Source organism: Pseudochaenichthys georgianus, chromosome 24 (genome assembly GCF_902827115.2).
Source record: "Pseudochaenichthys georgianus chromosome 24, fPseGeo1.2, whole genome shotgun sequence".
NCBI classification, from domain to species: Eukaryota; Metazoa; Chordata; class Actinopteri; order Perciformes; family Channichthyidae; genus Pseudochaenichthys; species Pseudochaenichthys georgianus.
Window position 1 is genome coordinate 20,204,518 of NC_047526.1, and position 72,089 is coordinate 20,276,606.

At 39.5% G+C, this 72,089-nt stretch overlaps 4 protein-coding genes across 5 annotated transcripts; 2 read left to right on the top strand and 2 right to left on the bottom strand.

The window, feature by feature from the left end:
- Positions 1-2,191: 2,191 nt before the first annotated feature.
- On the top strand, positions 2,192-3,762 carry LOC117440323 (uncharacterized). The gene is made up of 2 exons (XM_034076641.2): positions 2,192-2,572; positions 2,705-3,762. The coding sequence occupies exons 1-2, from the start codon at positions 2,310-2,312 to the stop codon at positions 3,696-3,698; spliced, it is 1,257 nt and encodes a 418-aa protein (XP_033932532.2). The 5' UTR covers positions 2,192-2,309; the 3' UTR covers positions 3,699-3,762.
- An 850-nt stretch (positions 3,763-4,612) lies between these two features.
- LOC117440204 (uncharacterized) lies at positions 4,613-6,878 on the bottom strand. Its single transcript, XM_034076498.2, has 3 exons — positions 5,647-6,878; positions 5,224-5,379; positions 4,613-5,026 (listed from the first exon to the last, which is right to left on the bottom strand). Exons 1-3 carry the CDS (start codon positions 5,888-5,890, stop codon positions 4,791-4,793), a joined length of 636 nt encoding a protein of 211 aa, XP_033932389.1. The 5' UTR covers positions 5,891-6,878; the 3' UTR covers positions 4,613-4,790.
- Positions 6,879-8,329: 1,451 nt separating this feature from the next.
- On the bottom strand, positions 8,330-13,134 carry LOC117439641 (uncharacterized). The gene is made up of 11 exons (XM_034075625.1): positions 13,063-13,134; positions 12,614-12,628; positions 11,764-11,850; positions 11,597-11,637; positions 10,694-10,775; positions 10,462-10,536; positions 10,324-10,364; positions 9,414-9,503; positions 9,190-9,264; positions 9,030-9,092; positions 8,330-8,768 (listed from the first exon to the last, which is right to left on the bottom strand). Exons 1-11 carry the CDS (start codon positions 13,132-13,134, stop codon positions 8,696-8,698), a joined length of 714 nt encoding a protein of 237 aa, XP_033931516.1. The 3' UTR covers positions 8,330-8,695.
- Positions 13,135-26,270: 13,136 nt separating this feature from the next.
- LOC117440049 (3',5'-cyclic-AMP phosphodiesterase 7B-like) lies at positions 26,271-54,513 on the top strand. 2 transcript variants are annotated; one of them, XM_034076265.2, is made up of 13 exons: positions 26,271-26,534; positions 31,264-31,324; positions 45,354-45,443; positions 45,710-45,873; positions 45,963-46,026; positions 46,186-46,281; positions 47,287-47,387; positions 48,539-48,670; positions 48,762-48,853; positions 49,735-49,879; positions 49,984-50,080; positions 51,040-51,120; positions 51,201-54,513. In XM_034076265.2, exons 1-13 carry the CDS (start codon positions 26,514-26,516, stop codon positions 51,410-51,412), a joined length of 1,356 nt encoding a protein of 451 aa, XP_033932156.1. In that variant the 5' UTR covers positions 26,271-26,513; the 3' UTR covers positions 51,413-54,513. The 2 variants fall into 2 exon arrangements, with proteins under 2 accessions (XP_033932156.1, XP_033932155.1); XM_034076264.2 differs by lacking the exons at positions 26,271-26,534; positions 31,264-31,324 and adding an exon at positions 41,166-41,881.
- The last annotated feature ends 17,576 nt before the right edge of the window (positions 54,514-72,089 follow it).

A 72,089-nucleotide genomic window follows, 5' to 3' on the forward strand; every position in this document is an offset into this window, starting at 1 on the left:
CAGTAAAATAAAAAGGACCCTGACTCGGACAATACACAATCCAACTTGTCCAACGGAAGAGAATCAGTTATATTGTTTGTACACATGGTACTTTACATATATATCTGTTTGTTTAAGGTGTCCAGGTGATGCAGACAGGCTGGACCAGAGAGTGAGAGACAGAACTGGACTCCTCACAGCAGTGAACTTCAGCTCAGGTACAAAGACTCTTTTTTCATACTGTACAAAGAATCAAGAAAGATATTGGTTTAAATGAATGAAGTATTGACTTGAATACACTGATATACATTCCAATAAACAATACTAAATACTAGATCAACTACACATCAGTTAAGTTGAGGGGTTTTTCCATGCAAAAAGTTACATTTAGATATTTAGCAATATGACTTTGTCATCTTTCTAATGTAATGTATTGAAGGCAAAGATTTATCTCTCAATATTGTCTGTAAAAAACGTGGTAAAAGTTATTCTTTCAGTGAGACAACAGAGCAAGCTTCTACAGTTGCACTACGTTTTGATAACAGTTAAATATTATTTTGATAATAACATATATTTCAATGTTGATGAACATCATACTGTTCATTCATAATCTGATTGTCTTTGTAGCTCATTGTTTAAATAAAAAAAAAAAACATTACAATTACAAAATAATGATATCTACAGCCCCTAAACACACAAACACACCGCTTTCATAAATAACACACTTGTTCTGCAATAATATGTTTTATGTTTCCTGTCATTTTTGTTAGGAAAGGACATGCCTGAAAGTCACGACATGTTCTCCTTCTCTGAGGGTCAAGAAGAACATCCAAGAGGAACATTAAAAGCTGATGTTATGAGATTTTAAGACCAGTACAGGACATTCACTAAGAAACTACTTTTATTGTAAAAACAGTCAGCTGATCGAATGCAGCTATTTCCACATCTACACTCCATCAGCTGATTATTTCTATTTGCCTCACTTTATGAGCTTCACATCGCTTGTGCCTTGGACCGCAGAGTTTGCAACGTCACAAATAAATGGGGCCAATCTTCAGTCAGATGTGAATGTGTAATCTAACATGTTCAGTAAGAATAATGGACGAAAGGAGAGCAAATACAAATACAGTTTATTGAAAAGTGAACCAAAAGTTAATCAAATATTTTAAATAAAAAGCACATATGGACAGAAGGTGTAAACCTATTAAATGTATAAGTAAACACATTTAGTCAAATAAAGTGACAGACTAGGCCTGTGCAGTTGGTATCGGCTTTGCCCAGCATGGGCTCCTTCATCAGCCCTGGTCCTCCTCGCTGAGGAAAGACCCTCAGTCCTCTCCAAACCAACAGACAGGACGTCCATCACACGGAGGTTTCTCCCTGAAGTCTCTGCAGCTCTCTGGACACCACGCTGTCTCAATCCGTCCACACTGAATATGAGAGGGGGGAAATGAAAATAATAAATGCTTTAGACAATAAGAAACATAAAGTTGACTGTTGAGTTGCTCAGTTTTTTTCGATTGTCAATACTATTACTGTATAACTAATATATCAGGTTAAGAGGCACATTCAAATAAAGATTGGTCTTTAAATACATTTTGTCTAAAGTCAAGGATCTAGAACTGGTACTTAGTGTTAATGATACAGTCTGGTTATTATGCTGTTTGGAGGAGGCCTCACAGGTAAGAGCACTAACTAGCTACCATCACATGTACCTTAGCTTGACTTAAATGTATTAAACGTATGGTTAAGTGATATCAAAATATAAATAACTAATGTCATGCAAACATATTAATATTTGCTTGATTCCAGAGTTGAATTTAGCACAATTGCATACAAACGTTAAGGGGTTTTAAGATTCTGAAGTATTATGCTAAAAACTCAATAACTTAGATTATTATTTATAGTTTTGCTGAATAGTTTCATGGCCGCTTACCTTAGAAACGTAAAATGCGACGGCAGTGTGCAGATGGGGAGCATGTTAGCTTAGCTTGGTAGCTTCAGCTAGCTCTGGAACTTCCAGCTGGGTGGCAGCAGGTCCCGCCTCGGCTCCGCCTCTTTGCCCTTATTTGGAGCAGGCGGGAGTTGAACTCTGACGTCACTGTTGAGCCGTTAGTGGCCGACTCCGCCTACTAAGGGCTTCACGGCAACTCTGCAGAATCCTATGGGTGACGTCACGGACCCTACGTCCATTTATATATACAGTCTATGCTTTCACACCAGCGCTTTTCACTTTCTAGCTCCGAGCGGGAGCTTTTCTGGTTCAGCTCCGGTTTCCCTTTTCAGCTCCCGCTCTGTACACACCGCACACTGGCGCCCCAGAGCTGCCCATGCTGCGTCATGACGTCACCGTTTACTGCTTGATAAAATCCAAACCGCGCGAAAATCCCTCACATCGACAACAACAACAATGGCCGATTGTATTGAAGCGCTGTTCGCTTTGGTTATCCTCTTACGGAACCAAATGGAAGGCATCGGACGACTTTACAAGGGACGACTGTACTTGGAACTGTACAAACATCACATGCGAAATGCAAGACTTCTTTGTGGTCTTCAGTATCTACTTCAACGACGAATCCGTAGGAAAAAGAAGGTAAATATACGTACTATTCGATGGCGTTAGAGCTAGCTGTTGTTAGCCTCTGCATGCGCCAAAATACCCAGCTTTGCAGCATTAATTACTATGGTATAACATTAAAACGGATTCTCAATGTTATTTCCACAGATCTTCCGATTGGTGGAACACCATCGCTTCAGACTTCTCCCCTCAGCAATTCATGCAGAATTTCCGAGTGTCCAGGGAGTCCTTTGAGTACATCTGCAACCAGCTCAGCGGCGTTTTGGGGAGAAGAAACACAAATTACCGTCGGTGTTTATCCATCAAAAAACGGGTTGCAATTGCCCTCTGGAAGCTGGCCACCGGCGGAGAATACAGGACCATCAGTCATCTTTTCGGGGTAGGCCTAAGCACCGTTTTCCTCTGTGTTCAGGATTTCTGCAGGGCAACCATGGAAGTTCTGCTTCCACTGCATATCAAATTCCCTGATGTGGAGAAGTTGGTGGAAATGGCCACTTTTTTCAACAACAGTTGGAGAGCACCACAGTGTGTTGGTGCAATAGATGGAAGCCACATCCCTATTTTAGAACCAGAAAATTATCCCAAGGACTATTATAACAGACAAGGATGGCATTCTGTTGTTCTACAGGCTGTTGTTGATGGCAGGGGGATGTACTGGGATGTGTGTGTTGGTGACCCAGGTAGTGTACATGATGCTAGAGTGCTAAAACAATCCAATCTTTGGGTGGCTATCAGTGATGGAGTGTTGCTAGGCCAAAACCAAATGGCCATCTCTGGCTGTGATGTGGGACATTACCTGATTGGTGACCCAGCTTATCCAATGAAAAAATGGCTAATGAAACCATTTTTGGACACCGGGAGACTGACCCCTGAACAGCACACCTACAATTACAGGCTGAGCATTGCACGGGCGGTTGTTGAGATGACTTTTGGAAGGCTAAAAGGAAGATGGAGGTGCCTCCTTAAAAGGAACGACAGTGAGCTGGAGCTCACCAAAATGACAGTGACTTGCTGTGTACTACACAACATATGTGAGGAACATAGCGACAACTTCATCGATGATTGCCATGAAGTTGTGTACAACCAACCCCCTTTACAGAGAATGGGAGACAAGAAGGAGCTGATGTTAGATCTGCATTGATGGAGTATTTCAACATGGGGGACCACTAATATTACTGCAGTTAAACCTGATCTATTTTGTATCATGCCTCTTACAATAAAATCACTGGATCAGACTTGAATTGTGTTTTATTTTGTATAAAAATCAAAGAATGTAGATAAACAGGTATGGACAATATTCTTATAAAAATAGTGCATACTATTAGACCAGGGGTCTCCAACCTTTCTTCATCTGAGAGCTACATTTATTCACATGGCACTCATCGGTTGAATTAAGCTACTTTTGTAAACTTGTGAAATTGCAATACCCAAAGCTTATCAAAAATAAAATGTGAGTGTGCTGTCACTTGAGCTGCTGTGCTGTGTGTGCAGAGACAGCTGTGCTAAACATTCATCAGGGTTTGGTCGCTCTCTCTTTGGATGTGTTATGAACTATTTAGTGCTAACCTCAGCTTTGTCATTACATTTGTGCTGGGTAAGGGCACAGTACATGAGAGTTATTTTCCTTCACTTTGATTTATGTCAATCATATATCCTAACTTCTTTCTAAAGATAAATAGGAATACAATAAATGGTGTGCCTTGCTCCAACTTGACAGACACATTTATTTTCGATAACACAGGTAACCATGTCATTTAGCATAATTTTGTTTAAAGAATGCATGGCAGAATCAGACTTAGCATACGAGTAGTTCATCAGTGTTTAAGTTAAATAACGCTATAGTGTGGCAACACAATGATAATGGTAACATGCTGATGTTTAGCAAGTATAATACTTATCATCTACCACTGTTTTAGTTCAGTGTTTTATCATAGTGACATTAGCTAGTTTGTAGTGGATCACTGAAAAAATAAAATGTAATAAGACATGACTTTTGACTTATGTTTATTTTACATACAAAGTATGGACAATATTCGTAAAAAATAGTGTGGAGAACATACACTTAATTATAGTATATACAGTATTTAAAAAAGAATGTATACAAAGTATTAAAAAAAATAGTGTGGAGAACATACACTTAATTATAGTATATACAGTATTTAAAAAAGAATGTACAAAGTAGTCACAAAAAAGTGTGGAGAACATACTGTATATAGCCTACTATAAAATAAGGTCATTGTTTGCTGTTGGTCTCCATCACCTTCACCATTCTGTCCAACAAGCCAAGCATTTGGCTGTTCTGCTCGTCCTCCTTTAAAGCAGTTAAGTTGTAAACCCGCAGGAACTCAGCATTGGTCTCCTGCACCTCCTGAAACATCGCCCTGCTCTGCTCCAGTAGCTCTTCGTCCCTGGCGTCACTCTTCTCCATTAACAAGAGAAGGCCAGGTGACGAATCCCGCTTCCTTTTAACTACAAAGGGAACAATAATAATGAAGTCAACACCGTATTCATGGAATTCTATGAGGAGTAAATTATATACTGTGTAATGAAATGTTTTATTGTTATTATGGCTGCAGTTGCATAACTTGAACAACTACTACATTGACAATGCCATGATAAATGGCAACAGGGAACAGTATTACCATTATGACCACTGTAAACCTTACCCTGTTTGTTTCGGCCCACTGGCTGGGTTAGGGTCAACAGAGATTCCTGGGAAGAGCTGCTTGTTGTTGCAAGAGGAGACCCAAGCATGTGCACGGGCGAGCTACACGCCGATGGTATTGGTGGTTCCGACACGGTACACTCCAAACGAGATATGCCTGTAAACACAATATAAACACAATGAACAAAAGTAGCCCATCAACAAATCATACATCGTTAGTGAGAAGAAATAACATACATTGGAGGCGTTCGCTTTCTATGCCATGGGGATACCTTTGTTTATTATTGTTAGCATTAGCATGCTAGCGCATCCGGTAGCTGTAGTAGGTAAACTTTAGCTATTATTGCCAGGTCTGTCGATAGCTACATGGTTTAGTTTATGTTGTAAAACAAAAAGGCACAAATAACACAAATCAGTAACTCACCAGCATTAAATGACTCGTCCTCCAACCCAATTGACGAGAGAGAAAGCGAATTCACTGTGGATCCCAAACCACTCGTCGGTCTGTCTCCGAGGACCGAGTCTAGCAAGTCAAAATGTGGACTTGATTTCGGACGACCGCTGCCACTCCGTCCGAGCTCTTTCTTTTGGTCCCGATAATCTTTCTTTCTTTTTTTCAATTTGTTGCTAATCTGTAAAATGCTACGGTCATAACCAGCGGTTGCCATCTCTTGCTGCAATTGTTGCAGAATAACTGGTAGTAACGAGGTAGCTGGTCTCTTCAGGGGACCACTGCTGCTTGTTAAGTTTGAGGTTTTCAATCGTTCTGTGTAAAACTGGATAAAACGCGGACGTTTTGTTGTTGTTCAAGACCTTGATCCCGCCCCTGCCGACCCTTGACGTAAGCGACGTCGCCTCTTAGCTCAAATCTCTTGCCTCTGGACCTATGCTCTGGACCGACAATTTTTTGGAGCTGGAAATGAACCGGATTCCGGAGCTAAGAGCCGCCGCCGCTGCGGTGTGAACAGGAGAACCCGGCGCTTTTCAGGCTCTAGCTCCGAGCCGGAGCTGAAAAGGCGCTGGTGTGAAAGGGGCAATAGAGAGCTCTGGGAGGGGGGATTGCTAGTGAATTTTCCGACCGGGCCACTTCTTCCTCCAGACTGTTGTTCTGCTCCAGCACTGTTGTGCTACGGCTTGGTTCGGCCCGACGCGAAGCGGAGTGTCGACAACCATATTGTATAGATATTCGTATATCACGGCCTGAAGTGAGCTATTGCATTTATAAAACGGTTACCACGTGTGGCTGGCAATGTGAAAGAAAAATACACACTCAATTTAAATAGTTTTTATTATGAAATAATGATGTTCAAAATAAAATAGTCCCTCCGTTGCCTTCTGCACAAAACATAGTGCGAGGTGGTTGCTATGCAAAAACAATAACAGCTAGAGAACATATTAGACAGACAGCATTGTCGTCGTTTAGGTGCTTTTTTTTCTGGAGATAGGCACTTCTCAATCCACTCCTCCATAGTAAGGCCACCCCGGAGGTCGAAGTTAACCTTAAATGTTTCCATTTTAAGCTTTGTTAGTTAGTTAGTTTCGTGACGGACGTAATGTAACAGTTGTAATCATATCATACCACGGTTCTCAGACGCGGAGGGATACTGACTTGTGAAAAGTAACTACAATTATACCCGGGATATACGCTCATTATATCACGACTAAGAAACGTCAGATTGCTTGATTTGAATTCTCCGTTTTATAAACATGTACTAACTGTGCTTACCCCCCCCCCCCCAAAAAATAAGTTGTACAGCGAAGTGATGTACATGTTATGTTATAAAGCCGTGGAGGGCGGTAGTTTATAAACCAAAGAGTAACCGCCCTTACGGGACGCTGTAATAAGTAAAGCGAACGCACCCGCAAGGACACCTGGCCTCCTATTGGTTGAGAGATTTTGACAGGATTGTTGCACAAAAGTTTCGAGCGCGCACAGAATAATTCTGAGAGGAGAAAAAGTTTCGAGTGCGCACAGAATAATTCTGAGCAGCAATATATCTGAATGCAAGCGTACCGTTTGAGCACAAGCAGAGCAAATCTAAGTGCAAGCAGGCACTATTTGAGTGCGAGGGCACTATTTGAGTGCGAGGACAGAGTTTGAGGGAAATAAATACATAAAGTATGCTCTCAAATTTAAATACCACGCTCTTGAATAAAGATAGGGAATAACCCCCATAGAGGAGGGGCTCTGTAAGGAAGTGGCAGATGTGTTCCGGCTGTGTATTTTCAAATTCTAGCGCACTCGAGCTGGTTTCTCCAAAATTACCTACACCACCTTTAAATCCAGTTTTAGTTGAAATGTATAACTTTTTTAACAGTTTGCTTTAAATCAAACTGCAACAAAGATCAGTCATTCTCGTGCACGTGATGTCATTTTACATTGTTATTATTGTTACATTATTAATGGATACTTCAGCTTTTTAACTACTGTGTTAATAACACTGTTTTTCTTAGTTACGTTTATTTTATTTTTAAGTTATTTATTTATATATATGTACCATTTCTTATTGGTACAGAGCAGGACATTGTTTTCCATGTTTCTAGTGTAGCATCTGAAACATTAAATCACGTGTCCTTTTTCTTTAATGTAGCATTTACTTTAATTATACTATTCATACTTCAGCACTTTTGTTTAGGCTGTAATTATAGCACTTGCCTGTAGGGGACAGAGTAAGCTATTTGTAGCACGTTACTGCAAGTGAGTCTGCAGAAGAAGACCAGTGTGAGCACATTGGTTGCTGTCTGATACGTATGTAAGTATACACTGTAGCTATAGATTAAGCTATATTATAGTGACACTTCTGATCAGAGCTGTTCAAAACCTCTATATATATATAAAATATAGTTTAGTGTATCAATTGTTTTTTATTCACATCTTACTTTCTCATTTAAGGTTTTTTCGTTCACTCGACACCACAGTGAGCATACTGATTAATAAACAAAGTTATAGCCTGCCCTAAATTAATAAAGTCATGTATGTTATTGTGTAAACCTGTTTTTTTTTTTAATTGGATCATTTATCTCATAACAATTGTTTTTTCTGCTCTCAATTTACACTGACCCCGGATCTGTTGCTGTTCACTGATGATGACAAGGTGAGGATTGAATAACTTTGAATCTATATTGTTTATTTAAGCTAGTACATCATGGTATCACAAAAAAACAAAGCACCAACATGTTAGTACATCTTCATTATTTTTCAGTTTATCTATATGTAGTAGCTAAACTTCTCACACACATCTTTGTTGTTTGTTCGCACAACAGGGGACTGTTTCCTAGCAGCATACATAGTGAAATTATTTAACACATTTAAAATAACTTAAAGGTTTTGGATAAAAAAACTTCAATAGAAAAAACACCTGTCAGAAGTGCAGAGATGACTAAAGTAACACATCCTTTACTCAAGTAGAAGTACAGAAGCTCATTGGAGCTGCCATTCAAACACTGTTGAGTACCTTGGGGTACTTGTACTACTAGTACTCGTCTACATTCTGTCCAACTCGGCACTCGAACAAGCAGCGTTCAGATTGGAAAGGTCGCACAGTACTACAGAGAGAGAGGAAAAAAATCCGGTTATTTATTTGTTATTTCTTTGGTAATATCAGATATTAATGAGAATATATCTAAAGACACACATTGATTGAACAAATGTGGCAGAGGCCTCTATCAGAAACATGGGTGGTTATATAGAGAATAAAAAAGGCAGTACAAACTCATACAAGGTCAAAAGTTTGGTTACAGAATTGTATTAACTATATTTAAAAAAATACTATGTCTGAATGATCAGCATCTTAACAGCATCTGTACCAAACTATCCATCGCTGCCCACCTGTCGGGGCCTTCTCCAGTAGCATGCTGCAGCACCGCATCCTGGCAATGCAAGAAAAAGAGAAACAAAACCCTTAACATGCGCTCCATAGAAAAGTTCAAATGAAAGCACTTGTATTTAAATAGATTTTGACCCTACACTTTCGAATGTTTCATCACCGTAGTAGACCACTGGAGGAAATCCATCCGCATTGTCCACACACCGGACGGGAAGCTGCAGAATCATCAAAAAAGGATTTTGATGATGAAATGTGTCATATACTTCTAGCTTTAACAATGTAAACACACATTTCTTTAACTAATTATCTACTCATGTACACACTATCAATGCTAAAACTTTGTAAACTCCAAAAGTTGTACTACTCGTGTACATTCTGTTCTTCGTCCAACCCGGCACTCAAACCAGCAGCGTCCTCATTCTCATAACGGTCAGGTCGGAAAGGTCGCACAGAACTACAGAGAGAGCGGAAAATAAGGTGTTTTTTTGTTATTTCTTTGGTAATATCAGATATTAATGAGAATATAACTAAAGACACACATTGATTGAAGAAAATGCAAGTAGATCACATTAAGTTGTAGCAGATACCTCTATCACAGGGGTGTCCAAATTACGGCCCAGGGGCCAAATGCGGCCCGGACCATTTTGAATCGGCCCTCACTCAGCAAATTAAAAAAGTATAATGACTTAAGTATAATAAACTTCTGCTTGTCTTATATTATACTTCTTAAATATATATGTTCAAATATATTACACAGTATTCATGTGTTAATAGGCCCAATTTTCAAATAAATTCAGTAAATAAAGTTGAAAACATGTTCTAACAAATCTAAGTTGATAAGAAAAAAGCCCAATGACAAATGTAGATAACAAGCTTGAAATATACCCTTCATATGTCCTCTTCTTGTAAGCAATCTGAGGCTCCTGTTTTAAGGGAAAACATGTATAACAGAACTTATGAGGTAAGAAACCTCACCTTTAGTGAGTGGCCCAGCCCTTCTTATATTTTTCTGTATGTGGCCCTCGGTGAAAAAAGTTTGGACACCCCTGCTCTATCAGAAACATGGGCAGGTACCTTTACAGTCTATGGTAGGTACATACAAAATAAACAAAGGCAGTCAAAATACATACAAGGTCAAAAGTTTGATTATAACCAGTTACAGAATTGTGTTACATTTGATTTACTATATTTAAATAAACCAATATAGAAATGTGTTATGTCTGAATGATCAGCTTCTTAACAGCATCTGTACCAAACTATCCATCGCTGCCCACCTGTAGGGGCCTTCTTCAGAAGCATGCTGCTGCGCCGCATCCTGGCCATGCAAGAAAAAGATAAACAAAACCCTTAACATGCGCTCCATAGAAAAGTTCAAATGAAAGCACTTGTATTTAAATAGATTTTGACCCTACACTTTCGAATGTTTCATCACCGTAGAAGACCACTGGACGAAATCCATCCGCATTGTCCACACACCGGACGGGAAGCTGCAGAATCATCAAAAAAGGATTTTGATGATGAAATGTGTCATATACTTCTAGCTTTAACAATGTAAACACACATTTCTTTAACTAATGATCTACTCATGTACACACTATCAATGCTAAAACTTTGTAAACTCCAAAAGTTGTACTACTCGTGTACATTCTGTTCTTCGTCCAACCCGGCACTCAAACCAGCAGCGTCCTCATTCTCATAACGGTCAGGTCGGAAAGGTCGCACAGAACTACAGAGAGAGAGGAAAATAAGGTGTTTTTTTGTTATTTCTTTGGTAATATCAGATATTAATGAGAATATAACTAAAGACACACATTGATTGAAGAAAATGCAAGTAGATCACATTAAGTTGTAGCAGATACCTCTATCACAGGGGTGTCCAAATTACGGCCCGGGGGCCAAATGCGGCCCGGACCATTTTGAATCGGCCCTCACTCAGCAAATTAAAAAAGTATAATGACTTAAGTATAATAAACTTCTGCTTGTCTTATATTATACTTCTTAAATATATATGTTCAAATATATTACACAGTATTCATGTGTTAATAGGCCCAATTTTCAAATAAATTCAGTAAATAAAGTTGAAAACATGTTCTAACAAATCTAAGTTGATAAGAAAAAAGCCCAATGACAAATGTAGATAACAAGCTTGAAATATACCCTTCATATGTCCTCTTCTTGTAAGCAATCTGAGGCTCCTGTTTTAAGGGAAAACATGTATAACAGAACTTATGAGGTAAGAAACCTCACCTTTAGTGAGTGGCCCAGCCCTTCTTATATTTTTTCTGTATGTGGCCCTCGGTGAAAAAAGTTTGGACACCCCTGCTCTATCAGAAACATGGGCAGGTACCTTTACAGTCTATGGTAGGTACATACAAAATAAACAAAGGCAGTCAAAATACATACAAGGTCAAAAGTTTGATTATAACCAGTTACAGAATTGTGTTACATTTGATTTACTATATTTAAATAAACCAATATAGAAATGTGTTATGTCTGAATGATCAGCTTCTTAACAGCATCTGTTCCAAACTATCCATCGCTGCCCACCTGTAGGGGCCTTCTTCAGAAGCATGCTGCTGCGCCGCATCCTGGTCATGCAAGAAAAAGACAAACAAAACCTATAACATGCGCTCCATAGAAAAGTTAAAATTAAGGCACTTGTATTTAAATAGATTTTGAGCCTACACTTTAAACTAAATGGTGAAAAAACATACTTGTTGATAATAAAAGTCGAATGTTTCATCACCGTAGACGACCACAGGAGAAAATCCCTCCGCATTGTCCACACACTGGATGGGAAGCTGCAGAATCATCAAAAAAGTATTTTGATGATGAAATGTATCATATACTTCCCATATTTCCTATTTAACTAAGCTTAACAATGTAAACGCCAATTGCTTTAACTAATTATCAACTTGTGTACATGTTAGCAATGCTAAAGCTTTATACGGTACAGAATGAAACAATACACCATGTGAATCCCCATCCAAATACAAACAGTAACTCCTCAAACTGAACAACTTCCTCATACTTTACCAACTACTTTGCAAATGTATGATTATTTAATCCTACAATCCTACTTACGCGAAGCGATGCCATTATAGCTTCTTGTTGTGTTGGAGCTTTTGGAACGTGATTTGTTGAACCTCGCGAGACTTGCGAGAGTTGTATCCGATGTTGGATAAATTATTGTACAGCAGTGTTGAAACCTCCAAAATGTTATTTATTATAAAAAGAGGAATATTTTTGATTTATCCAACAAACATGAGACATAAGCCATTTATAATTTTTAAAACAACCCTCATTGGACAAGAGAACCTCTCCCTCTATTAGAAATACCAAAACTACTTGATGTTGACTGCACTTTTACACAGTACTTCTATCAAATACAAAATGTGTTAATTTGAATTTCTCCTCCTAAAGTTTTCCAACAGTTGGTTCCAACTGTGAGTTAGACCTCTCGGGGGTCTAATTGATCCCAAACATTTGTAACATTACCATGTAATACAGCATACTATACATTTATTTGTACATACAATCCTTTTTGCCAAAAACATAGTATACCTTTGTCTTGATATCCTTGAACAAATCGACGATTAGACAATCCCTTCATTCGTGTTGGTCTTCTTCAGTCTAATGATCCAATTGAGAGAAATGACCGATAAGTCATTTTCCGGGATGTTGAAAATCACTACTTCAGCAAATACGCTCGTACTTCTCCAGAGCAATTCAAAGATGAGCAAATTCATCAGTTTCAGTTCTCAATTTGAACTTCCCAATGGCGATCATGACATCCAACTCTCTGCATCTAAACACAAGCACATTGAGAAAACAGTTTGACTACAGGAGGAAACACATTTGCCTTTATGGAAATCTCTTCTATGTGAACATAATTAGATGTCCTCTGTTCAAGTCACACTTCCTGTCCAGCCAGTTCTTGTGTAAGGTACAACGTTTGGAGAAAACACACCCTGTTGTTTTTACACACATAGGGAGGGTATACATGCACACACATGCAGATAGGAGAGGTGGCAGAGCAGAGAGGCTGCCAGGCAGTTTCGAGGTGTGGTGCCTTGCTCTACCATCTCATATGACGCACACCTGCACACTTGCTCGCCTGTTCCACTCTTCGTTTTCCGAATGCCAGGAAGTGTTCTTGCCTCGCTTCTGAAGCAAGACGCTCGGAAGACATGTGCTACCAAGCAAGCGTACTCGACATTGAGAAACACCCGGAGTCTTAGTCAGCTGCCACATCAACTCAAATCTCGACAGCCCAAGTCCCAGTGCCCCCTAGCCTCATTTTCCCACCAATTAGCAACCGCCGTTTTTATGAAACATAGAAGCTTCAGACATTCATAAGTGGGGTATTTACTGCCATATTTTGCTCGGCACGCTTAAAGAGAGCTCCGCGCTATAGTGGAAATGTGCCATTACACTACAAGACAGGCCGGGGCTTGTCATGCTAACATGTCAACTTCATTCATTCACTTTCCGTTTTACTGATGTTAATCGCTATAAGCTGCTCTCTCTCGTCTCCTCTTCACAACTACACTTTTCGAGGCACACGTACTTACAGCCAATCAGCTCTGAATTATGAGATGACGTTTTGGTGGGGTTGCCAGCACTTTGCCCCACTTGTGATTTTTTTTGCCGCACACATTGAATACAAAAAGACTGAGCATGCGCAGTGTAGTTTTTACAGCACAGGTTCATTTCTACAGCGAGAGAGAGGGGCAGCCCGGGGCTTGCCCCACATCGCTCAACACGGGTTAATAGGCACACTGTGGACACTAATCAGAAGAACGCAGTCCGAAGCAGCAATGTAGAGACCGCTAAACATGATCTTAAAATATATTTGAACATGTATTTTATACATATTTTTGGAATTATTGTTTTTATTAATTTCTGCAGCCCCACCTGCTGTCAGCAGAAATTGACAAGTCGCCACTGTACATGTCCTTGTAACAGATGTTAGCATTACATTTTCTTTTTATATATATATCGTTTTTTACATTACATGAAACTCTTTTCTTGTTCATTTGTATTAGACTTTGTTGTAATTATTACAGATAATCTCAGCATAATGTCTCTTACAATTATTATAGTCTACTATTTATTTTTAAGACAATACTACCTGGAAAAAATAAAAGTATGTATCTTACTCTTTCAACAATTATCAGAAATCATTGTTGAGAGCACCTTTTACCCACCACTACTCTTCCCAAATCTAAAATGATTCTATTTGATTTTACCTCACTGAATAATTTTCTAAAAGCCAGTTGTCAAATGTCTTTAAGGTCTAATTTACCCAAAATATAAATGGGGATGATAAAACTATTGCCTACTTGATTGTCTGTAAATTACTTTACCCCAAAAGATTGGCCTACCTTTTGCATAAGATCCGTACAAAATGTTGATTAGACTTTCCCGTTCATGTTGGTCTTCTTTTGTCAAGTGTCTCAACTGAGAACAATTCCAGATCAGTAACGTGGTTATGATTCATACCATCTAAACTCATACACACCCTAAATAGAGGATAAGTAATAGTCTGGAATAAAAATAATGTTGTGTACTTCCTCAAATACTTTTACACAGACAGTTAAGGGTCAGCCAAATCCGTTGTTCTTAACCCTCAAATCGTTTTGACAAACAAGAACGTACAATTTGATAATTATTTCGTAGGAAATGTTGATAGTGTATAGCAGGGGTCAGCAACCTTTTTGATATGAAGTGCCATTTTTTTATCAGCGTGCCGACGATCGTGAATTGGGGAAGCATTATGTGGACCTGTCAGTGCAACTTACATGATGCCGAATTTAACAAACAACTTTAAATAATTGGTTTGAACAGCGTAATAATAAGGACGATCGTCCGTTCTGTGATTCTCCAGAACACAGATGGCCAGTTCGCCCCTTTGTAGCATATTATTTCGATGAGAGATGAGCAGATCACCACTGGGCTTTCAACTAAAGACACAGCCACGCAAAAACTGCGGCATTTGTACAGCTCCTTATGGGTACTGCAATTTGTGAAGTGCTTTCCTCTGTGGTGAAACGATCAGCACTGCACCACGGAGGAAAGCGGCAGAAAGTCGCCTGGAGTTAAAGAGAGCGGGGCTGCGTTGTGTGCATGGCTTCCTTCTGCAGGCCGTTGCAATGCCGACCCCTGATGTATAGGTAGTAGGGATGTGCATCTCCATCACTGAGGCCGATGTGATGCGTATCTTGATACGTTTCCACGATACGATACATTAACGATACATTTGAAACACCAGGCTATGCGATACACGATTCACCCCTGTTGCGAATTGCGATACAGTTCGATACGATTTGATTCAAGGATTCAACACGATGCAAAATAATGATACTTCAATATGGTACGACAGAGGATTTTTGTTTTATTCCTATTTGCAGCAAATCATAAATTAACAAAAAAGTGCTTACATGTTTGGTACTGCACATCCCATCATGCTGTTTATGTTTTACCTTTTTTTACCTTAAAAAACTCTTCAGAGTACAGTACAATTGTATAACACCTCACAGTTAAACAATTTAAGGATGCATTGCTCATGATTAACAATATGCAAATAACAACAACCATAGTGCAATGCCCATACAACTGCCAGCCTGATGTGCTTAACACTCATTCATAGGCTAACTCACCAGTGAGCAGAAAGCAGTAATTTCTATATGAGCAATAAAGAATACAAATAACCTTTCACAAACAGCTCTATCATAACTGCTTACAGTAAGTAAGACATTTAAACTATTATTGGCAGTCACACCTGACAGAACACCTCACTGAGTGATTTAACACTTATGTCTTACTTTCAGGTTTTACTTTTCAGCCGCAGACCCCATGTCGCCTCTTTATGTGCGTCGCTAAGTTCCTCGTACTACTTGTGTACTTTATAGCGGCTCGGCATCGTTTACAATTTGCGAGCGATTTTTCAAGTTGACCGTCTTTCTTGAAAAATCCGAAGTGTTGCCAAACGTTTGATTTGTAGGTATTTTTCGGTGCGCTGTGTTTCTCTTTCTCCTCGACTTCCATGTGTGTTGATAACTGAGACTTTCGGCCTCCGTAGTGCAAAGCAAAGATCAAACATTGTCTCTGCTGAGTGCTGACAGGATGAGGATATTATATGAATGAATCGGTTTTTCACCGATGCAAAGACGGTACAATCGATGCGAATCGGTGAATCTTAACATCCCTAATAGGTAGGGTGAATTGCCCTAATTTGGGACACTCCCTAATGTGGGACACCTATAAGCTCAAGTGGGTGTAGGTCTTCCTGTCATGTGACCACAGCTTGTGTTAACCCATAGTTTAATTGACTCATTTGTTTGAGGAAGACCTACAGTACACCCACTGGGGCTTAGGTGTCCCACATTAGGGAGTGTCCCATATGGGGCAATTCACCCTAGTATATTACCAAATGTATTTAGCTTAAAGGTGGGGTAGGTAATTTTGGAGAAACCAGCTCGAGTGGCTAGAATTTGAAAATACACAGCTGGAAGAAATCTGCCACTTCCTTACAGAGCCCCTCCTCCAACACACATGAACGCGCACATGACCAATGAGGGCACGAGATAAGTTTGTGCACAGATGGAAGGCTGACAGGCAGGTAGGCCATCCAGTTATTTTAGCCGGGTCGGCTAAAATGATTGGTCGTGCTTTTTACAGTATTACGGCTTCCACAGATGACATTTTTAAGATATGTATTGCTATCGGGATGTTAAGAGCATTCCATGGAATATAACAAAAAGTGTATCTCGAGCCGGTTTCTCAAACTTACCTACCCCACCTTTAAGTGGTTTGCACTCTGAAAAATAAGGAGTCTTGAAAGGTATGAACATATTTTTATTTTAGTATTAAGGGTCCTGCATCCATTATCCAGATCACGCAGTAAACCATGCAGCTGTCCCTTGGGAAGGAGCCCACATTCCGAGATCCTTCATTGTGTATTTGTTATCATGCAATGTTGTAAATGATTAAGTGTAGCACAGGATTATTTTTTTTAAATATCTTGGAAAGTTTTTGTCACAGTCTGCTCCCTCACTCACCTATTTCTGCATTAGCATTTCTCAGTCACCTTAGTCACCTGGTAGTCACACCCTGTTTCTCTCTCATTCTCTGTTACACCCATTAGCTCCACTAGTATATAGGCCCCCTTCACTCTCACCTCAGTGCCAGATCGTACTTTGCAGCATGCATTTATTTCCAGCATTACCTCCCAGATTGCTCTCCCGGTTTCGACCTTGCCTGTCCCTGACCAGCCTGTACCCGGACTATTCTGCCTCGCCTGCTCCCTGACCCTGACTGTACCTGCGTCTCCCGTCTTGCCTACTCCTGGAACCCTCGCCTGTCCCCGACCAGCACTTTGCCTTCTGTCTGCCGGTTTGTCTTACACCAGAACTTTTCTATGGAAACAAGTTTTAATAAAGCTGGTTACCGACTTGCCCTGGTCTCCCGTGTGTGGCATGTTGGTTCTCAGCTCGTTCTCGACAGTTTTTCTTATTCACTTACTTAATTAATTACATTTGAAGATTATTACCACTCTCATATCTTAATAATGATGGGTTTTCTCTATCCAAACAAACATGATGATCCTAAGAAAATTCTGTTATGTGATTGAGTCTTGTCCCAGGACCAGTGACTTTCTAGAGTCTCAATTTGCCAATTTATGTAGAGTGTTGGCTGTAGGTGCCTTCATTCATCTTTTTGCCCTCCTCCTCCTCCTCCTCCTCCTCCTGAAGACTGTGGGAAAAATAATGGGAAGTTTAGAATGACTTGATAGCACTGATCTTGGTCACTGGCAGTGGCGTCGCCTGGCCTGGGCCCCGAATGTTTTTTCTGTAGCCCCGGACAATTCTCCATCAATAATATAATGCATTCACCGTGCTTTACGTGAACCTCATCATGACACAAGAGAGGACGGCAGAGCTGTAATTTCCTGTGTTCAGTGAATGCAACAGAGGCAATCAATCAATCAATGTTTATTTATATAGCCCAATATCACAAATGTTACATTTGTCTCAGTGGTCTTCACAGTGTGTACAGAATATCAGTATGACAATACGACACCCTCTGTCCTTAGACCCTCACACCGTACAAGGAAAAACTTCCGAAGAAAACCCACAGTTTAAAGGGAAAAATGGGAGAAACCTCAGGGAGAGCAACAGAGGAGGGATCCCTCTCCCAGGACGGACAGACGTGCAATAGATGCCGTGTGTAAATTGAAAAGATAATACATTTGCAACATAGGTAGTCCAAATGTTTGGAAATGCATGTGTGTATAATAGGAAGATGAATCCACGAGGATATCCATCCAGGACCGATGATCCAGGACCACAGCCACGACTCGCGATCCAGGACACAGGACCGCAGGATCATCCATGACTCCGGATCCCAGCGTATATAGACACCAAAAAGAAAGAAATTTGGGGAAGCTGGGTTAATCGGAATATGAGAGTACACAGGTATAGACAGAAAGAAGGAAGAAGTAAGATGTCCCCCGACAAACTAAGCCTATATCAGCAAAACTAGGGGCTGAATCTAATCAGCCCTAACTATAAGCTTTATCAAAAAGGAAGGTCTTAAGCGCACTCTTAAAAACGGATACGGTGTCTGCCGCCCGAACACAAACTGGAAGCTGATTCCACAAATGTGGAGCTTGATAAGAAACAAACAGCAACCTCCCAAAATGCACTACTTCCACATAATTGACCAAATAGTGGTAAAGATATGTTCATTTCAGCTTACACATTTGTTTTCAAACGTACACGTATTACTTCGTTATCGCTAGACGCCATGTTTTTACTTCCGTCTTCCGTTCATTCAATTTTAAGGTGTGGTTTCATTGGACCATGCGAGTGTTGCATTTTGTATCGGATATCGAATACATGATTGAACAGCAAAATGCAGTTTAAAAAAAATAATAACACAAAACCTTTTCCTTGTCTGTTAATTGTTTGTTTTTCTATATATTTGTGTCAGTCTTTTTTCTTTATTATAGAATATCTGGTTAATTTTCTACAATCCTAACTTTTATTCAAATTCAATAATACTAACTTTGAGATATATATATATATATATATATATATATATACAGTATATATATATATATTAAATTATCTCCCAATTCTATTACAGAACATACACTTCTACTCTTCTACTTTAAAGCACCTTTCCAACAAGGTATTCCTTGTATGCTGATGATACACAATTCAACATGTGTCCTAAATAAAGTAGATAACACAATACTTAACATTCAATCATAATACCTTTTTTCTTGAGACTCTTATCCAGAACTTGGGTTACTGACTTGTCCTCTGGAAAAGTTAGAATTTGAAAAAAAACATAAACAGGCAATCCATCCTTGTTGTTTGGTTCAGAGATTAAATATCTTTTTAAAGACATTTGTATTAAATAAACCGTCCAATAAAATGTCACAGAAGAAGATCAACTGCTTGTCTATTGTGAACAAGCAAAATGACATCTGCATTCTGTATCGTCATCTTTTATATACCACACATCTGTTTCATTTCTCATTTTAACAAAGACAACCACAAACCTACGTGTTGAACTGCTGTGTTGCTTTCAATATACCATCATAATTGGTTTACGTATATAGAATAACTGAGAGCTGCTGTCATTTATATTAAAGACATAGCATTTTCTCTTTTAAGTTTTTTAAATAATTGCAAATGGTTGTATTTATACAAAGCTGAATCCATAATGACACAGTATAAACCTTAGGATTCTATAGATGAATCAAATATTCCATGATATAGATTAAAGCCAAAATGACCAATGACAACTGCAAAATCACGTAACCTTTTTTAAAAAAGAGTCAAAATACGAGAATGTATAGAATCTCTCTAAATGTAGCTTGAGGCAGTCAGTGCCTCTGTATCAGGTACAGCAAATGTGTTGTCCCTATGTCCACCTAATATCAATTCAAACACCATGACACAATTCCATCAGATTAATGATAAAAACCTAAAGGACATTATTCAACTTCTGAAATCCTCCTCCTGCTGCTTTGATATTATTCCAACTGCATTTTTCAAAGATGTTTTTCATTGCATGGCCTCAGATCTACTTCATATAGTAAACAAATCTCTTCACTTAGGTATTTTTCCACAGGCCCTGAAAACTGCAGTCATTAAACTGCTCTTAAAAAGAATAATCTAGATGCTTCAGTAATGAACAATTACAGGCCCATATCAAACCTGCCATTTCTAGGTAAAATCATTGAAAAAGTTGTTTTTCAACAGTTGAGTAATTTCTTGCATTTAAATAACTGTTTCGATGTGTTCCAGTCAGGTTTTCGTCCAAACCACAGCACTGAGACTGCTCTTGTAAAGGTCTTCAATGACATCCACTTAAACACAGACAGTGGCAGAACTTCAGTGTTAGTATTATTAGATCTCAGTGCTGCGTTTGACACTGTTGACCACAACATATTACTCGACCGACTAGAAAACTGGGTGGGACTTTCGGAAACAGTTCTAAATTGGTTTGAATCCTACTTAAAGGACAGAAAAAACTTTGTTTCTATAGGTAAATACACATCTGAGTTGACAAATATGACATGTGGGGTACCTCAAGGCTCCATCCTGGGGCCTCTTCTCTTTAACATCTACATGCTACCACTGGCTCAGATAATGAAAAACAACAAAATAAGTTACCATAGCTATGCGGATGACACACAAATGTACGTAACAATTTCACCAGGAGACTATGCTCCAATTCAAACACTGAGTAAGTGCATTGAAAAAATCAATGACTGGATGTGTCAGAACTTTCTCCAATTAAACAAAGATAAAACTGAGGTAATGGTTTTTGGAACGTATAAAAGTTAGCGCAGAGCTTCAGTCTGCAATGTTCAAAACAACAGATAAAGCCAGAAATCTAGGTGTAGTCATGGACTCTGACCTGAGTTTCAACAGTCACATTAAAACAGTTACTAAATCAGCCTACTATCACCTAAAGGATATATCTAGGATTAAAAGACTAATATCACAGCAGGATTTGGAAAAAACTTGTCCATGCTTTTATCTTCAGTAGACTGGACTACTGTAATGGTGTCTTTGCAGGTCTCACTAAAAAATCTATTAGAAAGCTGCAGCTAATTCAGAACGCTGCTGCTCGAGTCCTCACTGACACTAAGAAAGTGGTTCACATCACTCCTGTTCTGAAGTATTTACACTGGCTTCCTGTGTGTCAAAGAATATATTTCAAAATACTGCTGCTGGTTTATAAAGCTTTGAATGGTTTAGGCCCAAAATACATTTCTGACCTACTGCTAAATTATGAACCATCCAGATCTCTCAGGTCTTCAGGGACTGGTCAGCTTTCTGTCCCCAGAGTCAGAACTAAACATGGAAAAGCAGCGTTCAGTTATTATGCTCCAAATATCTGGAACAAACTCCCAGAAACCTGCAGGTCCGCTGCAACTCTTACTACTTTTAAATCCAGGCTGAAAACTTATCTTTTTGCCGCTGCTTTTAATTGAACTATTCACATCTTAAACTGCACTGTAACTTTTATCCATGTATTTTTTCTTTTAATGTTTATTTTATTATCTTTTCTTTTTAATGACTGATTTTAAATGCCATTTTCTTAATGTCTTTCATTTTTTGTAAAGCACTTTGAATTGCCTTGTGTTGAAAGGTGCTATATAAATAAACTTGCCTTGCCTTGAGGCCTAAACAATATATATATATATACAATATGTATGTATACATTCTATGTACATTTAACTTGTTTGCTTAAATAGAACAATTTAGCTGATGTGTTTTAATCTGTAACACAAGTGGCATACTTTAAATGAACAATCATTTTAAAATATAAAACATCAGGTCAAGTCATTTTTCTCGACGCAAATTCATAAATTTGCCGCCAACGGATTAACAATCTCTGTCTGCAGCATACCACACTTGATAGAAATGTCATTTTAATTTGTTGAATATGACAAAGGGCTGAAAAATCAGTCCTGGCTTAAAGGTGGGGTAGGTAATTTTGAGAAACCGGCTCGAGATACACTTTTTGTTATATTCCATGGAATGCTCTTAATATCCCGATAGCAATGGATATCTTAAGTGCTTTGACAACAAATCCATAAAAAAATGTAATCTGTGGAAGCCGTAGTACTGTAAAAAGCACGACCAATCATTTTAGCCGGCCCGGCTAAAGAACACTGGATGGCCTACCTGCCTGTCAGCCTTCCATCTGTGCACAAACTTATCTCGTGCCCTCGTTGGTCATGTGCGCGTTCCTGTGTGTTGGAGGAGGGGCTCTGTAAGGAAGTAGCAGATTTCTTCCGGCTGTGTATTTTCAAATTCTAGTGCACTCGAGCTGGTTTCTCCAAAATTACCTACCCCACCTTTAAGTTTACATATCTGACTGACGACCATCATATAATGCTAGTTTGAAAACACTCCCACTGTTGTGATATGAGAAGGAGAGGGGGGGTTCAGATCATGTTTTGGTGTAATAACAACTGATTTCAGAATGCATAAAGTTTAGTCTTCACTAAATGTTATTCATTGATTTTCAAATCAATGCATAAAGTTTAGTGAAGTATTCTACTTTTTACTGCAGGAAGTCTTTACATAAATAAAAAAAATCATATAGCTGTTGGTTCGACGTGACAGAGGTGCATGGGTGGTCACTGAAGTTATGGTCATGCTATGTGAAAGATTTGCTCGAGCTTTCTCACAAACAACTACAACCAAAAGCGAAACACTATGTTTAAAGTGGACCTATCATGCTATATTTGAATAATATATTGTAGGGCCATACCTATATAAAACATGTCTGTGAAGTTTTTTTTCAAAATACCAAACAGATCATGCATTTTAGCCATGCCTCATTTCACTCTATTTGCTCTATTCCAGCCCTGTCTCCACAAGGGCTGATTCTGTGGCAAATGAGCTGCAGCTGACCACGCCGCCCTGCAAAGGAGGGGGGCGAGGCACGAGCGTCATGTTACCATGCTGTTACCATGCTGTTACCATGCCACGGCAAACTCTCATTCCCCTGATAGGTGGAGCGTTGCCCATGTAGGTGGAGCGTCACCGCCCACTATTCCGGGCTGACGTCGGGACGGATGGAATCTGTATCCGCTCGTTGTAGCCCCGTTTTTAAAAGATTTGGGTACGGAGGAAAAGAGAGAGGGTTGTATTTTTTGACACTTGGTGAGTTCCCTGGAACACTGGGGACACATATTCATGTATAAAAGACGTACAAAAGTGCATTTTGCATGATAGGTCCACTTTAAATGACATTAAAAAGTCTTAAACAAGTTTAACTCTTATAAGGATAACACCTTTTTAGTTTTTAAACAGATGTTTTTTTTTTTAAATATGTTACCATTTGAATTATTGTTCCAAAGTTAGCTTGATCATTAAGTATTATAAAGAATTGAAAAAAGAAACGTGTGCAGAATTGTACTTGTTCTGCTTTATATAGGTTATATGTGGTATAGAATAGAGGAAATGAAGAAAAGGAATTGGATCACACTTTTATACACAATATACTTGTGTCCTTCATTATTCACTCATTAAATTCCATAGGAGTTTACCCAGCAGCTTAAGTATTTTAGAGATTTAGTTTGGTGAAATGAGTTTCCTAATGTACGCAGTATGTGCTACTTGTACTGTACATACTGTAGTAACTTGGCTTAATGTCTTTCCTGCAGGTGTCAGTACTGGATTATTTTAGACCATACGTTTTTGTCTATTGTAAAATTGATTGCTCATCATTTAAATCAAGTAGTTTTTTCTTAGTGTTAGTACTTTCTAAAACCATCCTTTGTGGCGAATGCACTCTAAAACACGTGAAAACTGCATGTGGTGGCTTAGTGGGTTGATTTTTTGCAGTGGAAGAATAACATTTAGTAATAATTAAATTAAGTATTATTTGGAATGAATGACTGTTTGTATCAATTTACACACGGCATCTATTGCACGTCTGTCCGTCCTGGGAGAGGGATCCCTCCTCTGTTGCTCTCCCCGAGGTTTCTCCCATTTTTCCTTTTAAACTGTGGGTTTTCTCCGGAAGTTTTTCCTTGTACGATGTGAGGGTCTAAGGACAGAGGGTGTCGTATTGTCATACTGATATTCTGTACAAACTGTGAAGTCCACTGAGACAAATGTAATATTGGCTGGGCTATATACATAAACATTGATTGATTGATTGATTGATTGATTGATTGATTGATTGACTGTTTGCTATCCACATAGCTAATGCAACTGCAGCATTAGCCTGAGTCTTTGCCAAGTGGATTAGATGTTTTTCTGTCTTTTAAATTAGATCAATGTTGCTATATACACTGAACAAAAATATAAACGCAACACTTTTGTTTTTGCTCCCATTTTTCATGAGATGAACTCAAAGATCCAAAACATTTTCTATATACACAAAATAACCATTTCTCTCAAATATTGTTCACAAATCTGAAAAAATATGTGATAGTGAGCACTTCTCCTTTGCCGAGATAATCCATCCCACCTCACAGGTGTGGCATATCAAGATGCTGATTAGACAGCATGATTATTGCACAGGTGTGCCTTAGGCTGACCACAATAAAAGGCCACTCTGAAACGTGCAGTTTTGCTTTATTGGGGGGGTCCGAAAACCAGTCAGTATCTGGTGTGAGGGGTAGGGTTAGGGTTAGGGTTAGGGTTAGGGTAATGTTGTGAATCGAGTGGCCCATGGTGGTGGTGGGGTTATGGTATGGGCAGGCGTATGTTATGGACGACGAACACAGGTGCATTTTATTGATGACATTGTGAATGCACAGAGATACCGTGACGAGATCCTGAGGCCCATTGTTGTGCCATTCATCCACGACCATCACCTCATGTTGCAGCATGATAATGCACGGCCCCATGTTGCAAGGATCTGTACACAATTCCTGGAGGCTGAAAACATGCAGTTATTGCATGGCCAGCATACTCACCGGACATGTCACCCATTGAGCATGTTTGGGATGCTCTGGATCGGCGTATACGACAGCGTGTTCCAGTTCCTGCCAATATCCAGCAACTTCGCACAGCCATTGAAGAGGAGTGGACCAACATTCCACAGGCCACAATCAACAACCTGATCAACTCTATGCGAAGGAGATGTGTTACACTGCGTGAGGCAAATGGTGGTCACACCAGATACTGACTGGTTTTCGGACCCCCCCAGACCCCCCCAATAAAGCAAAACTGCACGTTTCAGAGTGGCCTTTTATTGTGGCCAGCCTAAGGCACACCTGTGCAATAATCATGCTGTCTAATCAGCATCTTGATATGCCACACCTGTGAGATGGGATGGATTATCTCGGCAAAGGGGAAGTGCTCACTATCACAGATTTTTTCAGATTTGTGAACAATATTTGAGAGAAATGGTTATTTTGTGTATTTAGAAAATGTTTTAGATCTTTGAGTTCATTTCATGAAAAATGGGAGCAAAAACAAAAGTGTTGCGTTTATATTTTTGTTCAGTGTATGTACCTTTTGCATAAGTGGAAGTGTTATGGAACATTTATGAGGTAGATTTCCACAGAAAAACTCTGAAAGTAAATCAACCAGACATATCAGATATTATTATCAGGCTTTTCACCCTTACATGTTAATGTAATATGAATGAGCATGTTGCTGGTCTCTAATCTAGCCTATGGCCACACTGGATTTTGTTGATTTGAACAACCATTTCATATTCCTGTTTGTAAAGTGTCCACAGATTTAAGAGACCATAGTCTACAGTTAAGTAAATGGACACTTTTTATTGAACTTATCCCAAACGTAATATACATATCTCAACTCACCTTCAGGTTGTGACTCTGATTGTGATTTGTCTTGAAATAGGGCGATAAGGAAATGCGACCTTATGTTTAAACATTTTTGTATTCTTGTCTGTTTTTTCTAATGTTATGTAAATATGGGAAGTGTTGTCAAAGTGACATGACATTGTTAAATTGGCCATTTGGTCTATTTTAAAAATAATACAGCTAGAATGTCTGCCTTTCCTGGGAACAAAAAGAGTTTCTTCTATCACAAAATAACTCTTTGCACACTCTAAGAACTATTTAATTGAGGACCACCAATTGTAAACAAGTCAGTGATTTATCCAGCGGTGATTGGTCCACTCCTTACGAGTCCCGCCCATGCTACAACCAGCCCCTCCCCTATCCGCGCTATGCGGCTCATAAACGTGGGGAAACAACAAGCATTAACTTCACCTCCCCTCATTAAAAACAGCTGACACTGTCTCTACTCTGCAAGTTAAGGTCACAACCGAAGAGAGGAGTTCAAAACTGTTTCTTAAACAGGTGTCAGCAGTGCACAGTCATCTTTCCTCCTGCTGTATGCGGCTGTCTCGTGCGCTTCCGTGACATGAAAACAGTCTCGCACGCGCCTGATTCCGTCGCCATCACTTGCCTTCCACGAGCGGCCACGATGGTTAAATGTCCTGTTTAATGGTCGAGGTACGTGAATTGTGACTTTACATTGACAAGTGCCAGCAAAAATAGACACAGGCATTTTTGTTTTGCGGTATTCCTGGTAACAAACACATTCCTAATGTGGTCATGGAAAGAGTTAAAAAGTGTCATTAGACTGTACTGTAGTGAATGTTGTGTATGCTACGTGCTGCTATGGCACTAGTAGCCTGTGACATATTAGAAAATATTGTTTTTCACACGTTTCCACTTCTAAAAGCTGCAGTGCTGGGCAACAGTAGACCTTGTGTATTATTGCAATATGTCAGGTTGGTGTATTGACAGTTTTACAGCAGTCAACCTGCAGACCACATGAAGGTGTTCAGTGAAGGCAGCTATGATACATTATAAATTGTGTGTATTGATTTTGTTTATTTGCTTAAAAGATCTGAATACTTGATAAAATATTTCCCAATATTCACATGAAGCTGTCCTAGTGAAACTTATTTTCATATTTGAGCATATAGTCAATTCTGGACCCCAGTAGTTTGTAAGATTTGTTTTAAAATGCTGTTAACTGTCTTTCTCCACACTGAGTTTTGAGACACAAAGTCCATTCAATTTTCAACAATTCAACAAGGGCCACTTTATATATATATATATATATAGCTTTCTATCATATCTCGTGGTTTCCTTTATCTGATGGAGTTTACTGGGTTGTCATGGAGATTGTTTAGCTGTCATGGCCTGCATAATGGGTAGAAAGAATGCAGTGTTTATTACTTGTTGATTATTGGAGACTGTGTTCACCAACTTTCTTGCAGAACGGTTTATTACATTTCCCAAGTAATATTGTTGCGAGTTCTTGTGAACATGCGAGTATAGAAATGGAGGTCATGGAAAAACATTTGACAGAGGGCGATCTTTAAACATGCAACAACCACGTGGGCTGGATGAAACGTCATCACGTCTGCTTTTTCTCCATCCATCCATTTCCTTTGTGCTTGTAAACAACAGTGTGCTCATTTTGTACATCCTCCTACTTAAGATACACTTTTATAACAATTTCCTTCAGAGTGGAGACATTATACAAAAGTAATGTGAGATAATAGAGCACTTGTTATGTCTCCACCAGGTCAGCTAGGGTACCTGGTTTCTATCAAATATTAGGGCTGCTCGATTATGGCAAAAATAATAATTTCGATTATTTGGGTCAATAATCGTCATTGCGATTAAAATACGATTAATTGAGCAGCCGTATCAAATATGTACATGTTTCTCTAAACCAGGGGTCTCCAACACGTCGGTAGCTCGCGGGCAGCTTTTCAGTAGCTCGCCGCTCGATTATTGATTATAGCGTAGTAACGTTGCTTCTTGATTTTTCGGCCACGGCCGGACAATACCGTTTTTTTATTTTAGAATTCTTTCTGTCACACGAATATAAAATTGGTCGGTGACGCAGAGATCAAGGAACAGACGTGACAGCGGCTGGGCGACACCACACACGGAGCAGTCTGCTTTCTCCAGCAACACCAGTCCAGAACCAACAGCAGAATGACCCGCTCTGAATCAGGCCGCGTCGCTGCGGCTCAGAGACACACAGGGAGGGATTTGTGTTTTTGAAAAACACTCGTTATCGTAATGTCAGGTTTTTGGTGGATTTAATCAAGTCTTGGATTGCAGAGTATGACTGTCCTCTTGCTATTTTCAGTTGATAAATACGCGTGGACAGTTTGTGAAGGCAGGAGGAAAGCTTCCGCGATCACCGTCTCCTCTCCGTTCCTCCAAGCCCCGCCCCCTCCTGAAAATAATGAGCGACAGGCTGACAGTGACCCGATAGAAACTTTATTATTCACTTAATCACTGAAATATAATGAAGCTAACTTAATCTCATACATTCATGGGATTCATGTAACAGTAAGACAGAGAATGTAAGTGTGCACCCACATGCACTATTTTTGTTTTTATAATGCTGTTGTAAATACTCCTGTTGTCTGCTGTGTTCAGACTCAAGTCCTGTGTGTGATGCCACATTCAGGACATTCAGTGTCCTTTTTTTAACAGAAGACCGTGGCTAGAAGCTGCAGCTAGACTGCAGAAGTATTAGTTTTTTGTTTTTGAGGATGGAAAAATGTCACACACAGATATAGGGAGGCTAGACCTATACAATTAATTAATTATGGTTTATAATTTCATGTCAACACGAAGAAGAAGAAAAGATGGCTGCACTGTTCAGTGTCAATCCTGTGGAGATGGAGGTTATAAATCTCCAAAATCATGTTCAGCTTAAGTCTCAGCAAAACTCACAACATTTCTGGAGCCTTGTATACGCGCAGAAAACTATAAGAACATTCACCAAGCAGCACTGAACATGTCTGCTTTATTTGGTTCTGTATACATCCCTTTGTGAAGCAGCTTTTTCTGGCATGAATGAAATCTAAATACAGAACAAGACCGACTGATGAACATGTAAATGACTCTATTAGTGAACCTAAGTGGGTCCAGCATACACCTGTATGGTAGACTGACTCCATGCAGCGCCATTCATCTCACTAACTGTAAAAAAGAGTGAATGCACTTATTTTACACACGTGCCATTGATGCTTGCAAGGTGGTGATTAAGGCGATGTATTTACTATGTGGGCCATACTAAGAAGTGAAAACATTGTAATTTGCTCTTGGACATGTATGTGAATCTTCAGTGATGTACTTACTTTGTTGTCCATATTAATATGTTAGAAATTGTCGTTTTCTTGGACCTTGATGTGAAGTTAAGATTTTAGATAAGCTTTAGGTATTGCAATTTCACACAATAGTAGCTTAATTCAACTGATGAGTGCTATGTGAATAAATGTAAGCGATGCGATGCAAGTAGCTCTTGGGCACTTTCATTTTTTCAAAGTAGCTCTCAGGTGGAGAAAGGTTGGAGACCCCTGCTCTAAACCGATACTTCTTAGTGATTTCAATCAACTCTCTCTCTTGTTTACTATGCACACAGATGCTGAGCCATCATAACTATTACAGGCTTTACTAGTTATTAGAAATAGATGAGCTCATTTGGGAAATGTACTAAGCTAAGTCTGCTTGAAATTCTGCAGGATATGTATTGTGACACGGCTTAGAAACTGATCTCAGATAAGGGTTAAATGGCAGATTACCACACCATTGATGTGCCTTATCAGCTTAAACTCATCAGAAAGAGATAGTCAAGGTTCTGTTTGGTTTTTCATCTAGAGATTGATGAAAAGATTTGTCTGTCAACACGCATTACTTGAACAACACGACAGCATAAGTCTTGATCAGGCAAGACTCAGAAATTGATGGGATAATCAATTTGTAAGACGATATGATTCGTTAAAAAACAAACACATCCAGTACTATTTCAAGCTTTGGTTCTCTACCCTAGGCCTATTGGACTGTTGTTTGTCAAAATGATTTTACGCTTGAATCAGGTCTGTTCTGCGCTAATTTCCAGATTATTATTATTTCATTTTTTTAATGTGGACCTGTTATATAACCTTATAAAATGACGTTTTTTCCGATGCTTGGAACATTTGGCAGTAGATGGCGCATGTTTGAGATTGTGTCATATACATCTCTGAAAAACATTACGAGACCACTGAAGCATTTTCAGTTTCTCTGGTTTTACTATTTATTGGTATGTGTTTGAGTAAAATTAACATTTATTTTTGTATTCTATAAGCTACTGACAAAATGTCTCTGTTGTAATTCAACAGACATTGGAATGGAATGGCTGCCATACATGTAGAGATTTAGATTTAAGACATTTGGAGTATTCTCATTTTTTCCAGAGCTGTATCTGTCACAGCAAATCATTTCACTGTAGCTTGTACATCTCTTAGAATATTTAATGATTCAATATTACAGATAAAATGCAGTTTATTATCTAGGCTTGTGCCCAAAACTGCTCTCATGTTTGAGCTTAGGTTGGACCTGATTTTTTTTGATCATAGTTCTAGCTGCTTATATAAGAATGTGCTGCTGTTGTTTGCTTAATAATCGTTGACTGAATATTTTTTGAACAAAGGAAAGCACATTTAAGACGACACATTGGGCTCTAAAGGGTTTGTTCTAAACATATTTAAGTTTAAATCACTTTAAATCATAATGAAAATCACCTTAACTCTAATTGGGTCCTTAAGTAATTTCAACACCATGCCATTATTTTGGTGAATACGTCATTAAAGTATGAACACAAACGGCCCATAAGATTGGATCATGATGGAAACATAATATTAATGGCATGTACAATTGAGTGATTTGATCTGTTACAGTACATTGGTTTGTTACCAAAATGTTATTTAAAAAAAAAAAAAAAAAAACTTGTGAGTTGATCTTGACACAAAAACCCCTTTTTAATAATAAAAAAAAAAAAAGACGACGACTTAAGAACCCTGAGCCTAACATGAAGGTCAGAAACTCTCAAACGTCGCCACAACAGCTGGTGAGTTGTCACAAAAGTTAAATAAATAAGTCAAACTGATTATCATGTTATGGCCTCAAGATTCAGTTATTTGCATTCTTTTATCACAATCACTCAGAATTAGCATCATAATTTATGTTTTTTTTTCTTTCGATTTGGCTCGCATGAGAAAGAATAGTAAAGGTGAGATTTGGTGTGGAAACCAACTTCTCACACAGTGTCTATTTCCTCAGCGAGGTTAATTGATGCTCCTAGATAGCAGTGTGTATTTTGGGGTGTTGTAATAGTAATCCTGCTGCTCTCTCTTTCTCTCCCCCTCTCTCTCTGCCACAGAGGTGTGGAGCAGTCACACTTAAAAGGTCGGAGCAGGATGCCATACAAGTTTGCATGCTGGGTAAGTAAGCGCTAACTGACCTGAATACCGCAGTGCAGAAGATTGTTATTATATATAATGTCCCCGTATCATTGTCTGTCAACACTGAGGTATGTTTCTGCTGTCTATGCAGACACTCTACTGTCGGGTTGAATGGGTTTTGTTGGATAACAGTGTTGCTCGATACAGTAAGAATAAATGTTTAGTTTGACTCATGCCATGTTTTTTCAAGTAGTGTCTGGACTGGAGGCCATACAGGGTAGCTGTCTATCATAACTGCAGTCTAAGACCTTGTAATGTCGCTACATCTTCATTATGTCAAGCTTGTTTAAATGTTCCCTGAAATATAAACACAGATACAAACACTTGCCAATGTTTTCTTTAGACATGACACTGACCCACTTTTTTCTGCCAGGAAAAATGTGTCAAGTAGCATCATTAGGGAGAATCAAAAATACGGGTTTGTTTTGGAGCCGGCAGCCGTTCAGGGCCACTTTGTGCCATCCATATTTTTCTCATTTCATTTCTTTTCACACAGCTAGGTTTGTTTCCTGCACTTATTTTGTTCCAACCTAAGTCCCATGTTGTCATCTATAAATGTCACACAGATGGCTATTTTCGCCGGGGGCAACAAGAAAACAATAGTTTCCTTTGTCATCGACACTGTTGCGATACTTTGTACTGATGAAAGGCTGTTTTTACCCTTTCATGGTTATAGGGCTGTTTAGAGTTGTCATGGCTTTATGTACCAAGTTGGAATTAGTCTAGTTGCTGCTGATACAAACAGCGGGTGATGTGATTAAATACACTAATCACTTTTTCTGGTGATACTGTTGCTCAGACTCGGACTCGAGTCGTACTTAAGTCGCACACACAGAGACTTCAGACTTGACTTGGACTCGTGACCAAAAGACTTCAGACTCGACTTGGACTCGTGTGTTGGGACTCGTGAACAATCATTGTGTTTTCTATTTTTGGTGTATTAAAGGTGGGGTAGGTACATTTGAGAGAAACCGGCTCGAGATCGCTAAAATTTGAAAATACACAACCGGAGATAATCTGCTAGAGGCTGCTACTTCCTTATAGAGCCCGCCTCCTCCAACACACACGAACGCGCACATGACCAATGAGGGCACGAGATAAGTTTGTGCCCAGATGGAAGGCTGACAGACAGGTAGGCCATCCAGTTATTTTAGCCGGGCTCATTACGCAGACGTGCGCGCCTCTGTTACTACCTTGTAGTAACACAATGCCACCGGCGGCACACCTGCGGCTGTACCGCTTGTAATTAGGTTCAACTCCAAACATTTCGAACAAAACGCCGGCGGCACCAACAAAAGGAGCGCACATTGCAAAGTCTGCAATATCAAAATCAAGGATGCTGGCGCAACAACGTCGAATTTCATCAGGCACTTGAAAACTCTCCCGGAGAGGTCAGTCACATTAACGCATGGACGGTTAGCAAACATGTTTAGCTCAGCATCAGCTACGTAATGTTAACTTAGCTTGCTAATAGCTTTGTAACTGAATATTTGAAAAGATTAGTGAATTGCTTGTCACACTTGTTTGAGTTGAGTGGCGTTGACATCCAACTCTTGACATGACATAAAAAAGGTCGGTAACGTTAATCATTACCCGCTGCCACCATCTACTGGCTAACGTTAAACGTAGAAAAATACATAGTTACATACATAAATACATCTGTCTGTTTATAGGCAGGTTACAGGTTTATTGTTGACCACGTAACGTTAATGTTACAGGTTTATCAGGTTACCATTACACTGGGTTTGAGTGAGAGGATAGAGGAATATGTTTATTAATAGTAGACTTAAAAGATGTCATTAGAGACCCAGTGTAATTAAACAATACGGTTGCAGAGGTGCAGTATAGAGCTGTGCAGTATTCTTAACAGACTGGATAGCAGCAGACAATAGAAGGCTTATTACAACCAGAAGAAACATGAGACTTTTATTTTTTTAGAGACTTGAGACTTGACTTGGACTCGTGACCAAAGACTTGAGACTTGACTTGGACTTGCAAAAAAAGACTCGCTTAAACCGTATTCGGTCTGTGTAATAGTAAAGGGCAACAGCTTTTTAATTTTGGTACAGGCACAAGTTAGATGTCTCTAGTGATCTCTTAGCTCTTTATAGTACTAAAACATTTAAAGATGTATTTATTTATTCCACACATGGCAGTAATATTAAAACAAAACATGTTCACTTTACAAAACATGTACACTTATAATGGTTGTTTTTTGTTTGTTTTTTATAGCGCATGTTGGAAAGGAGCAGGGCGAAGACAATCGTATTTTACCTTCCTTAAAAGAAATGAAATGACCATAAAAAAGTAAAATAAAAGCAATATTCTTTCAGTCACAATTGCTTACAAAAACTGAAACATAAAACCAGAACACAATCAAAAGTGAACTTCAAACTGTCTAATTAAGCTTTCTTACATTTTCTTAAACATAAACATTTTATTACAGCCCTTTAAATCAATCGGCAAATAATTCCACTTCTTTACACCGACTACAGACACACATCTGCTTTAAAGTAGTACGTGCAAACTGATGCTTACAATGTCATTGCCTCCTATGATGCTCAACCTCTGAAAAAATAAATAAATGTTTTGTATATTTTCTGGCAGTATTCTGTTTTTTGCTTTATGCATAACTAGAAGAAAAAAAAGAATGTGTGGAAATATTCTTACATCATTTTACTTTAAACTGTAAACCTTCAAATCCAAATGTCAGTTCTTCACCAAACTAACCCTAGCTTAATTGCCTTGTTAATACATTAAAAAAACACTTCATTCACACTTCACATAAACAGAATAAAAACGTTTTGGTTACCTATTCCGCTTTTCTATCAATCACCAGCTCTTAGTTCAAATGAACCCCTCAATTCATCCAGTTAGCTGCACGCTGAGCGGAGGCCCTCACTCTTTCTTTGGAGACAGAGCGATAATTTCGCAAGATAAAACTACGAAAACTAAACCGGCGATGTACTCAGCCAATTGCTCATTATTCGTCCAATTGTCCAACCCTATTGTCTAATGATGTGACTTGTAATTTACCTGTCATCAAACGTATAGTCTGTATATAACAACCCCACAGGAAATGCACCAACAAAAATAAGCAATAATAAAAATACCACAACATTGTTATACCATTGTACATATTTACAATAGATGACATCACTGAATACAGATAAGAGCAAGTCATGATAATAAATAAAACATTTACAATACACACTCATACACACACCTACACCCACACATCAGTGCTGACACTGTTGGTTTTCAATGAGCCACTTTTTAATACTGTGCTTGAATGTGTAGTAGGATGAGGATCCTCTTATTGGTTGTGGTATTGAATTCCATTGATGGGATGCGTGGAATGAAAAGACAGCCTGGCTGAATGCGCTTTTCCTAAATGGGATGGTGCAGTCTCCCCTAGCCGCACCTCTAGTAACCCTGGTTTAAATGATCCTAAAGTACCTTCAAAGTTTAAAGGAAGAAATTGGAATCAATCATGTCGGCCGTGTCCGATAAATCAATTTGTTGCTGTTTGTCATTTGAGATACCGTGTTTTAGATATGATATATAACGCATTGCGTCACTACATAGACTATAATAGAATATGTTACTGTACAGCCTTATCTGCTGAGGCGTCAAAGCTACCACAAGACCAGAGTTCATTGAGTACACAGCCATGACTCTCCACTGAATAACCGTGCTGTACATGCTTCTCACGCTTTCCCCCAGAATGTATCTTTTATCCAAACGCTCTTTGTCTCATGATTTCTTGCAATCAATTCCTTGTGTCTGATATCTGACGTTCAAGGTTACGTGTCTGTCTGCGCCTGTGTGTGTGTCTGTGGGGGTGTCAGTGATTTAGTCTTCATGTGACTTTTTCTCAAGGGAATATTTCCATGGAAAAATGTAATGCTTGTAACAGTACATCCTCTATGATGATTTGCATGCGAGGAACACACGGGTCTTACAATCACCTCATTTTGTTGGTGTTTATTAATGCCTGGTTGTCACCGCCACAGGAAAGCCTTTGGGTTTGTTTGGGATATTTATATATTATATATATATATTATATATATATATATATATATATATATATATGGACAACAGGAAGAGATTGTTTTCAGTCTCCAATAAATGTTAAGTTAATCTTAGTTCAAAGCAGTTCATTTTAGGACACTTAAATCTGCACAAATACAAGTATGACTTTTTGGGATTAAATTGGAGTTGATAGAAAGTGGACATCTTGTTTAGATAAGTTCTGGATTTGTTTACCGTTTATTCAATGGTGCTTGCATTAAGGTCTTTTTAGATAGGTAGTGACGTTACGCCTCTGTATCATTTATGTGTCAATTCTGGCTAGCAAGAAACTCAGGGCTTCGAGATGGTAGTTTAAAACCAGGGGACACAGTACACTTTTTATATATAGTATATGAAAATTCGACTGACGTTTAGATACTACTGGGACCCCAAAGCAGAGACTGACAAAAAATAAAGTTTCAAAAAGTTTAATAAACAAGGTAATCCAAGGCAGGTACTGACGACAGGGAGCTTGGCTGGCCGTAGTAACCAAAAACAAAGCTGCGGAAAAACGTTTCCGACCAAAACTCAAAAAGAACTCCTTAACTAACTACAACAGACTCCAGGCTGCAGAAAGGGACCGCGGGACAGCATGAAAAATACTCTGGCAGAGAAGTGAGGTGAGGGCCAGGCTCTTAAAGAGCAGGTAATCAAGTGAGTGGGGACAGGTGTGCCTCATCTGCAGCCAGGAGTAACCAGCCACGCCCCCCTGTCACACACCAGCCCTGCAGAGACAGAAAGACAGAGTAGTGAGGGGTAAATGGAGCATACAACAAGTTAAACACAAAAACAACAAAAGCCCCATGCAAAACATAACATCGACATTCTTTTACTGATTCAGTGTACCTGGAAATAAGTGTGTAAAGGAGCTTGTACGCTCAAGGATATAAAAAAAGGTACGCACACTACTATCACTGACAAACTCAGATATTAAACTGATTTGTTTGGTAAATAATACTCTATGGAAATGATGAAAACATTGTAAAAGCTCGGTCCAGCCCCTTTTTAAAGCAAGTATTTATACATTTTGGTCTGTTTTATCTAATAAACTAAAGCACAGGGTTCGTACGGTCATTGAAAACCTGGAAAAGTCATGGAAATTCAAAATGCAAATTCCAGGCCCTGGAAAAGTTATGGAAAACAATATTTTCCCCAAAGTTTTGGAAAAGTCATGGAAATGTATCGAAATAATCTGCGGTCGCGAGCTGTTATGTACCCCTAGCCCGACATGGAGAAGAATTTTTTTTTTATTTGAATAAAAATAAAATGTTTTGCGAGATCTCGCAAAACCTTTGCGATATATCGCAAAAAAAAAAAGTTATTGATCCGCGAAATTCGAATCTGTCAATAACTCAGCTCAGAGGAACGTGCATGTCCCCTCGCTCTGAGTGTTTTCTTGAGGTGTCTTCACTTATGTGAAACCCTTTTATATATACAGTCTATGTGTGAAACCCGTGCCTATTGCCAAGCACTGATGTTATATCTTTATATTTAAGGCCAAGCTCAAAGTAAAATCGATGAACCACTCCATTGTTGTGGTTTCTGTGTTGCCGTAGCAGCCGAACTGACCAGGAAGTACTAAATGAAAAGTATTGCGAGATCTCGCAAAACATTTATTTTATTTTTTTTCTATTTTATTTTTTTTTTCTTCTCCATGTCCCCAAGGGGGCTGTGTGCTCGAGTCTTCTTGCCTGTCGGGCAGCTTTGCTGCTCCGGGATGAGGGTCAGCGACATTATCTACGGTGCGTTCGTTAACTGTGCGGAGTCACTGTGGCACAGACTGAGCCGCTGGTGAACAGCTGTTAGAACGGGCCGTTCAGGTGTTCAGAGCAGAGCGGCAGAGCGTGATGTGAACTGAAACGTTTTTCTGTCGCAATATTATTTAAAGGGATAGTGGAAATCCGCGAATTTTGGGTTTAACTTATGTATTTTTATTAAAAATAAGCATAATAAACAATTTTTTTTTATTTCATGCGCCTAGTTTCATTTTATTTTCAATTGTACTGCTCCCGACCACGCCCTCTCAATGAAACGAAATACTTCGGGAATCGTCGGGAATCTTCGGGTGATGACGAAAACAAAGGAAGACGGGCACAAACAATGGCGGACATTCAATAGAATTTTCATGTGAATAGCCGACCTTTATTATGGTGAATAGATGTGTTTTGTATGGCTGTAGTGCGACAGCAAATGCGACAGCAAATGCCACGCCTAGCGTGAGCTATGCTTAGGGACCTACCAGTCAAGATTATTTGTGCGTAGGGGTGCATCATCTGGCGCCTGGTCCTGGTCATCCTCGCCATTGCCCATGCCGTGAATTAACTCCATCACCTCGGGCTCGGGCTCGAACAAATAAGGACGTAATGGTCCATCGTCTGGCTCAATATTCTCATCATCGTCGCTTACTGAACCGGATTCAGATTCAGTTCCTAAAACTACATTTCATTTTCGTAGGAAAGCCGAGAGGATGTTTCTTACTCGCTATCATCACTGGATACCTCGTACAATCCTTCTTCTTTGTCTGGTATATTTGCCCTTCCACGTTCATTCTGCATTTACGCCATTGTTTGTTATCGTTTCGTCTTCCTGAGTTTTCCTCACTTCCGGTTTGGCTGAATCGATAATTTCGTTTCTAAAAAAGTTCGGGGAAGCTGCAATAAAGTGCTTCTAACATGCGTAAGGCAATTATTATATATTTTTAATCAGGTGTGATTGTTTTGGTACGTAATTATGCTTGTATATAAGTTAAAACGAAACTATTTGGGGTTCAATTTCCACTATCCCTTTAAGGAATCGTTGAGCTAGCTAGCATACATTGTCACTATCTGCTAACGTTAGCTTTAGCCTTCGTTTTCTAATAGTTTTTTTCATAGGCTATAAACAGGTGGTATAAGTATAGATATTGTACTAGAGTAAAAGTAGAAGTACTCAGATCTTGTACTTAATACAAGTATAGTACTCAGATATTGTACTTGAGTAAAAGTAGAAGTACCAGAGTGTAGTAATACTCTGTTAGAGTAAAAGTCCTGCATTCAAAATGTTCCTCAAGTGAAAGTAGAAAAGTATTCTCATCAAAATATAGTGAAAGTAGCGACAGTAAAAGTATTCATTGTGCAGATTGGTCCATTTCAGAATAATATATATGATATGTTTTATAATGATTGATCATGAAAGTGTTCTCAAAGCTGGTGAAGGTGCAGCTAGTTTGAATGACTTTGTATACTGCAGGGAGCTTGTGGATTTACTCCAGGTGGAACTAAAGTCTGATTTAACACTTGATTAGATTTCACATCATTCATCCAGATCTGTGAAGTAACTGAAGGTATACATACATGTAGTGCAGTAGAAGTACACCATGTACCTCTGAACTGTAGAGGAGTAGAAGTACACCATGTACCTCTAAACTGTAGTGCAGTAGAAGTACACCATGTACCTCTGAACTGTAGTGCAGTAGAAGTACACCATGTACCTCTGAACTGTAGTGCAGTAGAAGTACACCATGTACCTCTGAACTGTAGAGGAGTAGAAGTACACCATGTACCTCTGAACTGTAGTGAGTAGAAGTACACCATGTACCTCTGAACTGTAGAGAGTAGAAGTACACAGTAGCAACACATTGAAATACTTAAATAAAGTACAAGTATCTCTAAATTGTACCCACGTATAGTACTTGTTGAGCTTATAAACTTAGTTACTTTACACCAGTGGCTATACAGATAGAAAGACTAAGCCTTGCACAGAGGCATGAAAATACATTTTCAAAATGCTCAACAGCCAGAATGATAAACTGACTGCTCCACAATTAAAATAAATGCTTTTATATATTTATATTAGATGTGACTATTTGGCGTTTCTGTTTATTACCTGCTGCTTTAGTTGTTCTGACTGCTAAAATCCTCTTATTCCTCATTTTAAAGCCGATATTCCGTGGGGTGGTGGGGTCAGGGGCTCGGATCCTTGTCACCTTTTTCATACCTGATGAGTTTGCCTCCCTGACTACAGTTGCTTCAGCGAGTAGAATCTAGTAAGCCTACTATTTGATTTGTTTTAGATAGGCACAACATGTTTCATATGCAGACCTGATTTTCCTGTTCCATGTTAAAATAAACCATTTTCAGTGGTCATTTTTTTTTGGTCATGGAAAATGAGGTGAAGGTCATGGAAAAGTCATTGAAAATCATTGGTGAAAAAGTCTATGAACCCGGAAAGCATCACAAAAGCAGCACTCTCTCCATTGGTCACTTAGGCCCATTCCCAAACCGCCCTCTACACCCTACCCTTCCGTTTGCGCGTTCACGCGGAGGGTCTGCCATATTAAGTGCTGTTCCAAACCAACGAGTGTGGAGGGGGAGTGGGCTATCAAGCCCTCAAACAGCGAGTCTGCATCGGTGCTGACTTGAGACCGGTCTCTACCTGACCGGTCTCAACGCTGTGTGTGTCCGTCAGGAAACACGCTGTTAACAAGTAGTTCCAGCAAACATCCACTGATAAACTGCGATGTTAACAACCTCATGATAACCTCATACGTTTTAACTTAGGATCATACCTGTGTTTAGTCTAGAAAAAGGTAAATGTGTGCATTTTTATTATAAAGTTGCAAAAACTAAGAAGCTTATAAACATCAGGTTTAAAACTAAAAGAGCTTTACAAAAAAGTAACACAATGAAAGATGTTTGGAGTTTTATTTGAGTTAATAATTTACATTTTTTGTCTAAGAGATGCTGATTTGAAACCGTTGTTACATACAGTTACGGCATTTCCTGTTTCTGCCGGAGAGAGGGGAGGCCGTCCTAAAGCTTGCTGCTGTGTTTACTCCCTCCATCTGACAGGAGGGAGCCTCGTTGAGCTGCGAGTGTGGCTACAGACGGAGTTCACTCCGTCACGGAGGGGTAGGGTCGAGGGAGTGGTTTGGGATTGGGCCTTAATCTAACAGGAATGTCATCAAGTTGGCCACTCTGACAGCCCCTCCATTTAGGTCTCTTTCCAAAGCCCCCACAATAATCATAGATAATGTAAACATATAAATATAAACTCTCTGCTACATATTTTACTTTTTTATTTATATTCAATTTAATACTTAATATTCCATGCCTCACATACTTATGTATGAATAATAACTTGCTTTATATTGGTTACTGTACATTTTGTAATTCAACATGTATATTTTCTACTTTCTTGTTTATTTCTAGTCTTTACATTTGTATTGTACAATGTCATGTCTTTGTATGCTGCTGCAACACAAACATGTCCCACATTGGGATCAATAAAGTACTTCTTATGTTATCTTATTTAATTTCGACAAAAGGAAGTGATAGGATAGAGTCCTGCCCCGACCTCATCAACTGGATTTTTGTCTTTTTTTCCCCCTCAAAGCATTTGATTGATGAATTATTGTCCGGATATAAAGACTCTTTTACCATTGGTTCCCATGCAGTGGATCCGGGTTTGAATCCGGCCTGGGACAATTTGTGTAATCCCTCTTTCATCGCTGTCAATCCAATAAAGACACTGGTCGTATTGAAACAAATCAAAAGATAAAAGGTGTGTTTCATACATTACCCACTCTAGCTTTTAATATTAGACAACAAAGGTTTTGTGTGAGGATGAAATGACTCTCACTGACATCACCTGACCGTGGAGCCAAGCCCCTCCGTCGCTCGCACACATCCTATTGGTCTGCTGTCGGTGTAGCAACATATGAGTGAGAGAGGAGAGGAGGGGCTTCTGACTCCACAACAACACCGGCGCGAGTAAGACCGTAGAGAGGAGAGGGAATGCGGCAGAAGGAGGGAGCAGACCGTCAGTGAGAGGGAAAGAGACGGATCCTCTTTACATTGTTTCTCCTGCTTCCTCACCCTCCGAGTCTTTCTATCACTCTGCTTCCATTCACTTCTAATTCCTCTGTCACTCTGTCTTTCCTGCTACTGAGCAGTCTTTCTTCTTCTGTCCTACATTCTGACTTGTTACTATCTCTCTGTCTCTCCTCTTCCTCACCTATGGACGGTGAGCTTCTCCCCCTGTCTTCTTTCTTCTTCTCTCCTTCTGTTTCTCACTGTCCTTCTTTGTCTCCCCCTTTTTTACTTTGATCTTTCCCTTCCTTGCACCTCGCTGTCATTCATCTGTTGTCTTTGGGTGCGAGGATGCCAGTCCTGGAGGGGCTCTGGGGTCCCGATCTCCGGATGCGGGACTCCGGTCTCGGGGCCGATGTGGGGGTCTGTCCGGATGAGGCTCCCAGCCCGCCAGTCTGGGGGTCTCTAAGGACACCTCCTATCACCTGTGGGGGCCTCTCGCTGGCCCTGGAGCTGCCGGCTCTCATACGGCAGCTCAGGGCCGTCTGGAGGGCTCGCAGGGGGGGCCCCCGGGGGCCAGAGAAGAGCCAGACGAGCACTTGGGTGGAATCAGAGAAAGAGGAGTTAGAGGAGGTGAAACAAGGCGTAGAAGGCGGGAGCGCTCATCTGGAAGGTAAATGTCTTGCACACAATACATGTTACAAGTACAGTAGATCTACAGGGAGTTGGTATCTCATGAATACTTAATGTCTAATGTACGTTCTCATTTGGAATGCTAACTGTAATGAAAACAGAGTGTGGCTTCTCATCGGAATTCTTTGGGCACATTCCTACAGGATTTTCAATGATTTGTATAATTTATCTTTACAAAACAGTGCTCGTTTACTGGTAGGTCACTCTTTGAATAAGGGTTTTCCGGCCTTGTTTTTGCTTGCATTTGTTTGTTTGACTATTGAATCTTTGTCACGTTTTCATTTTTGATGCGTTTGTATTTTGTGTGTTTGTAAGTGATGTGGGTCGAGGCGAAGTTAAGAGCTTTTGAGACGCCGGTCAGAGTAGACAGTGGAGTGAGGGATTTGTGCTCTAATGACAGTGTGCTACCATCTGCCGAGCTGTTCTGATGAAACTGATGTGACGCCATCAATCAAGCCGAGTCCGTCTGTCTGGAATACAACACTGGTGACGCAAAGTAATGCTGTGATGAGTTCCAGAGAGAAGGGATTATTTTACTTTAAACCAATGTTTAAAATCAACAGTAATGACAGCAAATAGGTTCATCTTATATTTGACAATGTAAAGATATGATTTACATTTTAAAGATGACTTTGATTTTAGCATATTAACAAGACTTGCAATAACACTTTAATCAGTAATCAGATAACAGCGAAGGAATAATCTACTTATAAATCTTGACACGCTTTAGTGATGATTCATACTGTGGGGAATTACCTGCGCGCGAGCATTGACTCATAAGGTGGAAAACAGACAAGTGTACGCTTTTCGGTGACTTTCCCTCAGCATTGTGATGACCTCATCCGTACTGTGACTCCTTACAGAGCGGCTATCTGCACGCTGTTTGATTTCACTGCATAAAACGTGTCAAAATACGATGAGATAACCCGTCAGCGGTGATAGTGAGTCATCATGACATTTCCAAGGGTCTAAAGGGCTGAAAAAGAGCAGTATTTATAGAAACGTTTAGGTAGAAAAAGTACACAGTTTAAGAGTTTCACATCGTGCCCCAGGCCTACAGGGAAAACGGCTTATTCCATCTTCCACACATTTAAAAAAAAATGTATTAAATATCTGCCTTTTTTTACATTAAAACATATATCACTAATGAAGAGGAGCTCTCTGGATAAAATAGGTTTACATACTGAAAAAAAATAATATATATATATATATATATATGAAGGCCCATTTCCTGTAAAGTTCTGCATTTATTAAAACTTTTCTGCGTTTTGCGTTCAGATGTGACAATAAAAAAGTAAACTGTTAAAATAGAGCTAGTCAATTGTTAGATAATTAACCGGCAACTTGTATTGCTCATCGGCAAATCGTACATTAATTTTAAAGTAAAAATACACAAATGTCACTCCTTTCAGCCCTGTGATGTGACCAGAATCTGTTTATTTTAAATTGAATTATATTACAATTATCCTATAACAGGATATCATTGGAATGGCCCTACTAGACAGATTCCGTGCACCATGTGTGCAATCTCAGATAGAACCTCCTTTGCGAATATGCGTAAGTGCACTTGGTGTTTCTTCACGACCACACGATGGGACACGTGCAATCGCCGTCTACAAACACCCGTTGCTACCGATTCATCGTAAATGACCCAGTTCTGCGCCGCGCGGAGACAATGACCTATTTACCACACAGCGTTAAAGGGAGAGGAAGGTAATGAAGAGAGAGGGAGAGCGGGTGTTGTTGTTAACCAGGAAGAAATGAAGGATGATGGGAAGACTGAGGGGTTAGAAAGAGAGCGAGAAGCATCTGGAGACGGGAGGAGAGGACTGATGAAAATGAGCACGAGTGAAGGCGGAGAGCCAGAGGGTTGTCTTTTTTTTGGGGTGGGGGGGGTTTCCATGTTATGTATTTCCCTCGCTGTGCCTCCACCCACAGGTGGTCAAACTCTTCTGCCTCACTTCACCAGGCTGAGCCACTTCCCAGAAGCTGTTTATATTTGTATGTCGAACTTTACAAAGCATAATAAATAAGGAATGATGCCACTTCTCCACTGTATGTTTTATGCATAGCTGCCTATCCTGGGCAGCACACACACAACCAAAACACACTTTCCTCCACTCTGGCAACTCTGGCAACTCACAATTCAAGATCTGGCAACCCGAGGGAGTTACCACGGTGACCCCAGCCCCATTAACAGGTGGTTTAGATGCTGTAAGTCACAGAGGTGATGTTGGCGGGTAACTCCTGGGACAAAATACGCTCCAGTTCCTCACATCTGATCTGTAAATTATTCAGTGTTCCCATAGTTTTCAGTTTATTCAAGTGAAAAGGTACTGTGTGCGCTTTGGACCTCAGTTCTGTCTTGTTCTTGGACTCTTGGCTGTGTGAGTTGTCCATTCTAAATAGAGGACGTATTCAGTGTTGAAGGACTCTGTGCTGCGGTGTGGCCTCTCCTGTTTAATATGTGCTCACAAAAAGGATGAGAATAAAAAGAAGGGTACTTTTCTGCGGGAAAAATATGTATAGATAAAAAACGCTTTATATCCATTAAGGAAGAAAATGCACTTTAATTTGTCAAAAATGTTACTTCAAATTTTTTTTTTAGGCTAAGAAATATGTAGGAAAAACATCTTAATATTTATTATTAAAAACTCCTCTGTCAATTTTGCAATTATTTTTTAGGGTTGACTATTGGTTTACAAAATATGAACACAATGACATTTTAATACATAATCATTTGTTATATTCAATCACTAAGTGGGAACACACCGTTATGTGCAGAACATGTCATCCCTTTAATTTAATCCAGTCTCTAAAACAAGGAAAACCCACTTATGAGCTTCCACAGTATCCAAAATGTCAGACTATATCTAGTCATGTAAAACAATATTGATATAATATGAAAACGCCCAGCCCTTTTCTTGTTTTACATTCAAACTCATATAGAAAACCTTAGTTGTTTCTAGCCGAAATGAAGAGCGCTGCTCCTTAGTCACAACACACACGGAGCCCTCAGCCATGCTTTATAATGAATGACTCGACCAATCGGCATCAGTGTGATGGTACGGTAAGAACATCATTAATTGCAGTTCACCCTTGAAAAAGAGATCTTTTGATCTCAAGGGCCTTTCACCTGGTTAAATAAAGGCTACAAACAAGTGCAGGAACAGAATCAAAGCGACACCAGAACAGCTGCCCAGTGGCGTGACATCCCATCTCCTCGGGCAAAGTTGGACCAGATGCATGATGTCCTGGTGACGCAGCTCCTCCGTTTCTTCAGATCTACTTCACTCACCTCCTCTCTCGATATCCTCCTGGGAAGTTTTGATTCGTAGGTTTTATCTGAGCATGTTTGTCAAAAGAGAACACAACTTGACATTGATATATATATATATATATATATATATGTATTTATAATTGCTTCTGTCTTTCTTTGTGTCTGCGTGCAGCTGATGGCAGAGTGAACACTGGTCATGCTGGTGTGTTGCTGGTTGAGAGACGAGGCTCCTACCCGCTGATTGACCTGAGAATCCTCAAAAGTACGTGTCACGATTTAAAAAAATTCAAAATAATTGTGATTCATCATTTTATTCCATTCAAAAATGCTTTAAACTGTTAAAATGATACTGAACATACTATCCACATCTTTGGAATAACAGCCCATTAGCTAAACTTAAAGAGTTTACAATATATATTACAAACAATCTATGAAATCTTAAAACTGTTTATAAAGATGCTTTTGTGTCAGTGATGCACTTCCTTGTCAGGTACTCTGCACGGACTGTTAATGTATTTGTATTTTCAGCCAGTGCACAGCAGGGGGGGGTAGAGTCCGGCACCAGGAGGAAGGTGAAGCGTCAGCTGAGCTTTCAGAGGTACTGCCACGCCTCCAGGCTGCTCAGGGGGGCGATGCCCAACACCCCGGGGTCCCTGCACCTACTGGACAAAAACTACCTGGGACAAGCCGCAGTAAGAACACACTTACAGCAAACTATTGTAGATATGTGAATATATCAAGTTTAAATCACAAATCAGTTCTGAAAACGTTCTCTTTTCAGCACATGCTGTCAAAAGTCGGCACATGGAACTTTGACATTTTCCTCTTCGATCGTCTTACAAATGGTAAGAAGGATTTTCCTACTATTCCAAGTTAAACAGATGTTTTACCTCACCCGCCATATTCCTTCACCAGTTTAACTTTATGATAGCATTGTTTTTGATTTGTTACAGTTTGATTTTAGATTCAATGCTCTAAATATATATTGAATTTGTGCGCTGTAGGCAACAGCCTGGTGACTCTGATGTGCCATCTCTTCAATGTCTACGGTCTCATTCACCACTTCCAGCTGGACATGGTCAAACTGCACAGGTTTCTCGGTAAGTGGCAAGCCAGTGTCCGCATCACACATCCACCCTCTGTCCCGACATGCTTCCAATAAAAATAGATTTAAAAGTGGACAATTATAGTTTGACTTTAAGTTGCACAAGAGCCTACCATATTGTTATAAGAACAGCTGGAGACAAAAACCTTTTTTGTTATGGAAACTAAGTGAGTATTTGTATGTCCTTATACGTCCTTTTGTTTTGTGTGGTTTAACCACACAATCTAGATTCTTATCTTTTCAACATTCACAAATACTAAAATCTTTTTTTTTTAAATGTGTTTTCTTTAAAAAGCCTAGATATTGTTATCAATAGACAATACTCCACACCAAATCAAAGTAATGTCAAGCATTATAATATAAATGAAAAATACCAGTTTTACAGTGATCTTTTTATTTTTGTAACGGACATCATTTACATTTTTGTTTAAGTAACTTTACTCCACCTTTATACATGTTTGCACAGAGGACTAGAGTAGATCCTTAAATTAAAACCTCTTTGTACTGATTTGAAAATTAATTCAATTATTTCCCCATAGCAACACAATGTTATGAATTGAGAGCTGATCATTTTATAATGGTTAACATGTGGATTCAAGCTTAATTATTTGTGTGTAGATTGGATAATGCTCATCACACATATAATGTTGTGTAATTTCATAACTTATGGACATCTCAAGAAGAAGCCTGGGGCAGGAGCATATGATTTTGGGCGTTAACTTGCAAGAAAGGCCTCAACACATCCAATACAATCTCTTTTTACAGTCTCAGATATTACATAACCTTACATCATTCAATGAATGCCTCTGGGTCATCATTGGAATACACTTCAGTGTACGTGTTGAAGTAGAGTCCACGAGAGGACACCGGAGGCCCAGATACTCATGTTTACTAAACACCGCTCAATACAACATACTGTATACACACATTCATATACTACAATGACTCTGCTCAGACAATCACAGTCAAAATGTAAATAGGGTTTAATCTTAATCTCCAGGCATGGTGCAAGAGGACTACCACTCCCAGAATCCCTATCACAATGCTGTCCATGCAGCTGATGTCACCCAAGCCATGTACTGCTACCTGAAGGAGCCAAAGGTAATCGAGAATCACACTCACCTCTCTTTCTCTCGCACGTATGCATGCATGCATGCATGCACGCACGCACGCACGCGCGCACACACACACACACACACACACACACACACACACACACACACACACACACACACACACACACACACACACACACACACACACAAACACTGTAAGGCTTCAATGGGCCTGAGCTCCTTCTTGACATATTCTATTAGCCGTCCCTCCCGAGGGAGAACTCCCGCTCACTTAGAGCCGAGCACACATCCATCCTCCGCCTGCAGAGACCCCTGAAGCCCTCTGACTGGATTAAGAGTATCTATCCCTCCATACAGTAATTGCTTTTGTGTCATCTGTTGCTCTGTAAAGCACTTTGTGATGCACCGATTTTGTTAAAAGCACTTACGGTACATAAATACAACATCACAACACACCAGTGTTTATCTAGATAACAGCATACACACTCTAAATAGAAGATGCTGCTTGTCTGATCAATACGCCACTTTGTCCTTTTACATACTATTAAGCATTTATCCTCAACCTGTGACATAAATATATGTCTATCATCAATATCAAAAACCAATATTTGTTTTGTATTTTCACCTTAATGTAAAAATGATTCAATGTCAGAATCAAATATACTTTTTTATTTGGTATTTAAACAATTATAAGCTCTTCAGGGCATCTTCATATTTGAATGTGTTTCTTTATTATCTGTATATATATATATATATATATATTTTATTTCAATTGTTTTATGAAGTGCGTCTTATATCTGTCTTGCTTTGCTTTTTGAGTTGGTTAGCAGTTGTTCACTTTTGGATTTTAAAATGTTATTGATTGTATTGCAAACTTATTTTTAACTCCTTGAAATCACGCATGTACACATAATAATAATAATAATAATAAAAATAATACATTTGATTTCTATAGCGCTTTTCTCTGATTCAAAGTCGCTTTACAATATAAGGGAGGGTTGGGGTATGCTAATATATTTCACCCGCTGACTTGATTCGAATGTCTTTCATGTCATGATCTGTCTATCTTGTGCAACATTGTATAAAAAGTAATTTAAAAGTAAGGTTTTATTGTTATTATCAAGAGTCCCTCCTACATTAGGAACAACATGACGTTTGAACCTTGGTGTGTTGCAGCTGGCGGAGCAGCTGAGTCCTCTGGACGTGTTCCTGGCTCTGATGGCAGCAGCCGCTCACGACGTGGACCATCCCGGAGTCAACCAGCCGTTCCTCATCAAGACCCGACACCATCTGGCCTCCCTCTACCAGGTAAACCCAGCTGGGCTCACGTGTGTCAGTACTCGGGCTAAACTGTGTGTTAGTTGTGGTGTTCGGCCTGTAACTGAGTGTGTCTCCACAGAACACATCTGTGCTGGAGAGTCACCACTGGAGATCCACCGTGGGCATGCTGCGAGAGTCCGGACTGCTGTCCCACATGCCGGCTGACATCTCGTAAGAACTTTGACACAAACACACAACATGAACAGATCCTTTATTAGGATTCACTACTCGTATTGAAGAATTTGACTTCAGCACTGTTGTGTATCCAGGTCTTCTGTAGTATACAAACCATGACAACAATGTATTATAATAATTATAACTTCCCTACATAGCACTTAAAATGCTTTGTCTTATTGGAAACTAATATACTGTACTTGCAGGATTTCTGCTTTTTTGAGTTTATATCTTACAAATAGTTGACTGCGCTTATTTTAAGTCGCTTGGAATAAAACCATCATTTAAATGAAATGTAATTTAATATGCTGAAATTGTACCAATACTATAAACATAACCTTATCTTGATCTCAAATGTGCAGAAATACCTGTTTTAATGCGAGAAAATAAAGGTTTGCATTGTCCAAACATTGAATTATAAATCAAATGTCAACTTAGTGATTGAGTCTCAAACCTTCAAACTGTTCTGTAAAGACATGCCTACTGCAAACATAACTTTGGTGTTCCTGCTCTAGAGTTCTTTGTAACTTATCAGGGAACATAGCACCGGCTTAGAGTTTTAACACACACAACTACACACATCAGCTTGTTTGATTTGTTTAAGTAATCATGATGCATGTGGCATCACAATCTCTTTTCATCCATCGACCCCCGGCGTTAGGTAACAGGTCAGGGTCTGTACTAGAACACCATCACAGCTATTCATTAAGGACTTTTATTTTTAAAAGTATGTAGAAAGGGCAGCCTATGATAACTTACTAAAGAAATAGACAGCATCTCCCAAAAAACACATCTGTTTGTGTAGGTTTAGAATACATTAGATCAGGTATCAGTGGCTTTGATGTCTGGTCTCAGTGGGGCTCCCCTCTCCTCTGCAGGCAGGACATCGAGCAGCAGCTGGGCTCTCTCATCCTCGCCACAGACATCAGCCGGCAGAACGAGTTCCTGTCCACCTTCAGAGAACATCTGGACAACCAGGACCTGGACCTTCAGCTGGCTTCACACAGACACTTTATCCTGCAGGTACGTCCCTCACACTGCTCTGACGGTACAATACGGTGTTATTAAAGTTCTGCAGTAAAGCTAGCGTAGCTGCACAGTTGGTATAATCTCTGTCTCTGCTGCAGATCGCTCTGAAGTGCGCTGACGTCTGTAATCCGTGTCGGGTTTGGGAGCTGAGCAGACAGTGGAGCGAGAGGGTGTGTGAGGAATTCTACAGGCAGGGTGAGTGAAGTGTGTTTAAAGAAGACAAAAAGAGAAACTACTTTATCTTTTAAGTGGGACTAGCATTTTCACTACTAGTAGTGTTTGCACACAGTGGAAATGATTTATAGCCTCATTTTCACATATTTGTTTAGCAACTACTCCTATAAAGACCACTTTTCCCAAATACATTGGTGAATATTAGACTTAAATAGCCTTCTGACATTATGTTTGTTTGGTTTTCATGCACCGTTGTATTATCTAGCACTAAGTAGGATATATCGGAGCACTTGAAGCTTCCAAGTCGAAAATAGGACTTGGAAGCAGATCCTCTCAGAAATGGTCTTTGTTCACATTCATTTTGGTAAAAAAGCCATTTGTGGAGCATCGCGCGCCCGGCCACCCCTCGAGACCGGCTGATTGTAAGCTGATCAGCCGTGGTTTGTACGTTTGGTTGCCGGTGAAGTTACACGTTAATAAGATAGTTTGACGTCGCATACACAACATGTTGACATTTTCATTGCGAGTGAAAGAAGACATAAAACTCGCAATTTGTATCAAGTCCTGGAGGTCAACCTTAAACAAAAGGTTTGACAACAAGAAGGTCCTTGAAGCAGTTTTGGAGAGAATGTAAGTTATTTAAGTCAATGTTTTATTATGAACATACAATTGGCTTTTCATTTGTTTTTGTATGGTGTCACTTATAGTATTAACTATTTAGTAAGAAAATCGGCACGACAGACTTTTAAAAAAGCGGGAATGGTAATCGGTCGGTGAAATTACATTGGTGCATCCATACTGAAAATGATAAAGGCAAATGTTGACGCTTAAGCAGTTTTAAAATATACTTATATTACTCTTTTGGTATTTATCAGTAAAGGTACCACCCTGAATATGTTATGATAGGCTGCATCAGCATCATGTTTGTTATGGCTTCTCTTTTACTCATCTGGAGAGTGTTTTCTGAATTTACCCGACAGGAGACCTGGAGAGGAAGTTTGACATGGAGATCAGTCCTCTGTGTAACCAGCAGGCTGACTCTGTGCCAGCCGTTCAGATAGGTGAGTACCAGGAGCACCAAGAACTGTGTTTTCATCAAATATCTTACCTTATTGACTCACCTTTGTCCTGTTTCTCTCAGGGTTCATCTCCTACATCGTGGAGCCTCTGTTTGACGAGTGGCACCGCTTCACTGAGCCCAGCTCTCTCAGCCACACCATGACGGGTCACATGCACAAGAACAAGGCGCGCTGGAGCCGCCTGCGATACGCAAACACTCCTTCAGACTCACAAGCAGAAGAGCCTGAAGGGGAAGGAGGAGGAGGAGGAGGAGAGGTGGAAGGCATCTCTTAATTTCCCTCCTATCTATTGAGGTGTTTGATCTTCCTTCGTAAACGAAGGAGAGGAGTGTGTATCAACCTCCTTGTTTGTCCTTCAGCAGTCTTTCTCCCACAGCCTGTTGTTCATAGGCTGCAGGGAGTGGGAGTCTGGCCTCCATTCATACGGAATGGCTCCCTCTGCTGGAGGAGAGGACTGTAGCACTGAGAGGGGAAAAATAAGGCGCAGAAAGATTGAACTTTCAGATGGATGGATAATCTTAGCAAATATTTGCCAATTTGAAAAAGACATGCCTCGTTCTTATCCCCTGTGAATTGGAGCGTTTATTTTTGATGGCAGAACACGGTATAAATGAATTTGCACAATGCTGCTTGAACAACGAAGACATTAAACGAGTCAGCTGGACTGTGCTGGAAAAGGTGATGAAATGAATGGAAGAAGAAAAAGAAGAATATTTCCGCCTTGCTTTTTAAACAACACAAACTCTATTAAACTCTTTTCACTTTTTTCTCTTTTTGTACAGCTTGCACTTCTATTAGATGCTCTTTCATACAAGTGTCACTTCTACTTTTCACTGAAGTGCGTTTTTAAAGTTGGTATGTCAAGGTACTATAAACTTTACAACATTTCTCTATTAACCGTGTAACTTACTGACTCGTACAACTACTGACTGACACAAAGTGGCTTGAACGCTGATGTCAAGTGTCAGCTGGATGTTTCTGAACTCGCCAATGTTGAAAATACAAACCGAAGCCATGTTTTTAAAGTGTTTGTGTAGACACGGTATAATATGTACATACTTTAATGTTCAACCTCAGCACTTCACATGCCAAAATCTAAGTAATGTACATTTAACTCGTTGCACTTGTGTGACCTTTGCAACAACTCGTTTGGTGCATTTATTTATGGGATATGCTCACTTTACCAGCTCATATACAACACAGCCTTAACAGCAAATGTCTGTTAATCTTATGTTTTAATGATGTTTTAACCTTTACTGGTTTTTACAGTGTCTGCGTGTTTTTCTTCAGCCATACCAGCGTACTGTAACTTAACTCACATGTCCAAACACTACTCCAGCCTGCTTACTGTTTGATCTGGAACAGTCTCAGGGTCAGATTGGGTGTTTCCCCAGTGAGCATTTGCAAGTCGCCAATTCACTGTTCTGAGAGATGCCCTCACTGCTGTCCCTCTCCAAGGCTTTTATAATTCCTTCTTCTTACATTTGCTACAGTCACTGTGTGCACATCATGATCTGCCACATTCATACTTGGGTCTATTTGTGATTGCAAATACCTCCATGTCTAATATTTTCATACGATACGATACCATCATTCTTTATATAATAAATAATATAAGATATATTTAATTCATGGTCAAAATTGTACTTTTACATCTATGTTATTATCACCCGTATGAAGCTGATATAAATGATATGTTAAACAAAGCCTATAAAGAGTTTGTATAAACTGTTTGGTCAAATGTATAAAGTGTTATTTTGACCACTTTGATCTATCGTTGATGTTGTCACGTTCTGTCAGGGCCGAGGCTGTGTACTGTTACACGATGCTAACAGAAGCTGTAGTTGAGCTTTATGATTCAAACAACCCAGCAAACACTGTATAACACACACTGATATCCCACATATATATATATACTTATCTTGAATAAAAGTGTAAAATATATATACAGTATATAATATCAATGAACTCAGTGTTTTGAATGAGTTTCAGTGCAATAAGGTTAAGTCACTGGTGAGTTGTAATAAAGTGACCATATTCAATACTTCCTATAGCTCTGGTAAAGCATGTATGTCTTCACTGTAACTGGTTAAGCTGACACTCCTAATGTAAGCACCACTGTAGTGCACACTGTGGTCATTATCTCACAGGACTCATGTACCAGCCGTTATTAACCATGAATCATCTCTGTGTGTGAAACCTAAAACATCAATATGTTGTTATTTCTAAGTGTAAACAAACTGAAGTTAAGACTAGGGCCTCGTGTGGCGTTCAATACCTCTCACAACCGGCACTGATGCAGGGTCATTAAAACAGAGGCCTACTGGTTTCACAATAACAAGTGTATACTATATGTGTTAATACAGTTGTGTATGCTGTAGTGATTATCCTACCATATTCACTATATTTATCATCTTGTTAAAAAAATATTGTCTCCTAAAATCTGAGAATTTACTGTAATGGCTAAAAGGCATTTGTTATATACAGTACCTTGTAATCGACAAAAATGGCGGACATTTCTTTTTAACCAGAAATCCCAATATATCTGTAAACTATAAATATTTGTTACGCATTATATAGTGGGGGTATGTTCTCCCTTATCTTACCCAGTCTTAATGCATGTTCAAAAGTAACCACTGTGCTCAAACGCTTCATTCTGTGGTGCAGTTCCACCTCAGTTTTAACTGTGTTGTCCAATACTATAATGTCAATCTTCACACATATTTTAGGTATGGTAGTCGGTTGCCTCATGGTTTGAAAGACGTTCATCCCAGTGCCAAATTACACAGAAGTAATTATAAAGTATTCTTTTTGTTTTTGGCCCACGTTTGTTTGAGTCAATGAGAAATATAGATGTATATTTGTTTCTGTATTTTGTTAATTTGTTTTACAATGTCCATTTAGTGATGGATCTGGAGCTTTTAACTGTTTCACCTGGTCGTCGTGATCCAGTCGTTGTGGAGTTGTAACATTTCCATTTTCTCTGGATACTGTAGGCACATTTTGTCAATGTTCGCTTTTCAAGGTAAAAGCTCATTCTTGACTGGCAGTTTATAAATGTATGTCCAAACAAAGTTGATGTGTTTTCTTCAGTTGTCTTTGAGATGAAGATGTTTGTCTTTCCATTATTATCACATTTAGCATGTGTCTAAGCACAGATAGCTTCTTATAGCAGCAGAAAGCTTTCGTATTACCAGCTACATTTTAGATTGATGTCTTAAGGTTAAGTATATATTGTTGTTCATATTGTTAAAAAATTCTCATAGAATTTCAAATGAAGCCAATGATGTCCACATTTGATACTGGTATTGGTGAGTTTATGGACATGCTTACCATCTGACACTTCAACTGTACAATCCAGTTCTGACACCTCACCTCTGAGCACTGTGAACTTATCAAATAAATATTTTTCAATCAACATTCAACGTGTTGGATATCCTATGTGTAGTGTTGGGTGGAAATTGACTGAATTTAGATAAATGCAAGAGCTTGATTTCAAAGAACACATGTTTGACCACTAGAGAGCAACAGTGTCTATGAATGAGAAGCTCCGTGTAGGGGGGGGGGCATCATGGGTGACTCTCCCTGCTGCCTTGTTTACAGTATAAATACAGTAGTTGACCTGTGAATCAACATGACGAGTCATTTGATGTAAGCTTAGCTAGGGGCCATGAGCTCATGTGTAAACAGTTGTTGAAAGACGGGCTAAAATCTAACATCTTAAAGTTGCTCTTAGTTTTAGTTTGCAGGACAAACAACATGAAGCTAAATGAGTCGCACTGTTGATTCGTGAAACTGGAATATTGCAGGGAGCGTGCTCATATTTTAAAACACAGGAGGTACATTAAAACAAATATTTTAGACGAGTGGAAATGAACGTCGAGGATTAATGTAGATTTATGATTTAAAAGAGGAGAGTAAAGCTATAGTGTAAATAAAGAGCTGAAAGGAGGGAAAGCACAAAGATAGTGTAGTGAGAAGAGAGGTGCTGTGTTTCCCTCCTCATTTGCATATATCTGATTTGCAATGCAAATGAGGCTCGTAGATGATGACAGTACTTATGGTTGGTCACCTATTCAATTATATTACACTCAACAGTTACATTTTGCTAAACTTTATCTTTTCGAGTGCCATGGGCCTTATTTAAATGCTACAACTCAACTTCATTCACCCCTGAGACTTTCTTAGTATGACTTGAGGTAAATGAGAATACAGACAGACGCATCATAAAAGTTCAGTTTTGAAGATTTAAATCTGTTCATCAGAGCATTACATCTTACATCCATTTATGTTTATGATTCTGTCTCTGTGTTTCTATGTCTCACACACACACACACACACACACACACACACACACACACACACACACACACACACACACACACACACACACACACACACACACACACACACACACACACACCTACACACACACACACACACACACACACACACACACACACACACACACACACACACACACACACACAATTCCCCTCATTCATTCAGCAGTCCTCAAGCATGTGTCACTGTAAATATTGACACTGCAAACAAAGCCCCTCTGATGCCCCTTAAATGACACTAAGCCAACCACTCCCATCATATCGATAACCATCTACCTTCCAAAGCAAACCAGTAAAAGGCACCTTACGTGACATTTTTCGCCGGTAGCTTATAATTACATAACATTTGTCTGATACTTTTATCCAAAGCGACTTACAATAAGTGCAAGATTCAAACTCAGAACAACAAGGAAAGAGCAGATGTATTCACTTCTAGCAAGTCTTACCATTGTAAGTGCTGGTGAATTAGTTACACGCCCTAAATGAAAAAAGGAAAGAGCTTTTTATTTTTGTTCTCAAGAATTTAATAACCAAGGTACAATTGAAACGGATGCTTTTACTGTACAACATGGGATACACCCTCCCAAAATGTCAAGTGAACTCTAAAAAAACCCTCCACTGCTCTGAGATGAAGAGCAAAGGTATGTGTAGAAAGTGAAAAATGAAACTTGTGGTGTATGTGTGCTTTGTCTGCCTCATTCTTTCTGTCTGGCTACTGTGCTCTGCACCGAAAGGGTTAATCTCCCATTGTTAGTCCCTGCTATATCGGCTGTGTATGCTTTCTTTCTCTAAATAAGTATTAATTCAGTTCAATGCAGGTCATTTCCAATAGTCCTGTAACACTTTTTAGCATGTGTCTGTTATTCTGTCCAAAACCCTGACCTTTAGCAAAAAGAAGGACAGCGTGTGATACATCTCTCACTCTCCTTCTCTTTTCCCCACACTATTACCAACTACATAAAGTACAACATGTCACAATAAAGACCACCAAATGTACTCGCTATTCTTCTGTCTATTTCAGAAAAAGAGGAACTACTGTAGCCCTCCACAGCGCCTGCTGTGACTTGGGGGGAGTGGGGCACGCCAAAGTCAGAAACCAAGGTGCCCCTCTCGTTTGCCCTGTTGTGACCGCACAGCAAAAAGAACACTGAACCTAAAAGTAGCCTAATCCTGTGCCGAACAGAGGTGCCCCTTGTTCATCGTTGTTGGCTCTATCGCTTAGAAAGTCTGTGCAAAAGATGTTCAAGGATTACCTAACATTTTTTTTTTTTACATATTAAAGAAGCTGCGCTGCCCCATCTGAATGCGTGCCCTTTATCAATGATGACATGTTTAAAGTAATAGCTTTCTGAATCTGCATGGACTTCCTAACTGACCCAGGAAGTACTTCATGTCATTGTAATATCTTCAAAGCTTTACTTTCAAACTATTGTCGAGGATTAAAAAAAGGGCTTAACATTGAGTATTTGATATGACCAGTGTGCATACATCCTAGCAGGGAGAAACTGTCTCAAGCTCAATGATGAGAACTGTAAAGCCTATGATCTGATGTTTATTATGACAGATGAATTAGTTCTGTGTGTCACTTAAATCACGGATGTATCAAATAGAGAGAAACATATATAAAAAGATGCACAACTATAGTGCCAATGAAACAGTGGAACATGTAGGTGTACATCTATTAAAGCTAAAGCTACTTATTATAAAAAAAATTAAGAAATAATTGTGACAAAATAAAAAATGAAGGCACGCTCTAATATCGTGAGAATGATTATCATCAGACGGTAACAACAAACAATTATTTTAAAAATTCCATCTATGTTTTTCTTTATAAATCGCAACTAAATTGTTTTTTTTGTAATGATTAAAAGTCCCTTTTTTATACAGTTTACATACAGTAATCTGTTTCACACTGCACTACCTCGCTTCATTTCAGTGTCTCTGCTCAGCAGGTGGTTTCCAAGCAGCTCTTTGTGTTGTGGAATGACTAAAACATAAACTTAGGGGAAATAAAGGGTTAATTTGTCATGCAGTAATGACATGCAACACCCACTCATTCACACATTCTCTGCAAACAAATACATGATCATTATCCAGTTGCAAAACCTGTTTTAACTCTGGACATCATCTTTTCACCGAAGGATAGTAGACGGGTAGCTAATGAGACGTGTGTGTGTGTGTGCGCACGTGTGCATGTGTGGGTACTTAAAATCTTATCTTACTTTCTTAACCCTATACTTCTGCTGTTACTCTGACTAAGTGATACACAACCCTTATGTACTGAAGCACACCTGCCACATTTCACCTGCTCCATTTGTGTGTGTGTGTGTGTGTGTGTGTGTGTGTGTGTGTGTGTGTGTGTGTGTGTGTGTGTGTGTGTGTGTGTGTGTGTGTGTGTGTGTGTGTGTGTGTGTGTGTGTGTGTGTGTGTGTGTGTGTGTGTGTGTGTGTGTGTGTGTGTGTGTGTGTGTGTGTGTTTGTGTGTGTGACAATAATGGACTGTACATCTCAGCGCAGTCATTTGTGTTTTTACTTTGTGGTGATGTTGCCTTCTCGCAGGAGCTAATGCGTGTTTATGCATACACATTTTCTGGCTGCTTGCAGGAGTTTGCATACTGCAAATATGTGTAGGAACCATGTACAGTGTATGGTAGGAACATGTGGGCAGACAAGAGAGCTTTTAGCATACGAAAAGTACATGATGTACATGGGGGTCCTCAGTGTTATCTGACAATTTGACAGTATTATCAGTAACAGATTGTCATGCGAGTGTCTGCGTACTGATTGCACCGAGGGTCTGGTTAGATGTTCTTTGACTGTATCGCTCATTATCACACACTCACAAGTGTGTTTGCAATGTGTCAACAAAAACACGAGTGGGTTGTGTATGGTTTCTGGTCAGTTCCTGATGTTTATGTTATTTGAATCTATACCCTGCTATTGACCTTTGCGGTACAACAACTCTATCTACTTTATATACAACAATTCTGTAATTAAATCATTAAATAAATGAAGTTGCACTTCAATGGAGTCTCAAATCAAAGCATTTATTCAGATTTTGAATCCCTGTTTTGGGTCCAGCTCCATAAATGCTGGATCCTACAAGTCCCATGATGCCACTGAATAATACAATAAGATGGCATCATTTTAAGGTATTTTAGTCATTCTTCATACTTATGAAATCTCCCTACAAGATGTTATTTAACTATGTTCCAAGGCTGAGTTGCACTCAATCATGTTTAAAATTGGTGTGGTCCCCACAAGTTTTTATTATAAAAATGCATGTGAGGTACACAATATTACCTGATATTTTTTACTTGGAACTCAATTGTAAATACTTCAGGTATAAGCTTTTTATAGTTTTGTTTCCCAGAGTTATTGATGCTTCAGTGCTGCTGGTGGCCCTAAAAATCATTCTAATGGGGACCTTTTAGTATTTTATCAGCATGTTTTTTTCTTACTGTATACATAAAGCCGAATCGCCTCTGGTCTGTGCAATTCCTCTTCAGGCCCTCTTATATCAGCAGCTTCCTGTAAGTCACGTCTCCTCTTGTTATTACAAGTACAGTCCAACCTGTTCAGCCTGTTCCGTTGGCTCGGCAACATTGGGAAAATCATACTGCGATAAAATACACAATTGCATGGGCTTATTATTATTGTTGCTGCTAGAAACAAGGCGTTTGGTGTGGGATTAAACCATGCGTGCCAGAGTTTTAATGTTAGATTTAGGACATGTATGTGTTAACTGTAGGGTTGTTCATGGTACTTTTAAAGAAAAACTATATTTAAATGCAGAAATTGTCCCCCCAAGAGATTCAAGATTTAAAAGTTTGTTGTCATAACATGTACACAACTCCGGTGTGATTACGTATGTTTGAAAAACTTAGATGGCAGGTTCCTCAGCAGTGCAATTGACAAGAGAGCCGTAAGGTAACCTTTTTGTTTACAATTTACTCTATAGCATTTTGTTTTCAGATATTGAAAAATGTTGTGTTTCTGCATCATGGATAGGACTAAACTACAGGTTATAGTCTAAACTACAGCAGAAGCTAATTAAACTAACTAGTGTAAAGGGATATTTCTTCACTGAACGTAGATTGCAACCAGGGCAGACTGCTTAAACATGAGAATGTTATGTAGTCTTTTGATGATCCTATAGACTCCTTAATTACCCAAAATAGAGCAAAATTAACTTCAAAAGTGTTCAAACTTACAGACCAATTGGCCACAGGGCTGACCCTAACATTTGCATATTCAAAAGGTCACCATTGAATTCCAATAGGCTTGATTTACATATTTTTGGAATGTGACTGTTTCCTCGTTACTTTTGTTTGGCTCTGCAGATTTATCATTGCTAGCTAGACTTCTTACTGAGCTAAACTATTATAGAATAGCTCTGCCTTCTCAAATATGTGAAGACAAATAAAACAAATTGTATAACAAATTGCCGTGTTGCTAATTCTGAGGAAACATATTGTCACCATAACCAGCTACAATGACCTAGTAAGCACACAATGGAGCGGAAATTGGTGCAATAATTAATAGGTAAATAATTTCAATAGGAACCTATAAACACTTTTAACAGGAAGGTAGAAGTACTGGATGAATGGTTAAATATTTGATTTGAAGTACTGATGAACAAATAATGATCTAACATTAATGACATTAATTGTGGGCTTAAAGTTAAGTAAAAACTGTCAAAATGGGTAGAGAATAATTATATAAACAGTAAGAAGAGTTATTCATGAGAAGCTGAACTTTCTAGCTAAAAGTGATGCAAAATGTAACAAACCCACAGTATTAAAATAGAAAGCACTCAATATTCACTTTAATATTGATAACAGTATTAACATCCACAGCGGTTATTTTATTCTGCAAAAAACATGCAACCTGAAAAACATAAGTCTTGTACCCTGACCTTAAAATGAGGGTCATGTGAGTGAAAGCAAAGACAACAACATCAAGGTATTGACCCCGCCAAGCATCAATTAGCAAAACAAACAAAGCAATCATCTATCAACGATGAACCTGCGAACAAAACAAATGACACCGAGAAAATGTTCTATGTCAGGAACCTGCCCCGAGGCTTTTTCGGGTGAGGTACACTGGCAATATCATCGCATTGTTTCTGCTATTAAGTAATGAAAACACAGAAGCCTAACGTGTGTGTCTTTGAAGCTTTTTTCTACATGCATGTTTGCGGTTGCAGTGCATGAATGAAACACTCCTATATTCATTATAATCAGGCAATTATCAGCATGTCCAACAATCTAATCTAAGACCTCCTCAAGACATCCTCTTTACCAACTGAACTTATTCCTGGGAAGTGATTCGGGAGTCTCCCAGAAGAGGGGAATTCTGTGGGGGTTTGCTCTCCAAAGTTACACCCTACTCTCCCATGCATCTCATTTGACTTGCAAATATCTATGCAAATCTGCTGTGCCAGTGAGTGGGTGACAGGGAGACGTGGGTGTACTAGCATGCTCCATCTTGCCTCCTCAGAGATGGAGTTGCTTTTTAAATGAAAATACACCCGGGAGATATGTTTAATTTTGCATAGAAGATTGGATTAGGGATAAACATGAGGTTGTGTGTGAGAGTGTGTGTTCATTGAGTGGACCCTGTTGCATCACAAAAGAATGAGTGACACATGTACCTTCCTCTTTCTGGTTGCAAAACAACTCTCTTCTCGTTCTTTTTCCTCACGTGTGTGTGTGTGTGCATCTTTCTTCATTCATATGCGGCCTCTAGTAGTAAGCAGTGCTGGTAGTGTGAGGAAGTTGTCAAAAAGAGGGGAAGTGTGTAGTAAAAATATGTCAAGATATTGTTCACCTTATTGAACAAGAATTTCCCCTTTTTCTCTTCCGTGTGTGTGTTTGTGTGTCTGTGTGTGTATTGCAGAAAGAGGGATACACCCATACTGTTATACATATTGAATAACCCAATATTGCTTTTGTAGTTGTTCCTCATACATCGAACTTCCTCTCAAAAAGTTCTTCATGAGGTGATTATCCGATAATACACGGGTGATTTCCCCCTTTTTTCGTGTTTTTTTGTTTGTTTTTTTCCCAAACCGCTTCCTAGTAACTTTACTTCCCAAAAAACACACTCTCTGAAACTTTAAACCTGACCCCTGCTGACCTCCCCCGAGAATGAAAGAAAAAAAGATCTGCTGCAAATTTACAAGAAATCAAGTACGCTGGCAGGTGTGTGAGAACATGCTTTAAAGGTGTGAAATCATAGTGGTAGCATCACAAATCTACTAACATAGTGAGATAGATGGGAAATTGTGGTTATGTCACTCAGCATTGCGCGGCTTGCATCACCAGGCGTGTTGCTCGTCAAAAGCTCATGTATGCATGTGTGTGTGTGTGTGTGTCAGTGACCCAGGAAGCTTTGCTGTGTCTCTCTTATACTCTTCCCCCAGCTGATATGTCTCACTTCCTGTCGTGTTCTCCTGTCCACTCTCTCTGCGTCCGTTCATCCAGACTCGAGTTCAGGGGGACGATTTCGGTTTCCTTGTGTTTTCATCTCCTCATCACGAGGCTTATAGACATCTGCTGTTTTGTCATCTCAGTGTAAGTGTGTGTTTCCTCCGCTTCATTCATTGACCTCTCTGTCCTCACACAGGTCCAACAGTTTGGACACATGTTCTCTTAGCTTGCTTTCCTTTCTACCCGTCTCTATGCTTTGCTGTCTGATTGGCTTTCTGTCTCCATGTTATCATGCCTTAAAAAGTTCAAATTAAAAGCATTGATGTTTATATTCCGTCTTAAAGTGACTTTAAAAGTAGGATAGGGGTTACATTATTTTGGGATCAAATAATTGAACCTTGAATGTATATATATAATATATACATTAAAAGTTATGCTTTTACTTTGCTTATAAATGTGTTGCATTTCCAATGTCTCTTTAAGTTAGGAATATGGAGCAAAAGATATTGGTTAAAGGCACCCAGGTTTGGCTATGGTCGACTCAGAGATCAGTATTTTAAACAGAATGTCGAAAGAGTGTTCTTCCTTGTTTTCAAGCTCATCATGTTTCCCTTTCTCTTTCTGGGAAATGGAGAGGAGAAGAGAAATGAGGAAGTTAAGAGGAATTACTGTATCTCCTTTTTTAATTTGCATATAGTGTTGTTGATATCAAGATGTGCCAAAGTGATGTTTATATATTTATAACCTAACAGACACATACAAGTCTGCACTAATCAAGAAACAGGATTCAATGGATTTCAGAAACTTAAAATGTGCATTATTTATCAGATAAATGTGTGCTGTTATCCTCAGTTCATCATGCCTTGCCTCTAACAGCAGTCTTCCTGTGTTGCTCAATGTACTCACTATAGAATAATGACACCATTGCTTTATGGAAATCCCGCCAAAACTCTTGTCGTACACGGCTAGACTTAAGTTCAGGTTCCCTATTGTTAACTTATACTGTATCTGAATTAATGACACATTTGTTGTTGAGACATAATCTTTTGGACCGTCTCATTGACATCAAAATAATAAAACAGTAATTTTAACACCAGTGAGCGCTGAGCTTCAGCCTGCGATGTTCAAACCAACAGATAAAGCCAGAAATCTAGGTGTAGTCATGGACTCTGACCTGAGTTTCAACAGTCACATTAAAACAGTGACTAAATCAGCCTACTATCACCTAAAGAACATATCTAGGATTAAAAGACTAATGTCACAGCAGGATTTGGAAAAACTTGTCCATGCTTTTATCTTCAGTAGACTGGACTACTGCAATGGTGTCTTCACAGGTCTCACTAAAACATCTATTAGGAAGCTGCAGCTGATTCAGAACGCCGCTGCTCGAGTCCTCACTAACACTAAGAAAGTGGATCACATCACTCCTGTTCTGAAGTCTTTACACTGGCTTCCTGTGTGTCAAAGAATAGATTTCAAATTACTGCTGCTGGTTTATAAAGCACTGAATGGTTTAGGCCCAAAATGCATTTCTGACCTCCTGCTAAATTATGAACCATCCAGATCTCTCAGGTCTTCAGGGACTGGTCAGCTTTCTGTCCCCAGAGTCAGAACTAAACATGGTAAAGCAGCGTTCAGTTATTATGCTCCAAATATCTGGAACAAGCTCCCAGAAACCTGCAGGTCCGCTGCAACTCTTACTACTTTTAAATCCAGGCTGAAGACCTTTTTTTTGTCGCTGCTTTTAATTGAACTATTCATATCTTAAACTGCACTGTAACTTTTATCCATGTAATTTTTCTTTTAATGTTTTAAATGTAAACTTAATTAATTTCTCCATGACATTTATGAGAGGGACTGCTCGAAAGTAGGATATTTGGGATATCCATCGTAGCCAGGGTTTACGATCAGTTTTTAGGCGAGTTGTACTGAGGAACAAGTATCACAGCACCGACGGGTGAAACATAGTGTTTTGGTAACACGGGGTGTTCAGGTAACACTTAAAGACTTTGTTATGGAACGCAAAGCAGAGTAGGGGGCTAGTACACCCTCCTGAGGGTCCGATTGTGGATGTCATGCGAGCATAACATGGTGAAAACCATCAGTCTAAATTAACAATTGGGACGGAAATGTTCGGATTTCCAAAGGGAGGTTCTGTGAATAAATAAAAAATCAAGAACCGAAATAATTGAACTATTCATATCTTAGACTGCACTGTAACTTTTATCTTTTAATGTTTATTTTATAAGCTTTTCTTTTTAATGCCTTTATCTGAATGTCTTTCATTTTTGTAAAGCACCTTGAATTGCCTGGTGCTGAAAGGTGCTATATAAATGCACATTTTAGTGAATGAATCTTACATGGGTGCGACACTTTCACAATGACAACCGACCACAGACAGATGGATAAACACCTATCAAAGTACTTCAAAGCACCTCTGTGGTAATTCCCGTCACAGTTGTGTTCTTAAGGAGCATATTTTCCATGATGACACACACACACACACACATGTTGAAAACAATGGCAGAATCGCTGTCACGGATGATAAATATCCATTGTATTATGGATATCTACAATAATTTCTGCGCTGTTCAACGTTGGAAACTCAATGCTGATTCCCTTAGAGAAGATAATGGTTTACTGTAAATCATGTGACTTCAAGGAAAGTCCTTCACTTGAATCGGCTGGACGAGTTTGATAAGTAAGATTTGGCAGGCGATGTGCTATAGAGACACTCATGTCTTGGAAGATTTGATTGTTAACACTTCTTTAAGACGCCTTTATTCAGAAAAGGTGTAAACACACTGCACTTTCAGACAGTTTGAGACAGAGATGGGGACTCGAGTCTGCGACTCGGACTCGAGTCGTACTTAAGTCGCACACACAGAGACTTGAGACTTGACTTGGACTCGTGACCAAAAGACTTCAGACTCGACTTGGACTCGTGTGTTGGGACTCGTGAACAATCATTGTGTTTTCTATTTTTGGCGTATTAAAGGTGGGGTAGGTACATTTGAGAGAAACCGGCTCGAGATCGCTAGAATTTGAAAATACACAACCGGAGATAATCTGCTAGAGGCTGCTACTTCCTTATAGAGCCCGCCTCTTCAAACACACACGAACGTGCACATGACCAATGAGGGCACGAGATAAGTTTGTGCCCAGATGGAAGGCTGACAGGCAGGTCGGCCATCCAGTTACTTTAGCCGGGCTCATTACGCAGACGTGCGCGCCTCTGTTACTACCTCGTAGTAACACCATGGCGACCGGCGGCACACCTGCGGCTGTACCGCTTGTAATTAGCTACAAACAAACACTTCGAACAAAACGCCGGCGGCACCAACAAAAGGAGCGCACACTGCAAAGTCTGCAATATCAAAATCAAGGATGCTGGCGCAACAACGTCGGATTTCATCAGGCACTTGAAAACTCTCCCGGAGAGGTCAGTCACATTAACGCATGGACGGTTAGCAAACATGTTTAGCTCAGCATCAGCTACGTAATGTTAACTTAGCTTGCTAATAGCTTTGTAACTGAATATTTGAAAAGATGAGTGAATGTTTTCTTGTCACACTTGTTTGAGTTGAGTGGCGTTGACATCCAACTCTTGACATGACATAAAAAAGGTCGGTAACGTTAATCATTACGTTCCGCTGCCACCATCTACTGGCTAACGTTAAACGTAGAAAAATACATAGTTACATACATAAATACATCTGTCTGTTTATAGGCAGGTTACAGGTTTATTGTTGACCACGTAACGTTAATGTTACAGGTTTATCAGGTTACCATGACACTGGCTTTGAGTGAGAGGATAGAGGAATATGTTTATTAATAGTAGACTTAAAAGATGTCATTAGAGACCCAGTGTAATTAAACAATACGGTTGCAGAGGTGCAGTATAGAGCTGTGCAGTATTCTTAACAGACTGGATAGCAGCAGACAATAGAAGGCTTATTACAACCAGAAGAAACATGAGACTTTTATTTTTTTAGAGACTTGAGACTTGACTTGGACTCGTGACCAAAGACTTGAGACTTGATCAAGTCTCACAACACAAAGACTTAAGACTTGACTTGGACTTGCAAAAAAAGACTTGTGAACATCTCTGGTTTGAGATATACTTTATTAAACGAAAAGAGGCCTGAATGTTTAAATAGCAAGGAGTAGTGCCTTAAAATATATGTTGTAGGAGTAAAAATGTGCTGTATTTGGTCAAATGAAAGTAAAAAAAACATCAATGACTCAAGGATGATTAGAAACCCAGTGACGTAAGAAAAGAGCAGATAGAAAAGGGAAAGGGCAAAGCAGAGCACAGGTGGCATGTACAACCAAAACCCCAGAATCAGGCCGAGCGAGATCAGGCGAGAGTTTCCTAACACCGCTGCGAGTCCTGACATGATGCCTGATGGTGACACAGCGCTAAGGATGGGATCGTAGAACAGGGAGTGAGACTAGACCCAGAAAAACGGGATTCCACTCTCACTCCCTGCTCACAGGACAACATACCTCTCCCGATAATTTCCCACGAGAAAAACCTCCAGCGTTTTTTCGGTCTAGGATAAGGAAGGGGGGGAAAAGACAGAGATATTTAGACAGATACTAAATGCAGCAGCATGGGAAGACTAGGGGCATGTTTTGATGTATTACAGGTGGGGGTGGGATTAAGTGTGAGAAAAAACATTAGATAGGCATCGGCTGGCCATCTTTGGACCACAAGGTTTTCACAACTGTCTCAATGCCCAGCGGTTGAGTTAAAACATGAGGATGAGAAGCCAGGAAAACACAAAGTCAACACAAGTGGTTAAATAAATACACTTGAGCAGACAAATAGACTCATTGGGACCAAATGCCAGGGTGCGGTTCATTCTCCTGCTAATTCATGTGACCCACCCGGAATTGCCTGTGATGTGACTTTTTTAAAAGTCTTATTTCCTTCTTCCTCTCAACGCCTCCATCCATCCCTCCCTGTCTTTGGTTTGGAGGATGAAGTCATAGCTGTCAAACCTGTTTTTTGTCTTCTTTTATCAGCTGGATCTGGAGGGATTTGTTTCCTTCACCACCTTTTCTTTAAGAGATATACAGGTGAATGACTATAAATGTAGTTTATTAGACCTTTAATCCTTCAATGTACTGTATGCCACATTATGTATTTACTTACTGTAAGGGGTGAGTTCAAACGTGGGTTGAGAGCACCTGTTTAGCAGAGATGCCCTCAAACCAGGTTAAAAACTGTTCGTGACCCCAACCTTTGACCCCTCTGTGAAGGGAGCAACTGAAATAAGAACTTTACATACGAGCACAACAGAAACATGATTAGCTCATATGTTTCTAACTTTTTAGCTGCATGTGCTGCAATGTGTAGTTTTCCTTAAAACGTATCCTGTGAGAAAGATGAGAGTAGGATTGTTACAATGATGGAAAACATATTCGGATCCTATTAAGCTCATTTTCAGATTTCATATTTGTATTTTGTGCATGCCATCTACTGATACATGTTTATGTTCAAAAAGGTATTTATTTTTCCCATACTGCCTGTGCTGCAGCACCTCTTTTCACCCTCTGTTTGAAACCAGAGCCCAGTCTGCTCTGATTGGTTAGCTGCCTGGCTCTGTTGCGATTGTGATTAGAGATGTCTGGGCCCTTAGCCTATCACCTACAATGTGTTGGAGCGCGACCCAATAGAAGCGCAAGTGTTTTGTGATGTCATTATGTTGTGGAAGTAAACAAAGGACTACAATTGAGGCTTTTCAAGTGTGTGGAAGAGAAACTCCCTCTCGAGGAAACTGTATAGCCTTTGCTGATATTTTAGATTCACAAAAACCTATAACACTCGGGAAAACCCCAAAAACGCATAATAGGGCATTTACGCCAACGCCACTCATTAAAGCACTAGAGTACTGAATATTTACATTATATTTAAAATCTTTATTATTTGAAATATTATTAACTGATAGATAACTGACTAGTAGCTATTGCTGTCATGAAATGTCATGAAAAGAATATCACTTTTCCCACTGAAATGTATAGAATTATAAAGAATTGCAAAATGTAAATATATTCAAGTACAAGACCTCATAATTCAGCTTAGATACTTTAATTAGATTAAAGGTACTTAGTTACTGTCCCCACTGGATTGTTGTATTGTCATGAACATTTTTTAGGACAAATAACCTCTTTTTTCTGCCACAGTGGAAATGTGTGTCCGAGCCAAGAAGAAACTTTCCATCATTGCGCTGAGTTACTCTTTGCATAACATTTGCATAGTTTTGCATTCTACTGTGCTGCTTGCCAAGTTATCCATTCAGCTCTATATTTGTAAAGTATTGTGTTTTCTTTTTCGTGTGCCTGAAGGTTTACATTATGATATGAAGTAACTCTCAAACCAGATTTTTATCAGGTGGCACCTTCTCTTCCCTCGGGTGACTGACAGGTTGTGGTAAATTCCCCAGGGTGGGTACATTGCGGACCTGAGGCTTAAAGGATCTTTTTTCTTTTTTGCTGCTTCATCTCTTGAGCAAATACAAGCAAAAGTAACTTTTAGGCGTTTGCACGGCTACATCCTGTTCCAGAGAATCCCCCCCCACACACACACACACACACGCACGCACACGCACACACACACACACACACACACACACACACACACACACACACACACACACACGCACGCACACACATACCATGTATACATCACTTCAGAGGACATTACATTGACTTACATGCATTTCCTGGAGACTTATCCTAACCTTAACCATAACCAACACATGCCTAACCCTAACCCTTACCCTTAACCTTACCCTTACCCTAACCCTAATCCTAATCCTAACCAAGTCTTCACCCTAAAATGAATGATTCATGGGGACCTCCAATTTGTCCCCATAAGGGAGGCGAGTCCCCACACGTGACTGTGTAAACAGATTTAGGTCCCCACAAGTATAGTAATGCTAGGCCACACACACACACACACACACACACACACACACACACACACACACACACACACACACACACACACACACACACACACACACACACACACACACACACACACACACACACACACACACACACACACACACACACACACACACACACACACACACACACACATCCACCCCTACCACAGCATGCACAGTAAATTCCACATAATGGTAAAGACAAATCCTTTTTCAATATTGTTTCTCTTTACTGAATGGGTCAGTTAGATGTTGTCCATCTCCTGCATTGGGCTTTTTTCTTTAACTTTCAAATGACCAGACACACTACTGGTTTATATGTTGGATTCAGGGTTGAACAAACCAATTCAATTTGAGTTATTGCATTTTATAAATGTTCTTTAAAGCAGAAGTCTTTGAATTAAGTTTGACTTTAGGAAGAAATCTTTTGGAACAGCCAAAAAACACAAAATGTCTTCCTTAGAGTCTTCTCTAAGAGAGTGTGGGGGGGGGGGGGTCCGCTGCAACTCTGACTACTTTTAAATCCAGGCTGAAGACTTTTCTTTTTGCCGCTGCTTTTAATTGAACTATACACATCTTAAACTGCACTGTAACTTTTATCCATGTATTTTTTCTTTTATTGTTTATTTTATTATCTTTATTATATTATATTTTAATGACTGTTTTTAAATGCCATTTTCTTAATGTCTTCCATTTTTTGTAAAGCACTTTGAATTGCCTTGTGTTGAAAGGTGCTATTTAAATAAACTTGCCTTGCCTTGCCTTCTCTGGTCAAATTGTTGAGGCTACTATCATCAAATCACAATATAATCTACCACTGGACGTTAGCTTTATAACTGTAATAAAAATGTAACCCAATACTATGTCCTTACTAACATATGTAGATATACAAATGAAAAAACGTCATGCTAACTGAATGCAGGGTAGCAGAATTCCCTTATAAATAGGAACATTTTGTTGGATTTAGTCGGAGAAGTGTTGGCATTTGACCTTAACAACATATTACGTTTATAAATCCATCACGGATGCAGTCTGTACATCAACTGAACTGAGGAGTGATGAGGAGATTAAAGTCAGCTAAGAAACATATTCAAAGTCGGAAATCAGAAGAGTCTTTGTTGAATAAAAGTGCAGTAATTCCAGTTTTGTTAATCCTTTTCAAACCACCAGAATAGCAGTTTTCATTTTTAAGCTCCGACGAAGCTCAGAAAAGAAACTCCTTTATCTTATATGAATAGCAAGAATGAGTACAAAATTGTAAATACGTTTAAGAAGAATGCATCACTGTTGAGGAACAGAAAAACTGGCAGGTGTTTTACACAGTTTGACAAAGATTTGGGTAAGAAACCCTGACTTTCAAAGTATGTTGTATTTTGTGAATTTACATCAAAAATATACAGTGACATAACTGTAACATTAAAGGATGTAGGATATTTTGTTAACGTTATAACTGCTACAACAACTTCCTTGTGACCCTATTTAGTTTCTGATGAAATGATACTCTACACTAAGTGCTGGCTCAACATCTGTGTACTGTGTGTGTTCAAGTGATCACGGGGCAATGTGCATGTTCAAACTTGTCCAGGATCGGCAACACCGACTACACCGTGTTGAATGTGTTTGTGTGTATACAGAGAAGCAGGTACTCATCCATCATGATGAGCACTTTTCTCATGTTACTGTTCCTTATGTTTATGATGTTTTGTCTTGATGTTTCTTCCTTCTCACTTCAAATAGGCCTCTTTTATTTGGTACCTGTTACTCCTGCAGAGCGACTGACAGCCAACTACCTAACAGTCCCATCAATCACACCATGTGATCATGTTGGCATACACCGTCAGTCCTACACCCATCTTCAACTTCACAACTTGCACATCCTGTACTTACTGAGGTGTGTAGAGAGAGAATTAGAAAGGGGCCTTTTTGCTGTGACACATGCAGACTCTTTTTCACTCTAACACATTACCAAGTGCCCTACGCAACATGCCCACACACTTTTTGTATGTGCAAGTGTGTGTGTGTGTGTGTGTGTGTGTGTGTGTGTGTGTGTGTGTGTGTGTGTGTGTGTGTGTGTGTGTGTGTGTGTGTGTGTGTGTGTGTGTGTGTGTGTGTGTGTGTGAGTTATCAAGGCCCTGTGTTTCCTGTTTTGCAATCCTCACCATGCCCTTCCAGAAAACGTCTGCCTCTCGCTGATTCAGGAGCAGCCAGTTTACTCTGCCCCCCTTAAATGAGGAAATTCAACACTTAGGCATACAAATATTAGTCTATATTCATTTGGAGCTTGACACACTTAAACACTTTTAATAAACCTTAAATAAATGGCTTTAGGGGAGTGTGCTGACACACAGGTTTATTAAGATCCCAATGCTTTCAAATGATCAAGTAGAACTGGATTTCGGGCTGCGATAAATACCAATAGAAAGATCTAAAGTCAAGTAAGATCATGCAAACTGACAATGCCGTGCAATTGATCGTCCCTAAAGCACTCCTCCGCTCAGGTACTCAATATAATCTCAACGGGACAACATTTTGGTATCAGAAGTGTTTTCTGTTTGTAGTGTGGAAAGCCAAACAGCCAAAACCCATATGCCAAAATACCGTCTTAGAACTCACTTTTCACTTTTTACAGCCTAAGAAATTAGCTTGTAAACTGCATGGCTGCATGGCTCTTTGAGGAACAGTTAAAGGTGGGGTAGGTAAGTTTGAGAAACCGGCTCGAGACACTTTTTGTTATATTCCATGGAATGCTCTTAACATCCCGATAGCAATGAATATCTTAAGTGCTGCAAAAAAATCCATGAAAAAATGTCATCTGTGGAAGCCGTAGTACTGTAAAAAGCACGGCCCGGCTAAAATAACTGGATGGCCGACCTGCCTGTCAGCCTTCCATCTGTGCACAAACTTATCTCGTGCCCTCATTGGTCATGTGCACGTTCGTGTGTGTTGGAGGAGGGGCTCTTTAAGGAAGTGGCAGATTTGTTCCGGTTGTGTATTTTCAAATTCTAGCGCACTCGAGCTGGTTTCTCCAAAATTATCTACCCCACATTTAAGTCGTAGATGTCGTTAAGTCAATTATCCCGTCTAAAGTTGCCATTCAGACTTAGCACTTACCAGCACAGAGAAGAGGAAGTCTTGGCTTGTATATCTGCTGGCCCTAAATATTGGCCTTAACTCTCAGAGGCTTATTGTTAACAGCCGATAATAGGTTTTGAGATA

Excerpts from the sequence above, each read along its gene's own strand:
- LOC117439641 (XM_034075625.1), bottom strand. The coding sequence starts at position 13,134 with ATGGTAGAGCAAGGCACCACACCTCGAAACTGCCTGGCAGCCTCTCTG. Across the intron at positions 10,365-10,461 it reads GTGATGAAACATTCGAAAGT|GATGCGGCGCAGCAGCATGC; the intron begins GTAGGGTCAAAA and ends TTGCATGGCCAG. Across the intron at positions 9,265-9,413 it reads GAAGAACAGAATGTACACGA|CTTCCCGTCCGGTGTGTGGA; the intron begins GTAGTACAACTT and ends ATGATTCTGCAG.
- LOC117440204 (XM_034076498.2), bottom strand. The coding sequence starts at position 5,890 with ATGGCAACCGCTGGTTATGACCGTAGCATTTTACAGATTAGCAACAAA. Across the intron at positions 5,380-5,646 it reads GGACGAGTCATTTAATGCTG|GCATATCTCGTTTGGAGTGT; the intron begins GTGAGTTACTGA and ends TTGTGTTTACAG. Across the intron at positions 5,027-5,223 it reads AGTGGGCCGAAACAAACAGG|TTAAAAGGAAGCGGGATTCG; the intron begins GTAAGGTTTACA and ends TTCCCTTTGTAG.
- LOC117440049 (XM_034076264.2), top strand. The coding sequence starts at position 41,560 with ATGCCAGTCCTGGAGGGGCTCTGGGGTCCCGATCTCCGGATGCGGGAC. Across the intron at positions 47,388-48,538 it reads GCTACCTGAAGGAGCCAAAG|CTGGCGGAGCAGCTGAGTCC; the intron begins GTAATCGAGAAT and ends GGTGTGTTGCAG. Across the intron at positions 48,854-49,734 it reads CACATGCCGGCTGACATCTC|GCAGGACATCGAGCAGCAGC; the intron begins GTAAGAACTTTG and ends TCTCCTCTGCAG.
- LOC117440323 (XM_034076641.2), top strand. The coding sequence starts at position 2,310 with ATGCTGCGTCATGACGTCACCGTTTACTGCTTGATAAAATCCAAACCG. Across the intron at positions 2,573-2,704 it reads GAATCCGTAGGAAAAAGAAG|ATCTTCCGATTGGTGGAACA; the intron begins GTAAATATACGT and ends TTATTTCCACAG.